We start from the raw sequence: 72089 nt of genomic DNA, 5'->3' as shown, positions 1-72089 counted from the left end.
AATGCCTACCTCTGAAGAAACTGACTAGCTGCTCTGAAGAAAATGCCATGCGAATCTGAAGAAACTGCCAGCGAAAACGTTCACAAATGCCTTATCTCCCAGCTAAAGTTCATCAACTAATGCGATCGTACACGTACACCATCTGACCTACTCGATCCTACACGTACACTATCCGACCTACTCGATCCTACACGGATAAATAGCGGATCATGCACGTACTACCTCCTTTCCGGTTTGTAGGGCTCAATTCAAGAAACGACCTACTCGATCCTACATGAATAAATAGCAGATCACGCACGTACTAGTACCTCCTTTCCGGTTTGCAGGGCTTAATTCAAAAATCTCACCAGCCAAGGTACTCCCTCCGTCCGAGTTTATTAGTCCCGTGAGCCAAAGCAGCAAGACCAAGGCACGACAATATTTAACTGCATGCAGAAGTTTAAGCCTCATTAATTCCAGCGATTTAAGTGGCTGCATGCGTGCCCTCGGCTGCGACTCGTTGCATGCTGCTCCGCGTACTGGCTGCAAGCAATTCTGAGTGCCTGCATGCAGCCGGCCGTAATTAAGGCAGCTAACTAATGCGAAAAAGATGCGCTTTAATTGTTGCGGGCTTTTAAATCCATGGAATCATTATTGACAAGGAGGGAGATGATTCGAGTGCACTTGTTTGACCGTCATGCCGGCGTGCGACCCAGCACGGACAGGACGGGACGGCACAGTCATAATTTCAGTTTCTCTAGTTTTCCACGGCAAGCTGGCGCGCTAAGCCATGCCTGCTTATGCATTGAATTCCAATGACCGTCGTGCTACCTTCCGCCTATAAGTATTGTTTCCCGGCCTTCTCCGGTGGCACCATGACCAAACTCGCCCTATCCTCATAAGCCCCACCGGCCCGACGTCGCTCGCCACTTATCCTCGCTCTCGCCACGTCCGCCATGCCCCCGCCCGTCTGCGATAGGCGAGGCCGGAGGCGGTCACCGCCGGAACTAGTGTTCAGTTTTTCACTGAAAGGTAGACGGAGGGACGAGGCATTCTATTGGTCTTTAGATGGCAATGCGGAGATCGAGGACTTGTTGGAGCGCGACCGCCTGGCGGAGGAGCAGGAGTTGTTGGAGCGCGACCGCTTGGCGGAGGAGGAGCGTATCGTCGAGTCCCGAGCAGAGCGCCCGCAACTGCGCCGACTACATGGAGGCCAGCGCCCGACAAATAGCCCTGGAGGCTGTCGGCCACGCACGCGTTCGCGACACCGATTTTTACTACCAGCTCATCAAGTGGGTTTCCTGCTTAGAAGCCGAAGCTTCGGTGGACCACGCCGGCATGGAAAGGGCCAACGCGCGCGAGCAACGCGCCGTATCGCACCTCTGGCAAGTCAGAGGCGAGGCGGAGGACGCCGGTGCCGGCGTTTAGCGTGTACCGCAGATGGCGGCCGACACGTCTAGTTAGCTAAGAGTAAGTTAGTACTTGTATGCTACTAGAGTATTAGTGGGAGTAGATAGTTAACTTGGCTATGATGGTTGTCAACGTGGAAGTTCAGTTCAGTACTCTATATGTGGATCAGACCTGTTACTTTGCTCTGAATGTTGAACTTTCCGTTTGAACGTATGGAATGGGCTGTTATTTTTTTAAATGGGTTGTATTTGTCCTCCACGGGTTTATAGGCTGACTTGTGGGCCTACCAAGTTGACGCGTACACAATCAGGAGATGATTGTACGTGAAGAGGATGACAGCAGGGACCCGCCAGGGTCATGGAAGTACGCAAGCAAGTGCCTCCTTATTTCAAGCCACTAAAAAAATGGCTCCTCCTAATGGATTTCTGACATCTGGGTCCCATGCCATTGTCAATGTAGTCAATAAATGATAGATTTGCACAACGAGCGGCTGACACCAGGGACCCAGCAGCTCGCCCAGTTATTTTTGTTTTGGGTTAATTTGATAAATTCCACTCCAAACCTGGTGTTTCCGAGAAATGCCACTGCAATTTCCAAAGTTTGAAAAATGCCATTTCATGCCATTTCCAGTGGCATTTTTCGAAGTCTGGAGTGGCGTTTTTCAAAGTTTGCAAATTGCAGTGGCGTTTTCCAAAGTTTGCAAAAATTGCAGTGGCATTTTTATGAATCGCCATAATTGGAGTGGCATTTATCTAATTTGTTTTTGAGATGGAAGCAAGGTGTCAACTGGGCTGTGCGGGGCACTCTGGCCTGTCTAGACAGACTTCTCTTTTATGTTTACCACATACCAGCCCAGTAGTTTTTTTATTTCTGAAAATGGCTAATCCAGTTTTTTTGTGATTTGCTAAGTAAGTCGCTTTGTCAGGCCTGTTGGGCAGCAAATCTTTCAAGACGAGGAGAGCTTCATCGGCTAGCCGAGAAAATGGCCTATCAGTAATGAGAAATGGGCTGTACATTTTTAAAACACATCAAACCGGCAATTAGTTACAAATTTCTTTTTTTTCATTTCAAGATTTTAAATTGCATTGATTTTTATGCGTGGACAATTTGTTGGATTTTATATTGATATACATTTATTTTGAAAATCAGTTTGAATGTGACTCGAAATTTCGGGATTAAAAACAGTTCGGACCGCAACGAAATATGAAAAATTTCGTATAATTTTTTAACCGTGGCCACGATATGGGCTATAATGCTAACAAAAAGAATATGGGCTCCAAAAGAAAACCTTAAGAATTAGCAAATGGTCTGTAAATTATTAGAAATAATGGCAGATGGGTTGTATGCTGTTTTCCACAGATTTGAGGCTTTCCTAAAAAAAGGTTGACGCACAAGCAGTGACTGTTGGATGTCCATCCAACGGCCGTCGTGCTTCTTCAATCTCTGCTCTTCCTGCTCCAGCCGCTCAAACAAGCACCGGCGGGACTGCCTGCTCCCTCCTCCCCGCGGCCGGCTGTGCTGCCGCGCAGGCCTCACCGCCCCACCGTACTCCCATCGCTGGCCTAGCCATCCCTCTACTCACCCACACCTGCTGTTATTCTCCGGCGACGGCGGACGAACCGGTAAACCCTCGTACAGTCGTACTCCCCTCCGCGTGGGAAACAACTGCCGAGTCTTCCCTGGCTCCGTGTCGTTCCCTTCCTAGGCCTCGCCGTCGTCCACCGCCCTGGTGCTCTCGGCGCGGCCTGGTCAACGTGGTCAACGACCGACATGCATCTGAAGTGGACTGTACGTGGAGAGGCTGACAGCTGGGTCCACGGCCGCACGCAAGGAAATGCCTCCTTATTACGCGCAAAATAATGATTCCTCCACCTGACATCTGGGACCCACCGAAAGGGCCTCTGTATTTCGCGAAAAAAACGTTACCGCCGCTGACAGCTCGGACCCACCAGCTATATCTTCGCACGCAAGGAAGTGCCTCCTTATTACGCACAAAAAAATGAATACTCCCCCTGCTAGCTGGGACCCAGTATAGTGGGAGGCTGACTTGTGGGCCTACTAAGTTGACGGGGACGGAGGGCTTTGTCAACTTAGTCAATATGCACGATTCTAGCTCCAGTGACCGTACGATGTCCATCCAACGGCCGTAGTGCTTCTTCAACCTCTGGTCTTCTTGCTCCAGCCGCCCAAACCAGCGCCGGTCGTGCCTCGTGCTCCTGCCTCCCGTGGCCGGCTGCGATGCCGCGGAGGCCTCACCGCCCCCTACTACTCCCACCGCTGGCCAGGCCATCCCTCTACTCACCCACACCCCCTGTTATTCTGCGGCGACGGCAGCCTCACACCGCAGCGAACCAGTGAACCCTCATACTCCTCTACGCGTGGGCATCCACTGCCACGTCTTCCCCGGCTCCGCGTCGTCCCCTTCCTAGGCCTCACCGTCGTCCACCGCCCTGGTGCTCTCGGCGTGGCATGGTCAACGTGGTCAAGGAACGGCTTCCATCGGACGTGGACTGTACGTGGAGAGGCTGACAGCTGGGTCCACGGCCGCAACAAGGAAGTGCCTCATTATTACGCGGAAAATAATGATTCCTCCACCTGATAGCAGGGACCCACCGGACGGGCAACCATATTTCGTGAAAAAAACGTTTCCCCTCTGACTGCTGGGACCTACCAGCTACATCTTCGCACGCAAGGAAGTGCGTCCGGGCAAACAAAAACGATTACCCCCCTGACTGCTGGGACCCACCAGCTACATCTTCGCATGCAAGGAAGTGCCTGACAGTCGGGACCCACCTGGTCGAAGCGTACGTAGCGTTCTCATTCTGGTCGCGAACATCTACGTACATACTGGTCGATGTAGAGGCGCGCATGTAGCATGTACACGTATGTACAGCGGCCAGTGTGCAAGAAAGAAAATACGGCCACGTACGTACATACGGGCGGGGTCTCGAACGCCTACTTGCGTATACGTACGGCCAGGGCTCGTGTACATGGCTGGGTCAGAACGGAGAAACAACGTCGTCGGCGTGTTCATGGGGAGCCAACCGGCTGGGTCGGAACGGAATGCGTCGTCGTGTTCATCGGGAGGGCTTGGATAGAATAGCCAATGGAAACGAGGCCTGGCGTACCGCAGAACGGAGGAAACGGCCTTGTGTTCGACCGGCCATGTTCAAAACGAGATCCTGTTCATCGGGAGGGGTCTGGCGTACCGCAAAACGGAGGAAACGGACTTGTGTTGGACCTCCTACGGTCGAAACGGGGTCCTGTTGATCGGGAGGGGTGTGGCTTACCGCAAAACGGAGGAAACAGACTTGTGTTGGAGCGCTACGGTCGAAACGGGGGTCATGTTCATCGGGAGGGGTGTGGTGTACCGCAAAACAGGACTCCACGGGATACTGTTCATCTCCACCGTCGACCCCCTCCACGGGCTACTGTTCATCCACCGTCGACCTCCTCCAGCCTACACCTGCGACTGTTCATCCACGGGCTCCTGTTCATCCAGCCTCCACCGCGCGCTCCTCCACCGGCTACTGTTCAACCAGCCCTCTCCACGGGCTCCTGTTCAACCAACCCTCCACGGGCTACTGTTCATTCAGCCCTCCACCGTCTACTGTTCATCCAGCCCTCCATGGGGTGGTCCTGTTCATCCAGCCCTCCACGGGGTACTGTTCATCCAGCCCCAACTGGCTCGATCGATCGGGGTCCTGTTCATCTAGAGCACACCACAGGTCCTGTTCATCCACCCCACGGAACTGTTCATCCAAACCCCCCAGCAACGCTCACTGTTCATCCAGAGGCAGCATCGATCAGCTTCAGTTAGCAGTAGTAGCAAAGGAATCACTCGGGTTCAGTAACGTAGCTAGTGCAATCGCTCGGGTTCAGTTAGAGCCCAACGCCTCGCACACACGCGCGTACGTGTACGAGAGAAACGCGCATCGCTCGGCCCCCGACCACCCACCATAACCGGGAACTACCCGAAATTTTCCTCGCCCTCGGTTCTACCACGGGTTTTTCCGTCAAGGACGGCCCAAAGAATGTCATGCAGCTGCATCTCCTTCCCGACAGGACAAAAAGCCCATTTTCTATCATGATTTTTTGTCATAGAAGTAGGAGCCCACCACATCTATGATGATACCTGGTTTTGTCACAATTATCGTCATAGAAGTATCATAAGTATGACAGAAAAAAATTCGTTCGGCCCAAAATGTCACGGATGTGTCTTTTTTTGTAGTGAAAGGAGATCTTAAGATGATTAGTATCCACCCTGATTTTGTTGAAGTGACAAGAGATCCTTTTTGCAAGAATGAAATCTTTAAAGTTACCCCTAGAAGTATTGGTATTGAAGGTCTTTATGCTAAATCCTTGAAGGATTCTAAGTGTTTGATTGAAGAGTTGGACAAAGATGACAAAACTTAGATCCTTGCCATATGCCTAGCTAAGGGCGTAAAACTATAGCGCTTGTTGGGAGGCAACCCAACGAATAATTTTTTTTCTTTTTTATTTATGTTCTTGAGTGTTAACACAATTATGCTACTATTATGATTGTGTTTTAATTAATGTTTGTGCCAAGTAGAACCGATAGGATCTTCTTGGGTGATAGTTGTTTGATCTTGTTGAAAAAGACAGAAACTTTGCGCTCACGAAATTAATTCTCATTTTTATTCAGAAAGAGATGTTTCCCTGATTGTTTTTGCAGAAGATTAATATACAAATTTCTTAGGACGTCCTATTTTTTCAGAATTTTTGGAGTTCCAGAAGTTTGCATTTAAGTCAGATTGCTACAGACTATTCTGTTTTGACAGATTATGTTTTCTTTGTGTTGTGTGCTTATTTTGATGGCTCTATGGTTTTCTTTGATGAGTTTTTGCCATAGAAAAGTTGGAATACAGTTGATATAATACAAAAACTAAATATGAATTGGTTTGATACAACACTTATAGTAGCGGTTTACTTTCTTACGCTAACGGATCTCACGAAGGTTTTTTTGAGTTTTTTGTTATTGAAGTTTTCAAGTTTTGGGTTATCTTACGATGGATGAAAGAAGGATAGAAGAGCATAAGCTTGTGGATGCCCCTGCATCCCAAGCTATTATCCAAGAATGAGCAACCAACTAAGCTTGGGGATGCCCCCGAGTGGCATCCCCTCTTTCTTCTAACGACCATCGGTATCTTACTCGAGACTATATTTTTATTCGTCACATGATATGTGTTTTGCTTGGAGCGTCTTGTATGATATGAGTCTTTGCTTGTTTTATTTTGTGTTTTAAGTCATCAATCCTTGCTGGACACACCTATTTGAGAGAGCCAAAATTATGTCATGACTTGTTAGAATTGCTCTCTTGCTTCACTTAGATTTATTTGAGAGTTAGTAAAATTGAAGAAATTCTCTCTTGCTTCACTTAAATTATTATGAGAGAAAGAAAATTTGCTATGCTCATGATCTTCACTTATATTTGTTTGAGCTTATGAAAAGAAACACATGAAAATTAGTTCCAAAGTGATAGATATCCAAGAATGTTAAAGAAAAAAAATGTCATGAGGATCATTGGACAAAATACACTTGATTCTTAGTAATAGTTTTGAGATATGATGATGTGATATGTGAGTTATGTTGGTGAGTAATTGTTCTCTAGTAAGAATATTGTTGTTAAGGTTTGTGATTCCCTATGCATGCACGAAAGTCAATAATCATGCAATGAAAATTATATCCTACTTCTTGTGCATTATTCGGTGTTAATTATGCTTAATGCTTGCTTATGAGATTATTCGTTTCTTGGTTGGTCGCTTCTCAATCTTTTTGCTAGCCTTCATTTTGCACTAAATATGACCTCTACTTGTGCATCCAAAATCCTTTAAACCAGTTTTGCCACATGAGTCCACTACATCTACCTATATGCGGTATTCTTTTGCCGTTCTAAGCAAATTTGTGTGTGCCATCTCTAATTTTCAAAATAAACTTCTCTTTTGTGTGTTTGTTTCGCTCGCGGAACGGTAACGGGTGGCTAATTTTTTCCATGCTAGATGTGTTATTCTCAACATGAGTGTTTATTCACTTGTGATTGCACGAGAGTAAGGCAAAGGTATTAGGGATGCCCAGTCCCGAAATGCAAAAAAATGAATTTACTTTATGTTGTCAAATAATAAATTCCTTGGAAAGCGTTGGTATGGAGGGCAACCATGGATACAGCTAGCCATGGAAAGTGAAAGTATGGTGGAAAAAGGAATAAACTTTATTTTCTGTTTGGGAACCGCCTATGGCATATCTAGCATGGAAAGTGTTGGGAACTCTAAGTCATTTTCGTTGGTGGGATGGATACACCTCCCAAAATGTTTTTATCTCTAAGTTTTTCGCTTTGAGCTCTGGCACCTCTACAAATCCCTACTTCCCTCTGCGAAGGGCCTTTCTTTTACTTTATGCAATTTTTATTTTTGAATTTGAGTCTCCATCTTCTCTTATAAAAGCACCAACTAGGAGGCAATATGATCGTACTTAAGTATTGGCTGTAGCTAATATTCGAATGTGTTTCATGAATGGATCAATGTTTGAGCATGATGGGCTAGGGATAACTTATTTAACATTGATATTTTGAAAGACAAGGTTGCTGGTGATATGCTTGAGTATCTAAATTATTATGTCAAAACGAGATTATTGCTTTGAATCACATAAAAGTCCAAATGTCCATGTTATAAAGAAAAGAATATGATATGACATGATAGACAGCACTCCACATCAAAAATCCTGTTTTTATCACTTACCTACTCGAGGACGAGCAGGAGTTAAGCTTGGGGATGCTGATACGTCTCCAACGTATCTATAATTTTTGATTGTTCCATGCTATTTTATTATCAATCTTGGATGTTTTATAATCATTTTATAGTCATTTTATATCATTTTTTGGTACTAACCTATGGACATAGTGCCAAGTGGCAGTTGCTGTTTTTTCCATGTTTTTTACATCGTAGGAAATCAATATCAAACGGAGTCCAAATGCCACGAAACTCCACGATTATTTTTTATGGGCCAGAAGGAAGGCAATGGGCCCTGGTTGCACCTGGGGGGTGCCCCGAGGGGGGCACAACCAACCAGGGCGTGCTAGGAGGCCCAGACGCGCATTGGTGGGTTGTGCCCACCTCGGGTGCCCCCGGACCGCCTCTTTGCTCTGTAAATACCACAATATTCCAGAAACCCTAGAACAAGCGTCGAAATATTCATCCAACCGACGCAGAGTTAAGAACCACCAGATCCAATCTAGACACCATCACGGAGGGGTTCACCACTTCCATTGGTGCCTCTCCGATGATGCGTGAGTAGTTCTTTGTAGACCTTCGGGTCCATAGTTAGTAGCTAGATGGCTTTCTCTCTCTCGCTGAATTCTCAATACAATGGTCTCTTGGAGATCCATATGATGTAACACTTTTTGCGGTGTGTTTGTTGGGATCTGATGAACTTTGAGTTTATGATCAGTCATATCTTTTTATATCCATGAAATTTATTTGAGTTTCTTTGATCTCTTATATGCATGATCTCTTATAGCCTCGTATTTCTTCTCCGATATTTGGGTTTTGTTTGGCCAACTTGATCTATTTATCTTGCAATGGGAAGAGGTGCCCGATAGTGGGTTCGATCTTACGGTGGTCGATCCCAGTGACAGAAAGGGAACCAACACATATGTATCGTTGCTACTAAGGATAAAAAGATGAGATCTATATCTACCGCCATATAGATAAACTGATCTTGTCTACATCATGCCATCGTTCTTATTGCATTACTCCGTTTTCGATGAACTTAATAGTCTAGATGCATGCTAGATAGCGGTCGATGTGTGGTGTAATAGTAGTAGATGCAGGCAGGAGTCGGTCTACTAATCTTGGACATGATGCCTATGTCATGATCATTGCCTGGATATCTTCATAATTATTTGAGGTTCTATCAATTGCCCAACAGTAATTTGTTTACCCACCGTTTGCTATCTTTCTCTAGAGAAGCCACTAGTGAAACCTATGGCCACAGGGTCTTCTTTCTCATATATTTGCTTGCGATCTACTTTTTCCTTTCTTTTATTTTCAGATCTATTAAAGCAAAAATACCTTGCTGCAATTTTTCCTTATTTATTTTATTTGGCGTTTGATCTATTAATTTACTACAAAATTATCTCATGTCCGTTTGCCTATCTTCAGGCGCCTTACCTTGGAAGGGATTGACAACCCCTTTAACACGCCGGGTTGCGAGGATTTGTTATTTGTGTGCAGGGGCTGTTTACGTTGTGTTGCTTGGTTCTCCTACTGGTTCGATAACGTTGGTTTCATATTTGAGGGAAATACCTAGCGCCGCTGTGCTGCATCATCCCTTCCTCTTTGGGGAAATACCAACGTAGTTTCAAGCGACATCAAGGTGGACATCACCTCACTCGGGTAGTATACTAGCCTCTGGACTAACTGGGCCTTGCCGTCTTCTGGATGCTCGACCACGATCACGGTGCCGACCACACGGCTGGTGGTGGCGATGTAGAGGAACATTGGCTCTTTAGCCGCCGGAGCGGTCAGAACAGGCAGCATGGACAGCATCTGCTTTAGCTGGAGGAAGGCCTCATCCGCTTGGTCGGTCCACTCGAAGTAGGTGGTCTTCTTCATCAATTGGTACATGGGGAGGGCCTTCTCGCCCAGCCGACTGATGCACCGGCTGAGAGATGCCAAGCACCCGGTGAACTTCTGGATGTCCCACAGCCGGGCCGGCCTCTGCATGCGCTCAATGGCCTTGATCTTCATGGGGTTGCACTCGATGCCGTGCTCAGAGACAAGGAAACCAAGGAGCTGGCCGGCTGGTACTCCGAAAACATACTTTTCTGGGTTGAGCTTGATCTGAAAGCGGCGCAGGTTGTCGAAGGTGTCCTTGAGATGCTCCAGAAAAGTTCCGTGCTTCTCCGTCTTCACCACAATATCGTCTACATAGACGTGGGCAGTTCTGCCGAGTTGCTTGAGGAGGCACTTGTGCATGCAACAATGAAACGTGGGACCGGCATTTCCCAAGCCAAACGTCATGGTCAGGTAGCAGAAGGCTCCGAATGGTGTGATGAAGGCGGTCTTTAGCTGATCGGCCGGGTTTAGCTTGATCTGGTGGTAGACAGAGTAGGCGTCCAGGAAAGACATCAGCTCGCAGCCGGCCGTGGAGTCGATCACTTGATCTATCCGGGGCAAGGCAAAAGGGTCCTTGGGGAAGGCTATGTTGAGGCTAGTGTACTCGATACACATACGCCACTTGTTGTTCTTCTTCAAAACGAGTTCTGGGTTGGCAAGCCAGTCCGGGTAGAACACTTCCATGATGAAGCCGGCTGCCAGAAGCTGGGTGATCTCTTCACCAACAATCGTTCTCTTCTCTTCTGATAGGCGGCGGAGGGGTTGCTTGACCAGCTTTGCATCCGATCTCACATGTAGCTTGTGCTCGGCAAAATACGTCGGAACACCCGGCATGTCCTTGGGGGACCATGCGAAGATGTCCCGTTTCTCACGGAGGAAATCGATGAGCTCGCTTTACTATTTTCTGTCAAGGTTGGACCCCGGGACAACGTATCTCTCCGGGTTGAATCGTACACTAATCATACACGCAATGTGTACGATCAAGATCAGGGACTCACGGGAAGATATCACAACACAACTCTAGACATAAATAAAATAATACAAGCTTCATATTACAAGCCAGGGGCCTCGAGGGCTCGAATACATATCTCGATACACAAGGTCAGCAGAAGCAACAATATCTGAGTACAGACATAAGTTAAACAAGACTGCCTTAAGAAGGCAAGCATAAAAACAACAACGATCGAAGAGGCAAGGCCTCCTGCCTGGGACCTCCTAACTACTCCTGGTCATCGGCGGTCTGCACGTAGTAGTAGGCATCGGCAGTGGCATCTGGCTCCTGGGCTCTGACATCTGTTTGCATCAACCGAAAAGAATAAGAAAGGGTGAAAAGGGGGTAGCAAAGCAACCGTGAGTACTCATCCAAAGTACTCGCAAGCATGAGATCTATGCTAAGTATGCATTGGTATCAAATGGAAGGGTTGTGTCTGTGGACTGAACTGCATAATGCAGAATAGAGGGGAAGGCCTAGCCTATCCAAGACTATCATGTTCAAGCAGCTCCAAGCATCTTGCAACATGTAGAAGAGTAAAGAATAGCAGTTTAATTAACAAACATATTGTAGCATTAACGCCAGAGATCCTTTCTTGACTCCCTGCGATAAAGCAATCTTGGAGCCACATATCCATCACATATCTCAAGTAACCAGTTCTAGTTGTAATAGATCAGGATACAAGTGTGAACATCCATTACCGTGGACACGGTATTCGAATATATATCTTCCCTGCAGGGGTGCACCACATTACCCAACACACTCGATCACTCTGGCCGGACACACTTTCCTGGGTCATGCCCGGCCTCGGAAGATCAACACGTCGCAGCCCTACCTAGGCTCAGCAGAGAGGTCCCCGCCGATCTACATCCTAAGTGCCCCGGGGTCTTGGGCCCATCTCCGTTGCACTCTGGGTCGTTGCGCGCAGGGTGGATACCAGCACCACCTCGGATGGCCAGCACGATCTGACCGTGCCGCCATGCTGAACTGGACGTTTGACAAACCTTCGGCTGATACTGCGACGTCGAGGCCCATAACTATTCTCACGCGATGGTTAGTGCGTAAAGGCCAGAGGCCAACTCAGAACAAATACCCAAACCTGTTAGTGCATTGGGGGCTCGCGGAGATGAGCAGAGACTCACGATAATGTGACCCCGTCTCATGGACTTACGGCAAGGGCCCAGAATGCCTGGCCGTGCCACGTAGAAAACTTGCGGGTGCTCTACGGGCCCGCCTGACTTTCACATCAACTCACGGGTACCCCTCAGGGCCGACCCGACTACAACAATGGTCTCAAGTAAAGTCAAGGTAACCGTGTGTCCAAAACATCAAGGAAGAAAACCCGAGGAGTCACCCTCGGTGAGTTCCACTCGATATAATCATCAAGGTGAACGTAAGAGGAACCACCCTCGAGGTTCACACTCGAGGTGTTGCACGCCAGAGTCGTATCGAGAGTGGTCAAGGAGGAATCACCCTCGATGACCACGACCGAATAGCTACACTACAGAGTCATCATCAGGAGTGTGTTATGAGGTATCACCCCTGGCACTCGATAGTAGCTCTGCAGAGGCGAGCAACAAAAGGGGCGTGATGTGATGTGAGGTGTCGGGTCTGGTCATGGATCATGTTGATCGAGTTGTCAATGATGAAGTAGGGGCAACAAGGACAAGGTGGGGGTCACGAATGGATCACTATCCAAACTATGCTAAGCAGTGTAGGATAAGCAGGTAAGGTACAATGAGCGGTTACAAAAGCAGGCTATGCATCAGAATAGGAGCAAACAATAATAGTAGCAAAATCTAATGCAAGCATGAGAGATAATGGAATGGGTGACATCGGGATGATCGGGGGGCTTGCCTGGAAGCTCCGCTGAAAGGGAAGAAGGGTCGTCGGTGACGTAGCCGATCACAGCGGCATCGGCAGCGGTCTCGGGGTCTACCGGAAAAGGGGGGAAGAAAAAATAAATACAGAGCAAACAAGTGTAATACTATGCATGAAAAGACAAAAAAGCAGCTCTAGGGGTGTTCTAACGCGGTGCTACGCGATACAGGTGAAGGGGGAAAACATCCGGGAATGTATTCCCGAAGTTTGCAGTTTTCGGATAGATGAAACGGAGGGGACCGGTTGCATGTTCGCTATGCTAGGGATGTTTAGCAGACAAACGGACCGCGTATTTGGATTCGTCTCGTCGTTCTGAGCAACTTTAATGTACAAAGTATTGTCATCCGAGCTACGGATTATTTTATATGATTTTTCAAAGTTTTAAACATTTCTGAAAATAAAAAGTTAGGTGTACCCAAAAAGGTATCCAGCAGAACAGCACAGAGGCTGACTGGTGGGGCCCTTGTCAACTGTTCCAGTCAAGGTTTGACTGGACCATTGACTGGTCAAAAGGTCAACAGTGTAAGAGGGGCCCGCATGTCATTCTCACAGCAGCTAATCAGAGTGTTAAATTAGTCTAAATGTATTTATGTTAATTAAACAAAGTTAATTAAGTTAATCAATTGTTTAATTAATTAATTAATTAATTAATTACTAGCATTATTTTTATTTTTATATATTTTCCTAATTCTTTTTTTCTTATAACAAGGGGATGGGCCCCACTGCTCAGCGGCCCATTAGGCCACTGGAACGGCTGGTTAACGGGGCGGGTGCTGCCCCGGGCGGAGGCCGAACCCGCCCAGGTGCGGGACGAGGCCGGCGGGGCGCCGTGGGGCGCCAGTGAGGCGCGGCAGGCCGGAGCCGGAGTGGGGCGAGGCACGGGGCTGCAGATGTGGGGTGCGAGCGATGGCTTGCGGCGGCTTGGCCGGAGCGGAGCTGCAGTAGTGCGCAGCAAGGGCCGGGCGGCGGCGGCCACGCGCGGCGGTAGCAGGCCAGCAGGGGGCACGGAGCGGACAATCACGGGACAGGGGCGCGGTGGCCGGCGCGGCCAGGCGCGTGGACGGCAGAGGGGGGTTGTGGGCAGCGGCGAGCGTTGGGCGCGGGAAGCTCCCACGTGGCGGTGGCCAGCGGCGCGAGTGCAAGAAGGAGCAAGTAGGTGCGGCGAGGACGACAGGCCGCGGCAGCCGGCTACTGGCGACGCGGGGTCACGCGGGCGGAACGAGCTCCAGTCACCGGCAGCGGTGGGGCGAAGGGGACGACCGGCGAGCGTCGGTGCTGTGGAGCAGCGGGGTGCAACGTGGGCGACAGGAGCATGGAGGCATTGGGATCGAGCCCAGGGGCTGATCCGAGTCGAACTGGGGGGTGCACGCGCCTCCCTGGCATTCCAGGAGCACGACGACGGGCTTCGGGCGCGAGCTAGGCTTTGATGGCCGCGGCGGCGAAGCAAACGGGGCGATGAGCTCGGGCACGACGGAGGGGGTGAGCTACGGGTGCGGGATCACCGTGGTGCTGCAGGTGTGCACGAGTGGGCTCGAGGAGGACTCATGGAGGTCGGCGTTTGAGAAGATCGACGGCGGCCGGGGCCGACCAGGTGACGCTGTGGTGCGCTCCGTCCCGATCCAGCGGGCGAGGTCGACGTAGCCGAAGGCAGCGACGCCTGAAGGCAAGCTGGAGAGATGAGGGGTGGCCAGTGGCCACGGTGGCCCGAGGCGGACGGCGACGAACGCGTCGGGTGAGGAGGCGAAGGGGATCTGGGGCGGAGGAAGGGAGGCTGAGAGGGTGGAGTGGTGAGCGAGTGGGGGGGATCGAGGGGTCGGGGCGTGGCCTCCTTATTCCCTCCCGACGTCGGCGTCGACGAGGTGGTCCGGGGCGACCTACCCCTATAGCGACCCGGTCGCGTGAACAGGGGAGAGGGGAGGGATCGCCAGGGTGGGCTAGCCTGGCTGTTTAGTTAGATGGGCCAAACCGCCTAGTAGATTAGGTCGTTTTCCTTTTCTATTTTGTTTTCCATTTTCTCTTGTCCTTCTGCATTTTCTTTTTGTACCAAATGAGTTTTGTTTTGAACAAAACATGGCACATAAATCTAACACAATATATTGAGACGGAACAAAAAATATGGGGTCAAAAGGAGTTGTCTAACCATTTTTAGAAATTGAAAGGCCAATTTAATTGCTGCTGGACCAAAAATTAATTCCAGGGGCATTTTGGGAATTCAAAAGAGGTTGGTTCCAACATGACAAATATCCAGGGATTATTTTCTACCCTTTGAACATTTTAGTTTGCATGTTTTAGAAATTTGAATTTTGGACTTTAGTTTGAACTTGAATTTGAATTAAGATCTGGATCAAGCGAGGATTAGCAACAGTAATATGATGACAAGGCACCATTAGAAGAGCATTATTGTAGCTTAATTATCCGTGCGTCACAAGCCAGCTGCACTTTCGAGTGGTGTGGTTACATGGCTTCGCGCCGCTGTGGAACTTGCACGGGACGTCAAGGGCTTGCTCGAAGGAGAAGGCGGGTAGCCACGCGGCCTTGCTGCCCGACGCTTGGGGATGGGTTGCCCCTCCGGCTGTTGGTCTTCGACTGTTGCCACTTGCCGGCTATTGGAAGCCGGCTGCTAGTCCTTGCGCTTGTTGTTGTTCGGCTGCTGGCGCCGGTTGGAGTCACCAGTCGGCGTATGGGGAGCCGGCGGGAGCACCTTCCCGGACGCGTCAACCCGGATCTCCGACTTCATGGAAGAGTCGGCAGTGGCTTACTTGTCTGCCACGATCAGGACCTCGTCTAGTGTAGCAGGCTCGCTGCACAAGAGCTTGTGCTTCAGCAAGGTTCCCTCTCTGCACCCGGCGGTCAAGTACTCGATGGCTTGCACCTCGTGCACCCCTTCGTAGGAGTTGTGCAACTCGGCCCAGTGCGTCAGGTAGTCGCGGGTGCACTCAGTCGGACCCTAGACGCATGTGGAGAGTTGGCGAGGCTTGGGCGGCCGCTTGTAGGTGCTGGTTAAGTTGCGGATGAAGACATCGGCGAAGTCCAGCCAGCTGTTGATGTTTTATGGCTTGAGGTTGTTCAGCCATGTCCGGGCCGTGCCCTGGCGCATGAGTAGAACGTACTTCACAGCAACGCGCTTGTTGCCATTCGCTATGCTGACGACCATTGAGTAGTCGACCAGCCAGTCCTCTGGCTTCATGGAGCTGTTGTACTTGGGTGTATCTCGAGGAAGCGAGAAACCTTTGGGGAAAGGCTCGTCGTGAATGCGGGGGCTGAAGCAGGCCGGGCCGATTGCATCTTCTTCTTCTACGGCCAGGGACCGAGCAAGCCGCTCGATCTGGTGGCGCACGTCATTCTCCCTGCCTCCTTCGCGGGGACCTAGCCAGCCTCCGAGAATCGGATGATCAACGGGCGGCGGGGAGCCGCGCCTCCCTCTGCGAGGGGGAGGCGGATGGTCGTCCTGCCGGTCTTCTACTCGTGGGCGGCCATGCTAGCTGCGCACAACCGTGAGGCGAGTGCGCCGGCTGCGCCTAGCAGCCGGCTTCGGGTCTCGCTGATCGTGAGTGCTGCTTGTTGGGGACCGAGAGGCCGCTCCATGCTCTCGGCGGGGGGGGGGGGGGATGGTTTTTGGCTTGCTTGCCGGATTCCATCACGCGGCGGACCGGGTCCTGCTACGGCTGCTGCGTCGAAGAGTTCCTGGAGGCGCGCCATCTGGCTGCGATGCTCGTCGCCTTCCAAGTTGTCCAGTTCCTCTGCTGCCGCCTGGGCAGTGCGCAGGTTCTCCATCGGGGTAGCGTAGACTGGGCGTCCGACTCCCAGCATGCTGGCTATGGCCGCGCCGCGTTACCGAACCATGCCGGCTCGGCTTGGCTCACCAGCATCCGGCGTGCCACCCGCGATGCGGTCCATCTCGTGCTGGCAGGTTTCAGCACGGCGCCTCATGGCCGCCATCTTGTTGGCGCTGTCGAGCAGCGAGACACAGAATGCTTCCAGTGTCGCCCCGTCGGCGCTGGCTGCGACAGGGGTGGTGAGGCCTTGCAAGGTAGCTCACAGCGGGTCCTGGGCCGCTCCAACGGAGTCCCCGCTGCGGTCAGCGACCTTCACCTCTGCGACGATGCCGGCATTGGCGTCGCTGGAGATAGGAGGGAGCGGGTCTTCGATGATCACCATGTTGCCAGGGAAGGCATCAGTGGAAGCCGCGTCGGAGTCGATGAGCATCTCGACAGGGTCGATGAAGGGGTCGGTGTAGCCGACGGACTACAAGTCAGAAGCAGGCTCATTGGCGATGCAGAGCTTGCCGAGGAGGTCGACGAGGTAGCTCGCGGGGCAGGCCGCTCCTGCCTCGGGCGCGGGCTCGTCGAAGAGGCTGATCTTGCCGACAAGGTCGGTGATGCTATTCACGCAGCAGGCCGCCAACGCATTAGGCAGCGTGCTGGTGCACGCACTAGCGGATGCGTCGGGCTGGCTGATCAGGCCGGCCGCGACATGCTCGCCACAGAGGAAAAGGGTTCCCGTCCAGAACATGTCTCCGACCGACGGTGCGCTTAGCCCCATGGTGGGTGCCAAATGTTGGGGTAATCTAGCGACATATGCCAGGGGGTGGCTTATCATGGATGGGGACAGGAGTACGTCGTTGGGCCCTGGAATCGGGAGTGAGCGAGATCTCGAACGCCTATGAGTCTTACCCAGGTTCGGGGCTCTCCATGGAGATAACACCCCTAGTCCTGCTCTGCGGGGTCTCCGCATGATGACTATGATCAAATAGGTGGTTACAAGGTTGCTCCTTCAGCTGTTCGGCTAGAGGAGGAAGAAGAGCAAGGCTAGCTCCTTTGCCTCTCTAGCTATAGGGTGTGTGTTTGCGTGGGGGCTGAACCCTTTGCATGGGTGAACCTGGGGGGTTTATATAGCCCTACCCCCGAGGGGTACAATGGTAATACGGCCAGGTGTAGGACCCGGACGTCAGTGTATTGGGGCGCCGGGTTCTCTGCCGGCTGCCAGGGCCCGCCGCCTGGTGGGTCTCGTTGATTGCCTTTTGCTGTAGCCTCACCCTTGATGACGGAAGCCTTGTCGGGGGACGCATGGCTACAGTCCCGCCGCCTGGCGGGCGATTATTGTAGCCACACTCCATCTCATTAGATTAATGGCGCACAGACTCTGAGGGGAGGGAGGGGCGCCTGCTAGATGTCAGCCCACCCTCGAGGCCGCCTCCTTGGGGTACGCCGTCTTCTAGTTGCTCACGGACAGGTAGGCCCGCCGCCTGCGGGCTGTACCGACCGCCCGTCGTGGGATTATGGCCCTGGCTCACGTAGGCTACGTCATGAGCCATATGGCTACAGTGCTGCGCCAGGCAGGCGGGCAACCGCTGGGTCGGCTCGCACTGTTGCCATGCTCGTCCTTGATACGGGGGAGGGGGTGGTCCTGTAGCCACGCCCCATCTCGTCATAATGAATGGGCTCAAACTCCGAGGGAGGAGGGGCCGTCTGCTAGGAACCGGGCCCCTGAGGCCGCCCTCAGAGCGTTTGCCGTCTTCTGGGAGCCGGCCTCCTGGGCCAGCCGACCAAGGAGCCGGCAGCTCGTCTGGAAGATACAAGGGGCTTCACTAGCCCCGATGTCTTGAAATGCTACGGGGTGCAGATGAGGCTACCCGTGGTCAATCCCTCCGACATGTTGAGACGACACCGTTTGAACTATGGTTTGGCAAGAAACCTAACCTGTCATTTCTTAAAGTTTGGGGTTGCAATGCTTATGTGAAAAAGCTTCAGCCTGATAAGCTCGAACCCAAATCGGAGAAGTGCGTCTTCATAGGATACCCAAAAGAAACTGTTGGGTACACCTTCTATCATAGATCCGAAGGCAAGATATTTATTGCTAGAATGGATCCTTTATAGAGAAGGACTTTCTCTCGAAAGAAGTGAGTGGGAGGAAAGTAGAACTTGATGAGGTAATTGTACCTTCTCTCGAATTGGAAAGTAGCTCATCACAGAAATCAGTTGTAGTGATGCCTACACCAACTAGAGAGGAAGCTAATGATAATGATCATGAAACTTCAGATCAAGTTACTACGGAACCTCGTAGGTCATCTAGAGCACGTTCCGCACTAGAGTGGTACGGTAATCCTGTTCTGGAAGTCATGTTACTAGACCATGACGAACCTACGAACTATGTGGAAGCGATGATGGGCCCAGATTCTAATAAGTGGCTTGAGGCCATGAAATCTAAGATAGGATCCATGTATGAGAACAAAGTGTGGACTTTGGTTGACTTGCCCGATGAGCGGCAAGCCATAGAGAATAAATGGATCTTCAAGAAGAAGACTGATGCTGAACGTAATTTTACTATCTACAAAGCTCGACTTGTCACGAAAGGTTTTCGACAAGTTCAAGGAGTTGACTACGATGAGACTTTCTCACCCGTAGCAATGCTTAAGTCTGTCCGAATCATGTTAGCAATTGCTGCATTTTATGATTATGAAATCTGGCAAATGGACGTCAAAACTGCATTCCTTAATGGATTTCTCAAAGAAGAGTTGTATATGATGCAACCAGAAGGTTTTGTCGATCCTAAAGGTGCTAACAAAGTGTGCAAGCTCCAGCGACCCATCTATGGACTGGTGCAAGCATCTCGGAGTTGGAATAAACGCTTTGATGAGGTGATCAAAGCATATGGTTTTATATAGACTTTTGGTGAAGCCTGTATTTGCAAGTAAGTGAGTGGGAGCTCTGTAGCATTTCTATTATTATATGTAGATGACATATTGTTGATTGGAAATGACATAGAATTTCTGGATAGCATAAAAGGATACTTGAATAATAGTTTTTCAATGAAAGACCTCAGTGAAGCTGCTTACATATTGGGCATCAAGATCTATAGAGATAGATCAAGACGCTTGATAAGACTTTCAACAAAATACATACCTTGAAAAGATTTTGAAGGAGTTCAAAATGGATCAGCCAAAGAAGGAGTTCTTGCCTGTGTTGTAAGGTATGAAGTCATTCCCTATGCCTCAGCCATAGGTTCTATAAAGTATGCCATGCTGTGTACCAGACCTATTGTGTTCCTTGCCATGAGTTTGGCACGGGGGTACAATAGTGATCCAGGAGTAGATCACTGGATAGCGGTCAAAATTTATCCTTAGTTACCTAAAAGGACTAAGGAAATAATTCTTGGTATGGAGGTGATAAAGAGTTCGTCGTAAAGGGTTACGTCGATGCAAGCTTTGCCACTAATCCAGATGACTCTGTGTCTCGATCTTGATGCATATTGAAAGTGGGAGCAATTAGCTAGAGTAGCTCCATGCAGAGCATTGTAGACATAGAAATTTGCAAAATACATACAGATCTAAATGTGACAGACCCGTTGACTAAACCTCTCTCACAAGCAAAACATGATCACACCTTAATAATTTTTGGGTATTAATCACATTGCGATGTGAACTAGATTATTTGACTCTAGAAACTCTTTGGGTGTTGGTCACATGGCGATCTGAACTATGGGCATTAATCACATAAAGATGTGAACTAATATCGTTAAATCACATGGCGATGTGAACTAGATTATTGACTCTAGTGCAAGTGGGAGACTGAAGGAAATATGCCCTAGAGGCAATAATAAAGTTGTTATTTTATATTTCCTTATATCAGGATAAATGTTTATTATTCATTCTAGAATTGTATTAACCGAAAACTTGATACATGTGTGAATACATAGACAAAAAACACCATGTCCCTAGTAAGCCTCTACAGGACTAGCTCGTTAATCAAAGATGGTTAAGTTTCCTAACCATAGACATGTGTTGTCATTTGATGAACAGGATCACATCATTAGGGGAATGATGTGATGGACAAGACCCATCCGTTAGCTTAGCATGTTGATTGTTCAGTTTTATTGTTATTGCTTTCTTCATGTCAAATACATATTCCTTCGACTATGAGATTATGCAACTCCCGGATACCGGAGGAATACCTTGTGTGCTATCAAACGTCACAACGTAACTGGGTGATTATAAACATGCTCTACAGGTATCTCCGAAGGTATTTGTTGGGTTGGCATAGATCGAGATTGGGATTTGTCACTCCGAGCATCGGAGAGGTATCTCTGGGCCCTCTCAGTAATGCACATCATAATAAGCCTTGCAAACAATGTGACTAATGAGTTAGTTACGGGATGATGTATTACAGAACAAGTAAAGAGACTTGCCGATAACGAGATTGAACTAGGTATGAAGATACCGACGATTGAATCTCGGGCAAGTAACATACCGATGACAAAGGGAATAATGTATGTTGTCATTACAATACGACTGATAAAGATATTCGTAGAATATGTGGGAACCAATATGAGCATCCAGGTTCCGCTATTGGTTATTGACTGGAGAGGTGTCTCGGTCATGTATACATAGTTCTCGAATCCGTAGGGTCCGCACGCTTAACGTTCGATGACGATTTTGTATTATATGAGTTATGTGATTTGGTGACCGAATGTTGTGTATGGGAATATTTCTCCCTAAGTGGTTTTGGTGATTGATGACAGTGCATTTGCAGACTAATCGTGTGCTTTGAGCATTTCAGATATGTCACGTCTAGGCACAAGACGATTCGGTGCCCCTCGGAGCCTATCGAAGACGGAGGTACTTTACGTTTCTTTTCGGTGGATTTGAGTCATAGGAAAGCCGTACTATTAAGAGGGGGTCCTCTTCGGAAAGGTTAGAGTGGAATCAACACGTAGACATCTGTTCCTTTGCACTGCATTTCCTTTCCTTCGATGGAGCACCATCCGATTATCCATGTCTCTGCGATATGAAGGCTGCTAAATGCTAAGGCATCAGTGGCGTGCGGTAGTACTGCTCAATGGAGCAGTAGTACCGCAGGGGCGTGCGGCAGTACCGCTCAGGCAACCGGTAGTACCGCTGCCTCCAACGCTGACGCTGGCGCAAGCGGTAGTAGGCGCGGAAGTAAATTTTTACTTCCGCCCTTACGCGGTAGTACCGCTCCCTGGGAGCCGTAGTACCGTGCCGGATTTTTGCACAGCCCTAAGCTCAACGGAAGTAGGTACGGAAGTAATTTATCAATTCAGTGCTTTTTCCAGCGCTAGTAGAGCCTTGCCTTGCGGTAGTACCGGAGGGGCGCATCGTAGTACCGCTCCGGTGGTTCTACCGCTCGTTGCCATGTGCAACAGGGCCTCGTCTGGTCACTACCACGCAAGCGGTAGTACCGCACCGTCCAGCGGTAGTACCGCACCGTCCATTGCGGTAGTACCGCGGCCGTGTGCAGTAGTAGTGCACCGCGCGGGCTGAGTGAGGGGGGTCACGGTTGGACCTTTTCCTCCACTATATAAAGGGGGTCTTCTTCGTCAATAAGACCACCTCTTCCCTCCCTAAGCTCCATTGTCGCTCAAACCTCCATTTTCGCCCGATCTCTCTCTCCCTAGCCAATCAAACTTGTTGATTTTCTAGGGATTGGTTGAGAAGGCCCCGATCTACACTTCCACCAAGAGAAATGTGATTCCCCCCACTAATCCCTTGTGGATCTTGTTACTCTTGGGTGTTTGAGCACCCTAGACGGTTGAGATCACCGCGGAGCCATATTCCATTGTGGTGAAACTTCGTGGTGTCGTTGGGAGCCTCCAATTAAGTTGTGGAGATAGCCCCAACCTTGTTTGTAAAGGTTTGGTTGCCACCTTCAAGGGCACCAATAGTGGAATCTATAGCATCTCGCATTGTGCGAGGGCGTGAGGAGAATACGGTGGCCCTAGTGGCTTCTTGGGGAGCATTATGCCTCCACACAGCTCCAACAGACACGTACTTCCTCTCAAAGGGAAGGAACTTCGGTAACACATCCTCGTCTCCACCGGCTCCACTCCTGGTTATCTCTTACCTATACTTTTGCAAGCTTATATTGTGTTGTATCCCTTGCTTGCTTGTGTGCTTGTTGTTGTTGCATCATATAGGTTGCTCACCTAGTTGCATATCTAGACAACCTATTTTGATGCTCAGTTTAATTTGGTAAAGAAAGCTAAAAATTGTTAGTTGCCTATTCACCCCATCTAGTCAACCATATCAATCCTTTCATGTTGTTCGGAGTCCTGGATGAGATCAGAGACATGACGAGCAGTCTCGAAATTGTCGAGAGGTAAAGATTCATATATTGGACGATGATATTTGGACACCGGAAGTGTTCCGGGGGCACCGAGTACATATCAGGTCACTGGAAGGGGTTCCGGGCATCCCCCTGGCAACTACGTGGGCCTAATGGGCCAAGAAGGGGACATACCAGCCCCTAGGGGGCTGGTGCGCTCCATGTAGGCCGAATAAGGGGGGGAAGAAAGAGGGGAAGAGAGAAAGGAAGGGAGGCTGAATTGGAACGCGCGGCGCCCCCTTGGCTGCCTCTCCTCTCTCCGACCTATATATATGAGGGGGGCACCGCTAGAACACACAACAACGATTGTTAGCCGTGTGCGGCGCCCCCGTCCATAGCTTACGCCTCTGGTCATATTGTCGTAGTGCTTAGGTGAAGCCCTGCACGGATCACTTCACCATCACCGTCACCATGCCGTCATGCTGACAAAACTCTCCCTCGACACTTTGCGGGATCAATAGTTCGAGGGACGTCATCGAGCTAAACATGTGCAGAACTCGGAGGTGCCGTACGTTCGGTACTTGATCGGTCGGAATGAGAAGAAGTTCGACTACATCAACTGCATTGTCAAACGCTTCCGCTTTCGGTCTACGAGGGTACGTGGACACACTCTCCGTCGCTCGTTGCTATGCATCTCTGAAAGTATCGAGAAGAGGTGTCTAGAGGGGGGGTGATTAGACCCTCAACAAAGAAAAGTAGCAGTTTTTAATTTCTTCAAGTGAAGGTGGAGTTTTAGCACAAGTTTAAACATTCACAATACATTTCAAGCAAGCATGGCAAGAGTATGTGTGAAGGAAATATGCCCTAGAGGAAATAATAAAGTTATTATTTATTTCCTCATATCATGATAAATGTTTATTATTCATGCTAGAATTGTATTAACCGAAAACATACTACATGTGTGAATACATAGACAAACATAGTGTCACTAGTATGCCTCTACTTGACTAGCTCGTTGATCAAAGATGGTTGAGTTTCCTGGCCATAGACATGAGTTGTCATTTGATGAACAGGATCACATCATTAGGAGAATGATGTGATTGACTTGACCCATTCTGTTAGCTTAGCACTTGATCGTTTAGTGTACTGCTATTGCTTTCTTCATGACTTATACATGTTCCTGTGACTATGAGATTATGCAACTCCCGATTATCGGAGGAACACTTTGTGTGCTACCAAACGTCACAACGTAACTGGGTGATTATAAAGGTACTCTATAGGTATCTCCGATGGTACTTGTTGAGTTGGCATAGATCAAGATTAGGATTTGTCACTCCGATTGTCGGAGAGGTTTCTCTGGGCCCTCTCGGTAATGCACATCACTATAAGCCTTGCAAGCAATGTGACTAATGAGTTAGTTACGGGATGATGCATTACGGAACGAGTAAAGAGACTTGCCGGTAATGAGATTGAGCTAGGTATTGAGATACCGACGATCGAATCTCGGGCAAGTAACATACCGATGACAAAGGGAACAACGTATGTTGTTATGCGGTTTGACCGATAAAGATCTTCGTAGAATATGTAGGAACCAATATGAGCATCCAGGTTCCGCTATTGGTTATTGACCGGAGACGTGTCTCGGTCATGTCTACGTAGTTCTCGAACCCGTAGGGTCCGCACGCTTAAAGTTCTGTGACGATCGGTATTATGAGTTTTATAGGTTTTGATGTACTGAAGGTAGTTCGGAGTCCCGGATATGATCAAGGACATGACGAGGAGTCTCGAAATGGTCGAGACATAAAGATTGATATATTGGAAGCCTACATTTGGACATCGGAAGAGTTCCGGGTAAAATAGGGATTTTACCGGAGTGCCGGAGGGGTTACCGGAACCCCCCGGGGGGTTAATGGGTGATGGAGTCCTGGACTAAGGGGTCCTCAGGCGTTCGGCCTGTTATCCATGGGCCGGACTGATGGGCTGTGAAGACACGAAGACCAAAGACTATACCCGTGTCCGAATTGGACTCTCCTTGGCGTGGAAGGCAAGCTAGGCGACCAATTATGAAGATTTCCTCCTATGTAACCGACCTCATGTAACCCTAGATCTCTCCGGTGTCAATATAAACCGGAGAGCATAGTCCGGATAGGACAGATTCATTACCATATTCACATAGTCTAGACTTCTAGGGTTTAGCCATTATGATCTCGTGGTAGATCAACTCTCGTAACACTCATATTCATCAAGATCAATTAAGCAGGAAGTAGGGTATTACCTCCATAGAGAGGGCCCAAACCTGGGTAAACATTGTGTCCCCCCGTCTCCTGTTACCATCGATCCTAGACGCACAGTTTGGGACCCCCTACCCGAGATCCGCCGGTTTTGACACCGACATTGGTGCTTTCATTGAGAGTTCTACTGTGCCGTCGACATAAGGCTCGATGGCCCCTTCAATCGTCGGTGGTGGCGTTGTTCAGGGAGAAACCTTTCTCCCCAGACAAATCTTTGTGTTCGACGGCTTCATACTGCGGGCCAACTCGCTTGGCCACCTGGAGCATGTCGATAGCTATGCCCCTGGCCACCAGGTCAAATTCGGAAGCTTGAATTACGTTGCGGATATCCGTGGAGACATGATCTTCGATGGATTTGAGACTGCGGCGATCACTCCCCCTCTCTCTGACGAGCTTGACTTAAATCTGTCGTCGGATCACATCCAGAAGATGGATCCTGTTGCTACAACGTCCTTAGAGCCAAAGCAGATCGCACCCTCCGAGGCCATAAAGTCCGCGGCGTTGGAGCCGCACACGGACTCGACATCCTGCAATGCTTGCGTCAACGGAACCCCGGACTCGTCTCCGGCTGCACGTTCCGGACCGGATACACCTGCGGACACCGAGCTAGATCGGTTGTCGATTTTCGAATTTAGCGCCGCAGACATCTTCCAGCATTCGCCTTTAGGTGACGTACTAAATTCTTTGAAGAACTTGACCATGGAGGAAGACTCACAGCCAAACTATATTCGGTTTGAGCTAGAGGCAGACGACGAGGAATTTTGCTTCGCACCCGCCACCCACTTCATAGCCACCGTCGACGACTTAACCGACGTGCTTGACTATGGCTCCAAAGACATCACCAGTATGGACGATGATGCCGACAATGAGCAAGGCCAAGACCTGCCATTCACTGGACGTTGGACGGCCACCTCTTCGTACGACATATACATGGTTGATACACCGAAAGGATCTGGCAACGACAAAGAAGAGCCAGATAAGAATAAACCTTCTGAGACGCAGTCCAAGCGCCGGCGCCCCATACGCCGTTCTAAGCCTCGCCGCTCAAAAGATAGCAACACTGGTACCAGAGAAAATAGCACTCCGGGCGACGCCGAAAACAATGAAGACCCTGTCGGTGCTACATCCGAACAGGAGGAACATGACGACAGGCAAGACAACCCTGATGAGCAGGCCATAGAAGATGACTCGGCGGACGATAGTTACCGTCCACCCTCCGAAGAGGAGACAAGCCTCGGCAACGAAGATTTCATCGTGCCTGAGGACCCTCTGGAGCAGGAGCGCTTTAAGCTTCAACTCATAGCCACTGCAAGGAGCCTGAAAAAGAAATAGCAGCAGCTTCAAGCTGAACAAGATCTGCTCGTCGACAGATGGACTGACGTCCTGACAGCGGAAGAATACGACCTCAAGCGCCTAGCCAAGAGCTACCCGAAACGCAGACTGCTACCTCAATTCGATGAGGAGGCACCGGAGCACACATCTCCCTTGCATAATGCAGAACGACCACCACGTGGTCGAGACAGGGCGGCCGACCGGCCACCACACGGTCGGGATAAAGTGGCAACTCAGGCCGAATAGCAGCCTGCCCAACCGCCCCGCAAAAATAACGAGGGAAGAGTTCGGGTCACACGTATGACCTCCAGAAGACCCTGGACAATAGAGCAGGACATACAAGATTGATCTACGGATCGCGAGGACGTGCCTCGAGGCACCAAGACGGCTACTTATTCGGACGCGACAAACCTAACCACGCCCGGTACGAATGCCGCACAAGGACTCCATCAGAGCTACGCCGCGACACGGCCCGGTACAGAGGTGCCGCACACCCTCTCTACTTCACAGACGAGGTACTGGATCACGAATTCCTCGAGGGATTCAAGCCCGTCAAGATCGAATCATACGACGGCACAACCGATCCCGCAGTATGGATCGAGGATTTCATTCTCCATATTCATATGGCTCGAGGAGATGACCTCCACGCCATTAAATACCTCCCACTCAAGCTCAAAGGGCCAGCTCGGCACTGGCTTAACAGCATGCCTGAAAATTCTATCGGCAGCTGGGAGGACTTGGAAGAAGCTTTCCTAGACAACTTCCAATGAACATATGACCGGCCACCAGACGCCGATGATCTAAGCCACATAGTTCAACAACCTGGAGAATCAGCCAGAAAATTCTGGACTAGGTTCCTAACCAAAAAGAACCAGATCGTTGACTGTCCGGATGCCGAGGCCTTGGCAGCCTTCAAACACAGCATCCGGGACAAATGGCTAGCACTACACCTCGGCCAAGAAAAGCCGAAGTCCATGGCAGCCCTCACGGCACTCATGACCCGCTTTTGCACGGGAGAGGACAGTTGGCTGGCCCGTAGTAACAACACAGCCAGCGAGACAGGCCCCTCGGAGGCCAAGAATAGCACTGGCAAGCTCCAGCGCAACGGACACAAACGCCGAAGCAATGACAACAACACCGATGACACCACAGTCAACGCCGGATTCACTGGCTCCAAGTCCGGCCAGTGGAAGAAGCCCTATAAAAGAAATAAAGGACCTTCCAGCCTGGACCGCATACTCGACCGTCCGTGCCAGATACACGGCACCCCGGACAAGCAAGCCAATCATACCAGCATGGATTGTTGGGTTTTCAAGCAAGACGACAAGTTAAATGCCGAATACAAAGAAAAGGGATCACAAAGTGAGGACGAGGACGAAGAGCCCCGGCAGCCGAACACTGGGGGGCAAAAGAAATTTCCCCCTCAAGTCAAAACGGTGAACATGATATACGCTACACACATCCCCAAAAGGGAGCGTAAGCGTGCACTCAGGGACGTCTACACGGTAGAGCCAGTCGCCCCCCAATTCAATCCATGGTCGTCATTTCCGATCACCTTTGATCGTCGAGACCACCCAACCAGTATCCATCATGGCGGTTCGGCCGCATTGGTCCTCGACCCAATCATCGACGGATTTCACCTAACACGAGTCCTAATGGATTGTGGTAGCAGCCTCAACCTGCTCTATCAAGACACAGTTTGGAAGATGGGCATTGACCCCTCACGAATCAAACCAACAAAGACTACCTTCAAAGGAGTCATACCAGGCGTCGAGGCCCGCTGTACGGGCTCAATCACGCTGGAAGTGGTCTTCGACTCTCCGGCAATTTCCGAAGCGAGGAGTTAATCTTCGACATCATCCCCTTCCGCAGCAGCTACCACGCATTACTCGGACGAACAGCGTTTGCTAGATTCAACGCAGTGCCACACTACACTTACTTGAAACTCAAGATGCCCGGTCCACACGGCGTCATAACAGTCAATGGCAACAAGAAACACTCTCTTCGAACAGAGGAGCACACCGCCGCCCTAGCAGCAGAGGTACAGAGCGGCCTTCCCAAGCAGCAGCATAGTGCGGCTGCCGAGCCCCTGGACACCATCAAGAGGTCCCGAACTACACTGCAGCAGGACAGCAAGGCTCGTCAAGAGCTCGACTAGCAATTCGGATTCCGTCCCAGTCCAGATGAAGTGGTGGCATTCATACCACGCGTACATAATTACGCACTTGAGATTCAATGGACATCGACGGAGGCACAAGCTCAACCGGGATCTACAGTTCGGCTAGACCGACCCCGGATACACCTTTTTCTTTCTATTTCAGGTTCCCTTTCCCGCGAGCCTGATCACAAGCCTCTTCGAAGGATTGGCATACAAAGGGGACATGCAGCATAGGTGTGTAGGGTAACCTCCATACGTTCTTCTTCACGGTATTTTTCCTTCTTTCTCAGGACCCGTACGCTGCCCCCTCTTGATTCCGGCATATTACATAGCCCGGGTGCTTATCGCGCTATTTGTACAAGATACGCCTTAACGTATGCTTTCAGTTATAATGATAATGATTTGCGGCCCAGTTTTTGCGGTTTTTGCCCCTTACTTCATTTCATCTCGATCTGCTTATTAGCTACATCAGTACTCTTTTGTACGTTTCATATTCGCCAGGGGCTGCTTATCGCCCCACAATAAGGCAACAAAGTCCGAACACTTTTTGTATAAAAGTTCGGCACCCTGAATTTAGCACTATATGCATTGGCTCCGAATCATGTCTTTGGTCAATAGTTGGGTTGCCTGGCTCCTGTGCTTTCTACTCTACGTTCCGCTCTATCGGCTAGGGTAGTAAAGGGAGAACTACTGCGATTGTGCCCTGGCCTTGACCGGATGAGCACCTCAGTAGAGAAAGCCGAAAACTGACTGTCATGATATAGTGAGAGCCGGTCAGCTATTCGTGGGTTACAAAATCGTTGAAGATTTTTTCCGCCTCACGCGAAGGATCGGCACTTCCTGATCAGATGCTGACAGCACCCTGGCTCGGGCCAGGGGCTGCGCACTTGCTTAATTATAAAACTCCTATGGCTAAGTGAGGTCATTTAAGCCGTATAGTCTGATTGCCTTGTTCGTTGCGCTAAAGAACTCCTTCAAGGACCATACAATTGGATCAAGATTGTTTAGATCCCATCCAGAACACCTCCGTACTTATTACATGAGGGCAGAAGCCGGCGACTGGCCAACCCTCAGATTGCATATAACACGGCCGCACAGGAGGAAACAATTTAAAGCATAACGAAATTACGTTACAAAACAAGCTCTGTCTTTATAATACAAGGCAAAGGCCCAATACAAATGTATTCATTCAAAAATAACGTCCTGCGAACATTGAGCTGCCACAAGTCGAGACCCTTCTATGACATCTGCAAAATATTTCTTGGGTGTGCGGTGCTCCTTGCCCTCCGGCGGCCCGCTGGCCACTTCAACAGCGTTCATCTTCGCCCACCACATCTTGTAGCGAGCGAAAGCCATACGGGTGCCTTCAATACATGCAGAGAGCTTGACGACGTCCAGCCACGGACAGGCTTCCACTAGCCGCCTCACGAGTCCGAAGTAGCTGCTGGGTATAGCTTCGGCTAGCCATAGCTGGATTGTCAAATCCTTCATGGCTAGTTCGGCCACCCTGTGCAGCTCCACCAGCTGCTTCAGCTGATCGGTGAAGGACACGGGATGCTCTGGCGTCGCATACTGCGACCAGAATAGCTTCTCCGTAGAACCTCCTCCTTCGGCTCGGTAGAACGCTGCAGCGTCTGATAAGCTGCGTGGTAGATCCGCAAAAGCTCCTAGGGAACTCTGAACCCGGGTTAGTAAAAGGTACTGCCTCTCCGCATACTTGCTTTGCATCTTAAAAGCCTTACCCGTTGTGATCTTCCTGGCCTCCTGGATCTCCTGGATGACGGCCTGGGCCTCATTCCGCATGGTCTCCACGCCCTGACGAGCCTTGGTGAGTTCAGCCTCCTGAGCCGACGCATCAATCTCCAAGGTCTCACATTTTTTCACTGCATCTTGGAGCTCCTGCTGGATTTCCTTGACACGGGCCTTGTGCTTCTTATGGGCGGCTTGCTGCTGGACAGCCTTCTCCTCGGCCTCGCCCAAGGCCTGAAGGAAATATGCCCTAGAGGCAATAATAAAGTTATTATTTATTTCCTTATATCATGATAAATGTTTATTATTCATGCTAGAATTGTATTAACCGGAAACATAATACATGTGTGAATACATAGACAAACAGAGTGTCACTAGTATGCCTCTACTTGACTAGCTCGTTAATCAAAGATGGTTATGTTTCCTAGCCATAGACATGAGTTGTCATTTGATTAATGGGATCACATCATTAGGACAATGATGTGATTGACTTGACCCATTCCGTTAGCTTAGCACTCGATCGTTTAGTATGTTGCTATTGCTTTCTTCATGACTTGTACATGTTCCTATGACTATGAGATTATGCAACTCCCATTTACCGGAGGAACACTTTGTGTGCTACCAAACGTCACAACGTAACTGGGTGATTATAAAGGTGCTCTACAGGTGTCTCCAAAGGTACTTGTTGGGTTGGCGTATTTCGAGATTAGGATTTGTCACTCCGATTGTCGGAGAGGTATCTCTGGGCCCACTCAGTAATACACATCACTATAAGCCTTGCAAGCATTGTGACTAATGAGTTAGTTGCGGGATGATGTATTACGGAACGAGTAAAGCGACTTGCCGGTAATGAGATTGAACTAGGTATCGAGATACCGACGATCGAATCTCGGGCAAGTAACATACCGATGACAAAAGGAACAACGTATGTTGTTATGCGGTCTGACCGATAAATTTCTTCGTAGAATATGTGGGAACCAATATGAGCATCCAGGTTCCGCTATTGGTTATTGACCGGAGAGGTGTCTCGGTCATGTCTACATAGTTCTCGAACCCGTAGGGTCCGCACGCTTAACGTTACGATGACAGTTATATTATGAGTTTATATGTTTTGATGTACCGAAGGTTGTTCAGAGTCTCGGATGCGATCACGGACATGACGAGGAGTCTCGAAATGGTCGAGACATAAAGATTGATATATTGGAAGCCTATGTTTGGACATCGGAAGTGTTCCGGGTGAAATCGGGATTTTTCTGGAGTACCGGGAGGTTACCGGAACCCCCCCGGTAACTTAGTGGGCCTTAGTGGGCCTAGGTGGAAGAGAGGAGAGGAGGCCAGAGCAGGGCCGCGCGCCCCTCCCCCCCAGTCCGAATAGCACAAGGAGAGGGGGGCGGCGCCCCCCTTCCTTCCTCCCCTCCACCTCTTCCCCATTTCTCTCCTAGTCCAACATGGAAAAGGGGGGGAGTCCTACTCCCGGTAGGAGTAGGACTCCTCCTGGCGCGCCTCTCCTCTAGGCCGGCCGAACCCCCCCTTGCTCCTTTATATACGGGGGCGGGGGGGGGCACCTCTAGACACACAATTGATCAACGATCTTTTAGCCGTGTGCGGTGCCCCCCTCCACCATATTACACCTCGATAATATCATAGCGGTGCTTAGGCGAAGCCCTGCGTCGGTAGAACATCATCATTGTCACCACGCCGTCGTGCTGACGAAACTCTCCCTCAACACTCGGCTGGATCGGAGTTCGAGGGACGTCATCGAGCTGAACGTGTGCTGAACTCGGAGGTACCGTACGTTCGGTATTGATCGGTTGGATCGTGAAGACGTACGACTACATCAACCGCGTTGTGTTAACGCTTCCGCTTTCGGTCTACGAGGGTATGTGGAGAACACTCTCCCCTCTTGTTGCTATGCATCACCATGATCTTGCGTGTGCGTAGGAATTTTTTTGAAATTACTATGTTCCCCTATAGTGGTATTAGAGCCTGCTTTTATGCGTTGATGTTATATGCACGAGTAGAACACAAGTGAGTTGTGGGCGATATAAGTCATACTGCTTACCAGCATGTCATACTTTGGTTCGGCAGTATTGTGAGATGAAGCGGCCCGGACCGACATTACGCGTACGCTTACGCGAGACTGGTTTCACCGTTGCGAGCACTCGATGCTTAAAGGTGGCTGGCGGGTGTCTGTCTCTCTCACTTTAGTTGAACTGAGTGTGGCTACGCCCGGTCCTTGCGAAGGTTAAAACAACACCAACTTGACAAACTATCGTTGTGGTTTTGATGCATAGGTAAGAACGGTTCTTGCTAAGCCCGTAGCAGCCACGTAAAACTTGCAACAACAAAGTAGAGGACGTCTAACTTGTTTTTGCAGGGCATGTTGTGATGTGATATGGTCAAGACATGATGCTATATTTTATTGTATGAGATGATCATGTTTTGTAACCGAGTTATCGGCAACTGGCAGGAGCCATATGGTTGTCGCTTTATTGTATGAAATGCAATCGCCATGTAATTGTTTTACTTTATCACTAAGCGGTAGCGATAGTCGTAAAAGCAATAGTTGGCGAGACGACAACGATGCTACGATGGAGATCAAGGTGTCGCGCCGGTGACGATGGTGATCATGACGGTGCTTCGGAGATGGAGATCACAAGCACAAGATGATGATGGCCATATCATATCACTTATATTGATTGCATGTGATGTTTATCTTTTATGCATCTTATCTTGCTTTGATTGACGATAGCATTATAAGATGATCTCTCACTAAAATTTCAAGATAAAAGTGTTCTCTCTGAGTATGCGCCGTTGTGAAAGTTCTTCGTGCTGAGACACCACATGATGATCGGGTGTGATAGGCTCTACGTTCAAATACAACTGGTGCAAAACAGTTGCACATGCAGAATACTCAGGTTAAACTTGACGAGCCTAGCATATGCAGATATGGCCTCGGAACACGGAGACCGAAAGGTCGAGCGTGAATCATATAGTAGATATGATCAACATAGTGATGTTCACCGTTGAAACTACTCCATCTCACGTGATGATCGGACATAGTTTAGTTGATATGGATCACGTGATCACTTAGAGGATTAGAGGGATGTCTGTCTAAGTGGGAGTTCTTAAGTAATATGATTAATTGAACTTAAATTTATCATGAACTTAGTCCTGATTGTATTTCTGCAAATTATGTTGTAGATCAATAGCTCGCGTTGTTGCTTCCCTGTGTTTATTTTTGATATGTTCCTAGAGAAAATTATGTTGAAAGATGTTAGTAGCGAAGATGCGGATTGGATCCGTGATCCGAGGATTATCCTCATTGCTGCACAGAAGAATTATGTCCTTGATGCACCGCTAGGTGACAGACCTATTGCAGGAGCAGATGCAGACGTTATGAACGTTTGGCTAGCTCAATATGATGACTACTTGATAGTTTAGTGCACCATGCTTAACAGCTTAGAATCGGGACTTCAAAGACGTTTTGAACGTCATGGACCATATGAGATGTTCCAGGAATTGAAGTTAATATTTCAAGCAAATACCCGAGTTGAGAGATATGAAGTCTCCAACAAGTTCTATAGCTAAAAGATGGAGGAGAATAGCTCAAGCAGTGAGCATGTGCTCAGATTGTCTGGGTACTACAATCGCTTGAATCAAGTGGGAGTTAATCTTCCAGATAAAATAGTGACTGACAGAATTCTCTAGTCACCATCACTAAGTTAGTAGAACTTCGTGATGAACTATAGTATGTAAGGGATGACGAAAGTAATTCCCGAGCTCTTCACGATGCGGAAATCGACGAAGGTAGAAATCAAGAAAGAGCATCAAGTGTTGATGGTTAACCAGACCACTAGTTTCAAGAAAAGGGCAAAGGGATAGAAGGGGAACTTCAAAAAGAATGGCAAGCAAGTTGCTACTCAAGTGAAGAAGCCCAAGTCTGTACCTAAGCCTGAGACTAAGTGCTTCTACTGCAAAGGGACTGGTCAGTGGAAGCGGAACTACCCCAAGTATTTGGTGGATAAGAAGGATGGCAAAGTGAACAAAGGTATATTGGATATACATGTTATTGATGTGTACTTTACTAGTGTTTATAGCAACCCCTCGGCATTTGATACTGGTTCAGTTGCTAAGAGTAGTAACTCGAAACGGGAGTTGCAGAATAAACAGAGACTAGTAAAAGGCGAGGTGACGATGTGTGTTGGAAGTAGTTCCAAGATTGATGTGATCATCATCGCACACTCCCTATACTTTTGGGATTAGTGTTGAAACTAAATAAGTGTTATTTGGTGTTTGCGTTGAGCATGAATATGATTTGATCATGTTTGTTGCAATACGGTTATTCATTTAAATTAGAGAATAATTGTTGTTCTGTTTACATGAATAAAACCTTCTATGGTCATACACCCAATAAAATGGTTTGTTGGATCTCGATCGTAGTGATACACATATTCATAAATAATGAAGCCAAAAGATGCAAAGTTAATAATGATAGTGCAACTTATTTGTGGCACTGCCGTTTAGGTCATATTGGTGTAAAGCGCATGAAGAAACTCCATACTGATGGGATTTTGGAATCACTTGATTATGAATCACTTGATGCTTGCGAACCGTGCCTCATGGGCAAGATGACTAAAACTCCGTTCTCCGGAACTATGGAGAGAGCAACAGATTTATTGGAAATCATACATACAGATGTATGTGGTCCGATGAATATTGAGGCTCGTAGCAGGTATCATTATTTCTGACCTTCACAGATGATTTGAGCAGATATGGGTATATCTACTTAATGAAACAGAAGTCTGAAACATTTGAAAAGTTCATATAATTTCAGAGTGAAGTGGAAAATCATCGTAACAAGAAAATAAAGTTTCTACGATCTGATCGTGGAGAAGAGTATTTGAGTTACGAGTTTGGCCTTCAGTAAAAACAATGTGAAATAGTTTCACTACTCACGCCACCTGGAACACCACAGTGTAATGGTGTGTCCGAACATCGTAACCGTACTTTATTAGATATGGTGCCATATATGATGTCTCTTACCGATCTACCACTATCGTTTTGGGGTTATGCATTAGAGACAGCTACATTCACGTTAAATAGGGTACCATCTAAATCCGTTGAGACGACATCTTATGAACTATGGTTTGGCAAGAAACCAAAGTTGTCGTTTCTTAAAGTTTGGGGTTGCGATGCTTATGTGAAAAAGTTTCATCCTGATAAGCTCAGACCCAAATCGGAGAAATGTGTCTTCATAGGATACCCAAAGGAGACAGTTGGGTACACCTTCTATCACAGATCCGAAGGCAAGACATTCATTGCTAAGTATGGATCCTTTCTAGAGAAGGAGTTTCTCTCGAAAGAAGTGAGTGGGAGGAAAGTAGAACTTGATGAGGTAATTGTACCTGCTCCCTTATTGGAAAGTAGTTCATCGCAGAAACCAGTTTCTGTGACGCCTATACCAATTAGTGAGGAAGTTAATGATGATGATCATGGAATTTCAGATCAAGTTATTACTGAACCTCGTAGGTCAACCAGAGTAAGATCCGCACCAGAGTGGTACGGTAATCCTGTTCTGGAGGTTATGTTACTAGACCATGACGAACCTACGAACTATGAAGAAGCGATGGTGAGCCCAGATTCCGCAAAATGGCTTGAGGCCATGAAATCTGAGATGAGATCCATGTATGAGAACAAAGTATGGACTTTGCTTGACTTGCCCAATGATCGGCGAGCCATTAAGATTAAATGGATCTTCGAGAGGAAGACGGACGCTGATAGTAGAGTTACTATCTACAAAGGTAGAATTGTCGCAAAAGGTTTTCGACAAGTTTAAGGTGTTGACTATGATGAGAGTTTCTCACTCGTATCTATGCTTAAGTCTGTCCGAATCATGTTAGCAATTGCCACATTTTATGAAATCTGGCAAATGGATAAACAAAACTGCATTCCTTAATGGATTTATTAAAGAAGGGTTGTATATGATGCAACCAGAAGGTTTTGTCAATCCTAAAGGTGCTAACAAAATATGCAAGCTCCAGCGATCCATCTATGGACTAGTGCAGGTATCTCGGAGTTGGAATATACGCTTTGATAAGTTGATCAAAGGATATAGTTTTATACAGACTTGCGGTGAAGCCTGTATTTAAAAGAAAGTGAGTGGGAGCACTACAACATTTCTGATAAGTATATGTGAATGACATATTGTTGATCGGAAATAATGTAGAACTATTTTGCAAAGCATAAAGGAGTGTTTGAAAGGAGTTTTTCAAAGAAATACCTCGGTGAAGCTGCTTACATATTGAGCACCAAGATCTATAGAGATAGATCAAGACGCTTGATAAGTTTTTTCAATGAGTACATACCTTAACAAGATTTTGAAGTGGTTCAAAATGGAACAGTCAAAGGAAGAGTTTCTTGTCTGTGTTACAAGGTGTGAAATTGAGTAAGACTCAAAGCACGACCACGGCAGAAGATAGAAAAAGAATGAAAGTCATTCCCTATGCCTCGGCCATAGGTTCTATAAAGTATGCCATGCTGTGTACCAGATCTATTGTATACCCTACACTGATTTTGGCAAGGGAGTACAATAGTGATCTAGGAGTAGATCACTGGACAACGGTCAAAATTATCCTTACTGGAATAAGGATATGTTTCTCGATTATGGAAGTGACAAAAGGTTCGTCGTAAAGGGTTACGTCGATGCAAGTTTTGACACTAATCTAGATGACTCTAAGTCTCGGTCTAGATACATATTGAAAGTGGGAGCAATTAGCTAGAGTAGCTCCGTGCAGAGCATTGTAGACATAAAAATTTGCAAAATACTTACGGATCTGAATGTGATAGACCCGTTGACTAAAATTATCTCACAAGCAAAACATAATCACACCTTAGTACTCTTTGGGTGTTAATCACATAGCGATGTGAACTAGATTATTGACTCTAGTAAACCCTTTGGGTGTTGGTCACATGACGATGTGAACTATGGGTGTTAATCACATGGTGATGTGAACTATTGATGTTAAATCACATGGCGATGTGAACTAGATTATTGACTCTAGTGCAAGTGGGAGACTGAAGGAAATATGCCCTAGAGGCAATAATAAAGTTATTATTTATTTCCTTATATCATGATAAATGTTTATTATTCATGCTAGAATTGTATTAACCGGAAACATAATACATGTGTGAATACATAGACAAACAGAGTGTCACTAGTATGCCTCTACTTGACTAGCTCGTTAATCAAAGATGGTTATGTTTCCTAGACATAGACATGAGTTGTCATTTGATTAACAGGATCACATCATTAGGAGAATGATGTGATTGACTTGACCCATTCCGTTAGCTTAGCACTCGATCGTTTAGTATGTTGCTATTGCTTTCTTCATGACTTATACATGTTCCTATGACTATGAGATTATGCAACTCCCGTTTACCGGAGGAACACTTTGTGTGCTACCAAACATCACAACGTAACTGGGTGATTATAAAGGTGCTCTACAGGTGTCTCCAAAGGTACTTGTTGGGTTGGCGTATTTCGAGATTAGGATTTGTCACTCCGATTGTCGGAGAGGTATCTCTGGGCCCACTCAGTAATACACATCACTATAAGCCTTGCAAGCATTGTGACTAATGAGTTAGTTGTGGGATGATGTATTACGGAAAGAGTAAAGAGACTTGCCAGTAATGAGATTGAACTAGGTATCGAGATACCGACGATCGAATCTCGGGCAAGTAACATACCGATGACAAAAGGAACAACGTATCTTGTTATGCGGTCTGACCGATAAAGATCTTCGTAGAATATGTGGGAGGCAATATGAGCATCCAGGTTCCGCTATTGGTTATTGACCGGAGAGGTGTCTTGGTCATGTCTACATAGTTCTCGAACCCGTTGGGTCCGCACGCTTATCGTTACGATGACAGTTATATTATGAGATTATATGTTTTGATGTACTGAAGGTTGTTCGGAGTCCCGGATGTGATCACGGACATGACGAGGAGTCTTGAAATGGTCGAGACATAAAGATTGATATATTGGATGCCTATGTTTGGACATCGGAAGTGTTCCGGGTGAAATCGGGATTTTTCCGGAGTACGGGGAGGTTACCGGAACCCCCCCCCCCCCGGTAACTTAGTGGGCCTTAGTGGGCCTAGGTGGAAGAGAGGAGAGGAGGCTAGAGCAGGGCCGTGCACCCCTCCCCCCTAGTCCGAATAGGACAAGGAGAGGGGGGCGGTGCCCCCCTTCCTTCCTCCCCTCCACCTCTTCCCCCTTATTCTCCTAGTCCAACATGGAAAAGGGGGGAGTCCTACTCCCGGTAGGAGTAGGACTCCTCCTGGCGCGCCTCCCCTCTAGGCCGGCCGAACCCCCCTTGCTCCTTTATATACGGGGGCAGGGGGGCACCTCTAGACACACAATTGATCAACGATCTTTTAGCCGTGTGCGGTGCCCCCCTCCACCATATTACACCTCGATAATATCGTAGCGGTGCTTAGGCGAAGCCGTGCGTCGGTAGAACCTCATCATTGTCACCACGCCGTCGTGCTGACGAAACTCTCCCTCAACACTCGGCTGGATCGGAGTTCGAGGGATGTCATCGAGCTGAACGTGTGCTGAACTCGGAGGTACCGTACGTTCGGTACTTGATCGGTCGGATCGTGAAGACGTACGACTACATCAACCGCATTGTGTTAACGCTTCCGCTTTCGGTCTACGAGGGTACGTGGACAACACTCTCCCCTCTCATTGCTATGCATCACCATGATCTTGCGTGTGCGTAGGAATTTTTTTGAAATTACTTCGTTCCCCTACAAGGCCTTCCTCAGGGCCTCGACCTCGGTCACGGCTCCTGCATACATTTCGACATTACAGTCAATACACAGCGTCTCCGCTTCCCGAACACACAGCAAGACGTTACTTACCTTGCTTCTCCTGTGGCCGCACTCTAACCTCGCTGAGCTCGTTCTTGGTCCGCTCCAGCCTCTGCTTCAGTTCAGAGACTTCGGCAGCATGCGAGGTTGCGGCCAACAGCGACGCCTGCTTATGCATACATATCACGTTAGTCTCCTACAATAAAAGATTGATCCTCTGTCCAGTTCTCGTCGCCGAACACTGGACCGTGTCTCAGGGGCTACTAACTACATGGGGTTTTTCTCTTTCTATGTTACTTACCTTGAAACCTGTCAACAGGGTGCTACAGGCTTCGTTCAGTTCACTCTTGGCAGACTGAACCTTCTCGATCACCGCACCCATAAAGACACGATGCTCGTCCATAACGGAGGCGCCTCGTAGGGCCTCCCCAGATTATCTGGCACCCCTGGATGGACAGGGACCACCGGCGGAAGCGGTGCACCGCCCTCCTTCAAAGGGGGCTGCCCGCCCGTCTCCGGAGCCATATGGGTCTCCGGAATCGTATTCGGCTGCTGGCCAAGTTGGATGCGGCCCTCTTCACCAGTCTCCATGGAGATCGTCCCCTCCATATGTCCGGCAGTGGAGGCTTCGCCAAGTGGCGCCTCCCGGACAGCGTCCTGGGTTCCTCCCCGGTTCGGATCGGCCCTACGGGACAGCACTTCGGTGTCGTCCCCGGCCCCGGGGGAATAAGCAGGCGGTGGCGACTGGCTCGCCATCTCCGACGGAGCCAACGAACTTCCAAACGAGGATCGCTGGATTAGGTCGTGGGCCGGACTGCAATGGTATGGTTAACTACATCAAGATAATGGAGAGAAAGGGCTGGATGTGTGCATAAATAAGCCATGTCACTTACGACGCGGCCTGGGGCTTAGTGCGGGGGCGTCGTTCCGGAATGCTGTCAACGTCCCACGCGGTGTTGACCGCTGGAACGCCCTTCACCTTTTTGGGCGCCTCCGCCTCCAGATGCGCCGGACCCGCCCTCTTCTTCTTCCTCTCCTCAGGGGGAGGATTGTTTTCTTCCTCCTCCTCCTCTTCCCCGTCATTGTCCTCAGGGATAGAGGAATGAGTTTCTTCGTCCTCGGACGCCATGTCCGAAGTACCCTTACGACGGAGGCCACTCTTGGCCCCCTTTGCCTTCTTCTTGGCCTTCTTCTCCGGCGCCTTATATGGCGCCGGTACCAGCATCTCCGCCAAGCGCGGGATGACTGGTTCTTCGAGCAGCGGAGCCGGACACTGGATTCGCTTCGCCCTCTCCGTCCAGTCCTGAAAGAGAAGTAATAAAAGCTCAGACATCATCCTCGAAACAATTATGTTGAGGACTCATTCGAAATAACATACCTTGCTGGCGGGGTGTGTACAATCGTGACCACGGTCTGAATCTGTGGCCGGTGGTTTTCCATTGCCCTTGAAGAGCAATTTCCATGCGCCTTCGTGCGTAGTCTCGAAGAGCCTCGCCAGGGTCCAGTGCTTCTTAGGATTGAACTCCCACAGCGGGCGGCTTTGGCGCTGGCATGGAAGGATCCGGCGAACTAACATCACCTGGATCACATCAACAAGCTTGACGCTCTTGGTTACCATGCTCTGAACGCGCGTCTGCAGCGCTATCAGCTCGTCATGAGAACACCAGTCCGGACTCTTCTCGACCCAGGAGGTGAGTCGCATAGGAGCGCCGGAGCGGAATTCGGCAGCTGCGGCCTAGGTGGTGCCGCGTGGTTCTGTGATGTAGAACCACTGCTTCTTCCACTCCTTTACCATATCCATGAAGGTGCCTTTGGGCCAGGAGACGTTGGACAATTTTTTCACCATTGCTCCTCCGCACTCCGCATGCTGGCCATCCACCACCTTCGGCTTCATGTTGAAGACTTTGAGCCACAGCCCAAAGTGGGGTTGGATGCGGAGGAAGGCCTCGCACATGACGATAAACGCCGAGATGTTGAGGAAGGAATTCGGGGACAGATCATGGAAATCTACCCTGTAATAATACATTAACCCGCGGATGAAGGGGTGGAGTGGAAACCCTAGCCCGCGGAAGAAATGGGGGAGGAATACCACCCTCTCTGTGGGCTCTGGCGTGGGGGCGATCTGTCCTTCGGCCGGTAGGCGGTGGACGATCTCCTTCGCCAAATATCTAGCCGCCCGGAGCTCAGTAATGTCCTCCTCCGTGACGGAGGAGATCATCGGTGCTGGAGCTCGAGGTTGGGAAGGCAGAGACAGAGAGAAAGCGTGAGAAGAGGAAGGGGGAATCCTTATCTCCTTATAAAGGCAGCAAATATTAAATGCCTCCTCACTCGCCTTGAGATTCGCCTATTCCCAAGGGCTGTGTAAATGACACGGTTGGGTTACCCACGCCCACATTGATGAGAATCCCGTGATAAGGGGACACGATCTCTGCTTTGACAAGACTTGCCAATAGCAACCGCGTCTTGAAACGTGGGACAAACGGTTCAAAATTATGACCGAACGGACGTAATGTCACATTGCAGAAAGCTGTCAGCGGATGGAACTCGTGTAAAATATATATATTCTCTCTGCGGTTGTGCATGGTGTGTAACAGGTCCAGATAAAATCATCACGTCCGAAGACTATCTTGGAGATTGGAAGAAGGGGAACCCGCCTTGCAATGCCGAAGACAATCTGCGCGCCGGACTCCTCGTCATTGAAGTCAGGTTCAGGGGCTACTGAGGGAGTCCTGAACTAAGGGGTCCTCAGGCGTCCGGCCTGTTATCCATGGGCCGGACTGATGGGCTATGAAGACACGAAGACCGAAGACTATACCCGTGTCCGGATTGGACTCTCCTTGGCGTGGAAGGCAAGCTAGGTGACCTATTATGAAGATTTCCTCCTATGTAACCGACCTCATGTAACCCTAGATCTCTCCGGTGTCTATATAAACCGGAGAGCATATTCCGGATAGGACAGATTCATTACCATATTCACATAGGCTAGACTTCTATGGTTTAACCATTACGATCTCGTGGTAGATCAACTCTTGTAACACTCATATTCATCAAGATCAATCAAGCAGGAAGTAGGGTATTACCTCCATAGGGAGGGCCCGAACCTGGGTAAACATTGTGTCCCCCGTCTCCTGTTACCAATGATCCTAGACGCACAGTTCGGGACCCCCTACCCGAGATCCGCCGGTTTTGACACCGACAATGGGCCTTGTTGGGCCCTAGTGGACAGAGAGAGGGGCCGGCCAGGGCAGGCCGCGCGCCCCCTCCCCCTCTGGTCCAAATTGGATTAGGAAAGGGGGGCGGCGCCCCCCTTTCCCTCTCCTTCTCCCCCTTCCTTTCCCCCTCCTAGTAGGAGTAGGAAAGAGGGGAGTCCTACTCCTACTAGGAGGAGGACTCCTCCTCCTGGCGCGCCCTACAGGGCCGGCCGGCCTCCCCCCTTGCTCCTTTACATACGGGGGCAGGGGGCACCCTAGAACACACAAGTTGATCATTGATCTCTCCCAGCCGTGTGCGGTGCCCCCTTCCACCATAATCCACCTCGGTCATATCGTAGCGGTGCTTAGGCGAAGCCCTGCGTCGGTAGCTTCATCAACATCGTCACCACGCCGTCGTGCTGACGAAACTCTCCCTTGAGCTCTACTAGATCGTGAGTTCGCGGGACGTCACCGAGCTGAACGTGTGCTGAACGCGGAGGTGTCGTACGTTCGGTACTGAGGATCGGTCGATCGTGAAGACGTACGACTACATCAACCGCGTTGTCATAACGCTTTCGCTGAACGGTCTACGAGGGTACGTGGACGACACTCTCCCCTCTCGTTGCTATGCATCACCATGATCTTGCGTGTGCGTAGGAATTTTTTTGAAATTACTACGTTCCCCAATAGTGGCATCTGAGCCAGGTTATTGCGTAGATGTTATATGCACGAGTAGAACACAAGTGAGTTGTGGGCGATACAAGTCATATTGGTTACCAGCATGTCATACTTTGGTTCGGCGGTATTGTTGGATGAAGCGGCCTGGGCCGACATTACGCGTACGCTTACGCGAGACTGGTTCTACCGACGTGCTTTGCACACAGGTGGCTGGCGGGTGTCAGTTTCTCCAAATTTAGTTGAACCGAGTGTGACTACGCCCGGTCCTTGAGAAGGTTAAAACAGCACTAACTTGACGAACTATCGTTGTGGTTTTGATGCGTAGGTAAGAACGGTTCTTGCTCAGCCCGTAGTAGCCACGTAAAACTTGCAACAACAAAGTAGAGGACGTCTAACTTGTTTTTGCAGGGCATGTTGTGATGTGATATGGTCAAGACATGATGCTATATTTTATTGTATGAGATGATCATGTTTTGTAACGGAGTTATCGGCAACTAGCAGGAGCCATATGGTTGTCGCTTTATTGTATGCACTGCAATCGCCCTGTAATTGCTTTACTTTATCACTAAGCGGTAGCGATAGTCGTAGAAGCAATAGTTGGCGAGACGACAACGATGCTACGATGGAGATCAAGGTGTCGCGCCGGTGACGATGGTGATCATAACGATGCTTTGGAGATGGAGATCAAAGGTACAAGATGATGATGGCCATATCATATCACTTATGTTGATTGCATGTGATGTTTATCCTTTATGCATCTTATTCTGCTTTGTTTGACGGTAGCATTATAAGATGATCTCTCACTAAATTTCAAGGTACAAGTGTTCCCCCTGAGTATGCACCGTTGCCAAAGTTCGTCGTGCCGAGACACCACGTGATGATCGGGTGTCATAAGCTCAACGTTCATCTACAACGGGTGTAAGACAGTTTTGCATACGCAGAATACTCGGGTTAAACTTGATGAGCCTAGCATATGCAGATATGGCCCCGGAACACTAAGACCGAAAGGTCGAGCGTGAATCATATAGTAGATATGATCAACATAGTGATGTTCACCATTGAAAACTACTCCATCTCACGTGATGATCGGTTATGGTTTAGTTGATATGGATCACGTGATCACTTAGATGATTAGAGGGATGTCTATCTAAGTGGGAGTTCTTAAGTAATATGATTAATTAAACTTAAATTTATCATGAACTTAGTACCTGATAGTATTTTGCTTGTCTATGTTGTTGTATATAGATGGCCCGTGTTGTTGTTCCGTTGAATTTCAATGCATTCCTTGAGAAAGCAAAGTTGAAAGATGATGGTAGCAATTACACGGACTGGGTCCGTAACTTGAGGATTATCCTCATTGCTGCACAGAAGAATTACGTCCTGGAAGCACCGCTGGGTGACAGGCCTGCTGCAGATGCAACTGACGACGTTAAGAACGTCTAGCAGAGCAAAGTTGATGACTACTCGATAGTTCAGTGTGCCATGCTTTACGGCTTAGAACCGGGACTTCAACAATGTATTGAACGTCATGGAGCATATGAGATGTTCCAGGAGTTGAAGTTAATATTTCAAGCAAATGCCTAGATTGAGAGATATCAAGTCTCCAATAAGTTCTACAGCTGCAAAATGGAGGAGAACAGTTCTGTCAGTGAACATATACTCAAAATGGCTGGGTATAACAATCACTTGATTCAACTAGGAGTTAATCTTCCGGATGATAGTGTCATTGACAAAATTCTTCGATCACTACCACCAAGCTACAAGAGCTTCGTGATGAACTATAATATGCAATGGATGGATAAGACAATTCCCGGTCTCTTCGCAATGCTAAAGGCTGCGGAGGTAGAAATCAAGAAGGAGCATCAAGTGTTGATGGTCAACAAGACCACCAGTTTCAAGAAAAAGGGTAAAGGGAAGAAGAAGGGGAACTTCAAGAAGAATGGCAAACAAGTTGCTGCTTAGGAGAAGAAACCCAAGTCTGGACCTAAGCCTGAGACAGAGTGCTTCTACTGGAAACAGACTGGTCACTGGAAGCCGAACTGCCCCAAGTATTTGGCGGATAAGAAGGATGGCAAGGTGAACAAAGGTATATGTGATATACATGTTATTGATGTGTACCTTACTAGAGCTCGCAGTAGCACCTGGGTATTTGATACTGGTTCTGTTGCTAATATTTGCAACTCGAAACAGGGACTACGGATTAAGTGATGACTGGATAAGGACGAGGTGACGATGCGCGTGGGAAATGGTTCCAAAGTCGATGTGATCGCCGTCGGCACGCTACCTCTACATCTACCTTCGGGATTAGTTTTAGACCTGAATAATTGTTATTTGGTGCCAGCGTTAAGCATGAACATTATATCTGGATCTTGTTTGATGCGAGACGGTTACTCATTTAAATCTGAGAATAATGGTTGTTCTATTTATATGAGTAATATCTTTTATGGTCATGCACCCTTGAAGAGTGGTCTATTTGTGATGAATCTCGATATTAGTGATACACATATTCATAATGTTGAAACCAAAAGATGCAGAGTTGATAATGATGGTGCAACTTATTTGTGGCACTGTCGTTTGGGTCATATTGGTGTAAAGTGCATGAAGAAACTCCATACTGATGGACTTCTGGAATCACTTGATTATGAATCACTTGGTACTTGCGAACCATGCCTCATGGGCAAGATGACTAAAACGCCGTTCTCCGGAACAATGGAGCGAGCAACGGATTTGTTGGAAATCATACATACTGATGTATGTGGTCCAATGAATATTGAGGCTCGCGGTGGGTATCGTTATTTTCTCACCTTCACAGATGATTTGAGCAGATATGGCTATATCTACTTAATGAAACATAAGTCTGAAACATTTCAAAACTTCAAAGAATTTCAGAGTGAAGTGGAAAATCATCATAACAAGAAAATAAATTTTCTACGATCTGATCGTGGAGGAGAATATTTGAGTTACGAGTTTGGTCTACATTTGAAACAATGTGGAATAGTTTCGCAACTCACGCCACCCGGAGAACCACAACGTAATGGTGTGTCCGAACGTCGTAATCGTACTTTACTAGATATGGTGCGATCTATGATGTCTCTTACTGATTTACCGCTATCGTTTTGGGGTCATGATATAGAGACGGCTGCATTCACGTTAAATAGGGCACCATCGAAATCTGTTGAGACGACGCCTTATGAACTGTGGTTTGGCAAGAAACCAAAGTTGTCGTTTCTTAAAGTTTGGGGCTGCGATACTTATGTGAAAAAGCTTCAACCTGATAAGCTCGAACCCAAATCGGAGAAATGTGTCTTCATAGGTTACCCAAAGGAAACTGTAGGGTACACATTCTATCACAGATCTGAAGGCAAGACATTCGTTGCTAAGAATGGATCCTTTCTAGAGAAGGAGTTTCTCTCGAAAGAAGTGAGTGGGAGGAAAGTAGAACTTGATGAGGTAACTGTACCTGCTCCCTTATTGGAAAGTAGTTCATCACAAAAACCGGTTTCTGTGACACCTACACCAATTAGTGAGGAAGCTAATGATGTTGATCATGAATCTTCAGATCAAGTTACTACAGAACCTTGTAGGTCAACCAGAGTAAGATCCGCACCAGAGTGGTACGGTAATCCTATTCTGGAGTTGATGTTACTTGACCGAGGCGAACCTACGAACTATGAAGAAGCGATGGTGAGCCCAGATTCCGCAAAATGGCTTGAGGCCATGAAATCTGAGATGGGATCCATGTATGAGAAGAAAGTGTGGACTTTGGTTGACTTGCCCGATGATCGGCAAGCCATAGAGTATAAATGGATCTTCAAGAAGAAGACTGACGCTGACGGTAATGTTACTGTCTACAAAGCTCGACTTGTTGCGAAAGGTTTTCGACAAGTTCAAGGAGTTGACTACGATGAGACTTTCTCACCCGTAGCGATGCTTAAGTCTGTCCGAATCATGTTAGCAATTGCCACATTTTATGATTATGAAATTTGGCAAATGGATGTCAAAACTGCATTCTTGAATGGATTTCTGGAAGAAGAGTTGTATATGATGCAACCGGAAGGTTTTGTCGATCCAAAGGGAGCTAACAAAGTGTGCAAGCTCCAGCGATCCATTTATGGACTGGTGCAACCCTCTCGGAGTTGGAGTAAACGTTTTGATAGTGTGATCAAAGCATATGGATTTATACAAACTTTTGGAGAAGCCTGTATTTACAAGAAAGTGAGTGGGAGCTCTGTATCATTTCTAATATTATAAGTGGATGACATATTGCTGATTGGAAATGATATAGAATTTCTGGATAGCATAAAAGGATACTTGACTAAGAGTTTTTCAATGAAAGACCTCGGTGAAGCTGCTTATATATTGGGCATCAAGATCCATAGAGATAGATCAAGACGCTTAATTGGACTTCCACAAAGCACATACCTTGACAAAGTTTTGAAGAAGTTCGAAATGGATCAAGCAAAGAAAGGGTTCTTGCCTGTGTTACAAGGTGTGAAGTTGAGTCAGACTCAATGCCCGACCACTGCAGAAGATAGAGAGAAGATAAAAGATGTTCCCTATGCTTCAGCCATAGGCTCTATCATGTATGCAATGCTGTGTACCAGACCTGATGTATGCCTTGCTATAAGTCTAAGCAGGAAGGTACCAAAGTAATCCAGGAGTGGATCACTGGACAGCGGTCAAGAACATCCTGAAATACCTGAAAAGGACTAAGGATATGTTTCTCGTTTATGGAGGTGACAAAGAGCTCGTCGTAAATGGTTACGTCGATGCAAGCTTTGACACTGATCCGGACGATTCTAAATCGCAAACCGGATACGTGTTTACATTGAACGGTGGAGCTGTCAGTTGGTGCAGTTCTAAACAAAGCGTCGTGGCGGGATCTACGTCTGAAGCGGAGTACATAGCTGCTTCGGAAGCAGCAAATGAAGGAGTCTAGATGAAGGAGTTCATATCCGATCTAGGTGTAATACCTATTGCATCGGGTCCATGAAAATCTTTTGTGACAATACTGGTGCAATTGCCTTGGCAAAGGAATCCAGATTTCACAAGAGAATCAAACACATCAAGAGACGCTTCAATTCCATCCGGGATCAAGTCCAGGTGGGAGACATAGAGATTTGCAAGATACATACGGATCTGAATGTTGCAGACCCGTTGACTAAGCCTCTTCCACGAGCAAAACATGATCAGCACCAAGACTCCATGGGTGTTAGAATCATTACTGTGTAATCTAGATTATTGACTCTAGTGCAAGTGGGAGACTGAAGGAAATATGCCCTAGAGGCAATAATAAATTTATTATTTATTTCCTCATATCATGATAAATGTTTATTGTTCATGCTAGAATTGTATTAACCGGAAACATAATACATGTGTGAATACATAGACAAACATAGTGTCACTAGTATGCCTCTACTTGACTAGCTCGTTGATCAAAGATGGTTGAGTTTCCTGGCCATAGACATGAGTTGTCATTTGATTAACAGGATCACATCATTAGGAGAATGATGTGATTGACTTGACCCATTCCGTTAGCTTAGCACTTGATCGTTTAGTTTACTGCTATTGCTTTCTTCATGACTTATCCATGTTCCTATGACTATGAGATTATGCAACTCCCGATTACCGGAGGAACACTTTGTGTTTTACCAAATGTCATAACATAACTGGGTGATTATAAAGGTGCTCTACAGGTGTCTCCGATGGTACTTGTTGAGTTGGCATAGATCAAGATTAGGATTTATCACTCCGATTGTCGGAGAGGTTTCTCTGGGCCCTCTCGGTAATGCACATCACTATAAGCCTTGCAAGCAATGTGACTAATGAGTTAGTTATGGGATGATGCATTACGGAACGAGTAAAGAGACTTGCCAGTAACGAGATTGAGCTAGGTATTGAGATACCGACGATCGAATCTCGGGCAAGTAACATACCGATGACAAAGGGAACAACATATGTTGTTATGCGGTTTGACCGATAAAGATCTTCGTAGAATATGTAGGAACAAATATGAGCATCCAGTTTCCGCTATTTGTTATTGACCGGAGAGGTGTCTCGGTCATGTCTACATAGTTCTCGAACCCGTAGGGTCTGCACGCTTAAAGTTCTGTGACGATCGGTATTATGAGTTTATATGTTTTGATGTACCGAAGGTAGTTTGGAGTCCCGAATATGATCACGGACATGACGAGGAGTCTCGAAATGGTAGAGACATAAAGATTGATATATTGGAAGCCTACATTTGGACATCAGAAGAGTTCCGGGTAAAATCGGGATTTTACCGGAGTGCCGGGGGGGCTTACCGGAACCCCCCAGGGGTTAATGGGCCTTGTTGCGCCCTAGTGGAGAGAGAGAGGGGCCGGCCAGCGCAGGCCGCGCGCCCCCTCCCCCTCTGGTCTGAATTAGACTAGGAAGGGGGGCGGCGCCCCCCTTTCCTTCTCCTTCTACTCCTTCCTTTCCCCGTCCTAGTAGGAGTAGGAAAGAGGGGAGTCCTAGTCCTACTAGGAGGAGGACTCCTCCTCCTGGCACGCCCTACAGGGCCGGCCGGCCTCCCCCCTTGCTCCTTTATATACGGGGGCAGGGGGCACCCTAGAACACACAAGTTGATCATTGATCTCTCCCAGCCGTGTGCGGTGCCCCCCTCCACCATAATCCACCTCGGTCATATCATAGCGGTGCTTAGGCGAAGCCCTGCGTCGGTAGCTTCATCATCATCGTCCCCACGCCGTTGTGCGGACGAAACTTTCCCTCGAGCTCTACTGGATCGTGAGTTCGCGGGACGTCACCGAGCTGAATGTGTGCTGAACGCGGAGGTGCCGTACGTTCGGTACTGAGGATCAGTCGATCGTGAAGACGTACGACTACATCAACCGCGTTGTCATAATGCTTCCACTTAACGGTCTACGAGGGTACGTGGACGACACTCTCCCTTCTTGTTGCTATGCATCACCATGATCTTGCGTGTGCGTAGGAATTTTTTTGAAATTACTACATTCCCCAACAATATGAGCAGCGGAAAGTAAAGCATGCATGTTTCAAGAAAGTAAAGGGATGGGATTGGAGTGTGTAAACACAATTGGAGGCACGGAGATTTTTGGCGTGGTTCCAATAGGTGGTGCTATCGTACATCCACGTTGGTGGAGACTTCAACCCACGAAGGGTAACAGTTGCGTGAGTCCACGGAGGTCTCCACCCACGAAGTTTCCACAAAGAAGCAACCTTGTCTATCCCACCACGGCCATCGCCCACGAAGGACTTGCCTCACTTGGATAGATCTTCACGAAGTAGGCGATCTCCTTGCCCTTACAAACTCCTTGGTTCAACTCCACAATCTTGACGGAGGCTCCCAAATGACACCTAACAAATCTAGGAGACACCACTCTCCAAAAGATAATAGATGGTGTGTCGATGATAAACTCCTTGCTCTTGTGCTTCAAATGATAGTCTCCCCAACACTCAACTCTCTCTCACAGATTTGGATTTGGTGGAAAGATGATTTGAGTGGAAAGGAACTTGGGGAAGGCTAGAGATCAAGATTCTTGTGGTTGGATTGGAATGTCTTGGTCTCAACACATGAGTAGGTGGTTCTCTCTCAGAAAATGAGTAGTGGAAGTGTAGGCACATTCTGATGGCTCTCTCCACGAATGGAGGAAGGGTGGAGGGGTATATATAGCCTCCACACAAAATCTAGCTGTTACACACAATTTACCAAACTCGGTGGGACCGAATAGTGAAACTCGGTCAGACCGATATGGTTTAAAATGTGAACGTTAGGCTTTTCGGTGGGACTGATATGATCAACTCGGTGGGACCGATGTGCTAGGGTTAGGGTAAAACCTCAACCCGGTTTGACCGATTACACAAACTTGATGGGACTGATTTTGGTAATGAGCAAATAGAGAATTGGTCAAGCAAACTCGGTGGGACAGACTGCATATCTCGGTGAGACCGAAATAGTTGCAACAGGCAATAGAGAGTTTGCAAGCCCATCTCGATGAGACCGAGATCCCATCGGTGAGACCGAACTGATTACGGTTTCTGGCAGTGTCTATGTCAAATGAACTCGGTGGCGCCGAATAGATCAAATCGATGGCGCCGAGTTTGACTTTAGGTTTAGGACATATGTGGAAATGAGAAAGTGGTTGAGGGATTTGGAGCATATCACTAAGCACTTTGAGCATGCAAGCCATTAAGCAACACCTCATTCCCTTTTAATAGTATTGGCTTTTCCTATGGACTCGATGTGATCTTGGATCACCATAATGAAAATGTAGAGTCTTGAGCTTTTGCCAATGTTTGTCCTTAGCATCTTGAAGGGGTAACACATCCTCTTGTCCTGCCACTCCAATGTTCAACTTATCTGAAATATACTAGATAAAGGTATTAGTCCAACAAGAGATATGTTGACATTAATTACCAAAATCACCCAGGGAGCACTTGTGCTTTTAATCTCCCCCTTCTTGGTAATTGATGACAACATACATCAAAGCTTCAGATTAAGATATGAAGAATAGCAAGTAAAGCTTTGGAAGGACATGTAACATTCATAGGCTCCCCCTACATGTATGCAATCATGTGAATATAGAATGTAAGAGCATGTGAATGCATAAGCATGACAGAGCAAGCAATGAGTTACATGCATCTTGGCTATATGCATCAGAGCAAATGATGTGAATATAGGAAGTGTACCTCCATGTTCATGATTCCTTCTTGCAAACAATATGTACAGTAGAAAGAAATCATCATGCACATGAATGTGATGCATATACTTACCTTGTGGTCTTGAGGTGGGTTTGGAATGGGTGAACCTGAGTAAACAAGGTTAGATAACACACGAACACCTATAGGACAAAGCAATTTGATAAACCACAAGAGTACCAAGATTGGGATGACATGTAGAGAGTGAGTACTAATTACTCTATTTGGATATAGGCATGTCCCCAAAGAGTAAATATATGTATTGAATACGAAGATTTCCTCCCTTTAAATGTATTTCTCCCCTTAATCTTATATTGTATAATGGGAGAAGATAGGGAAAAGAAAATCAGAGCAAAAACAATCATAATCAGACATAACACATACTAACATGTCTTTCCCCTCTTGAAGACATGTGACTTCTCTCCTCTATGGATAATAAGCATCTAGAGAAGCTTAAGGTGTGCATTCTCTCTTATGTGATAAGCTTTGATATGCTCTCTCTCCCCCTTTGGCATTAATTTCCAAGAAGGGATCTTATGGAGCATGAGTCAAGTAGGTTTAGTCCTTGAGTCACAGTGCAAAGCAACATGTAATATAAGATGCTGGTAGAGGACAAGAATCATCGAGTGGAGCTGGAACAAATATGCAGGATGCCAATGGCAAAGTGTGTTCTCAGTATTGAATTCGGCTACTCCGAGTTATTTGCTTTGGTGGCACCGAGTTTTTTTCGGTCTAGCCAAGAAGAACAAATCGGCGAGGCCGAATTCAACACAGAGAGAAAAAAAATTCATCTCAACTCACTTAGGCAAATAAGATCTCACAAAGATTTGCAAGGAATTAACTGAAGGATTTGTAATGAATTGGATGCAGAGAATGCAGAACATAATAGAGAAAAGAAAAGAAGTCTAGATGAAGTTTTTTTATTAAAGGGAAAAAAGGGAAACAAACATGCAAGAGACAAATGCAAGATCACAGAAAAACACTATAGAACTTCATCTAGAGTTGGTCGGCGACAAAGTCACCTATGTTAGAGTATATTGACTTAGGAGTCAAGTGAGAACACTTGATCGTAGGTCATACTCATCGTTTAAGCTCAAAATGTGGTTGCCATTTTACATTTAAGCATTTTGATGTATTCACATCTTGTTGAGCTGCTTTGACCAATGACTTGGGGTAAAGCTTCTCTAAGATGGAATAACATACCTTGGGTGGTGGTGTTGATCTTGATCATGTAGTTGTGTGGGATGCTCAAGGTTGATGTAGCACATCAATGAGTTGGGAGCACCACTTGTAGTTTTAGTTCATCTACCTACATGGGTTAGTCTTGCAAGGAAGAGCACTTGTGTATCCAAATGACAAGCATGCATGAAGTTTGATACCAAATGAAATTTGATATATAGAATTGTCAAAGGATATGTTGAAAGGTTTCATGCTTCCTTGTCTTCAACCACCATATTGTAGAGACTTGGTGATGTAGAGATTGCTCAAGATGTGAGTGAGTTGCAATCTCATAGATTTAGATTCATCCAAGTACCTAAAAGGGTTAGATAGCATGCAAGGGTGCAAGTATATCCAAGACATATGATCATCACCATAAGAGAAATATCAAGGATTAGTCAAAGGCTCATGCCTTGCATGTATCCAAATGGAGTTTCTACTCCAAGTTTGAAGCATCAATGATGTTCAATTCACCTCTCAAACGGCAAAATACTTTCTCATCAAGCGGTTTGGTGAATATATCCGCCAATTGCTTATCGGTACGAACATGCTTAAGATCAATGTCTCCTTTAGCAACATGATCTCGAATGAAATGATGACGAACTTCAATATGCTTAGTTCGAGAATGTTGCACGGGATTGTGAGCAATCTTAATAGCACTTTCATTGTCACAAAGCAATGGAACATGTTTCACATAGATCCCATAATCTTTAAGAGTTTGGGTCATCCAAAGTAATTGAGCACAACATGAACCGGCGGCAATGTATTCCGCTTCGGCGGTGGATAAGGATACCGAGTTTTGTTTCTTGGAGGACCAAGACACAAGAGATCTACCAAGAAATTGACACGTACCCAAAGTGGACTTTCTATCAACCTTGTCACCGGCATAGTCCGAATCGGAGTAGCCAACAAGATCAAAAGAAGACCTCTTAGGATACCAAATGCCAAAATTTGGTGTATGAATTAAGTATCTCACTATCCTTTTCACAGCCTTAAGATGTCATTCTTTGGGGGCCGCTTGATATCGTGCACACATGCACACACTTAGCATAATATCGAGACGGGAGGCACATAGATATAACAATGAACCAATAATAGAGCGGTAAACCTTTTGGTCAACCGATTTGCCATTCTTAGTCAAGTCAAGATGTCCACTAGTAGGCATGGGTGTTTTCAAACCTTTGCTTTCTTGCATGTTGAACTTCTTGAATAAGTCCTTGGTATACTTTGTTTGAGAAACAAAGGTGCCCTCCTTAGTTTGCTTGATTTGCAAACCAAGAAAGAACTTGAGTTCACACATCATAGACATCTCAAACTTCTTTGACATTAGCTTTACAAACTTTTCACTAAAATGAGGGTTAGTCGAACCAAATATGATATCGTCAACATAAATTTGGCACACAAATAATTCACCATTAACCCTTTTAGTAAAAAGAGTAGAATCAATTTTTCCAATCTCAAAAGCCTTTTTCAATAAGGAACTTGGTCAAGCATTTATACGACGCTCTAGGAGCTTGTTTAAGACCATAAAGAGCTTTGTGAAGTTTGTAAACATGATCGGGTTTCTTAGGATTAACAAAGCCATGAGGTTGTTTAACACAAACTTCCTCCTCAATTTTACCATTTAGAAAAGCACTTTTAATGTCCATTTGGTACAAGGTAATATCATGGTGATTTGCATAGGCAAGTAAGATGCGGATGGACTCAAGTCTAGCAACGGGGGCATATGTCTCACCATAGTCCATACCTTCGACTTGAGTGTAGCCTTGGGCGATGATACGTGCTTTGTTGCGAACGACTTGTCCATCTTTGTCTTGCTTGTTGCGAAACACCCATTTGGTACCAATGATGTTGTGGTTGTTGTCGGGCTTCTCAACCAATGTCCACACTTGGTTCCTTTCAAAGTTGTGTAGCTCTTCGTGCATGGCATTTATCCAATCTGTATCTTCTAATGCTTCTTCAGCCTTCATAGGTTCAATGCTAGAGATGAATGAATAATGGTCACAAAAATTAGCCAAACAAGTTTTAGAGCGAGTAATTCTCTCGGTTTGGATATCATCAAAGATTTGTTCGACGGGATGGTCTCTAGAAACTCTTGCTCTAACTCGTGAGAGCTTTTGTTTGGGTCGGGGTGGAACATCTTCTTCATCATCTTGTTCTTCCTCTTGGCCTTGTTCATTGTTGGTGTTGTTGTTCTCTTGTGGAGGTGGATAAGGAGGTTGATGAGGTTCATCTTGGTGTACATCCTCATTTTCATCATCTTGGCGTGTCCCACTTGTGGATGCCTCCATGTCAACTCTTGGTTCACCTTGTCGTGAGGTAGAAGCTTCCACTTGGACGGACGAGGTACTATCCTTCACCACCGTTGGACGAATCTTGCCAATAGACAAGTCTTGGATTGCTTCTGAAGGGTCTTTGTCTCCTACATCAATTGGCAATTGCTCTACTTGCGAGCCGTTAGATTCATCAAACTTCACATCTACCGTCTCTTCAACCTTTCGGGTGAAATTGTTGTAGACACGGTAAGTGTGAGGGTTTGAGCCATAACCGAGTAGGAAACCCTCATGAGATTTAGGAGATAATTTAGAACGACGATGCTTATCAAGAATATAGCACTTTGAGACAAATACTCAAAAGTATCCAACTTGGGGTTTGTTACCAGTGAGGAGCTCGTATGCCGTCTTGCCGAGTAGCTTGTGAAGATATAGACGATTTTTTGCATGACAAGCTGTCTCAACCGCTTCCGCCCAAAAGTGTTTTGGCGTCTTGTACTCATCAAGCATCGTTCTTGCCATCTCAATAAGAGTCCGGTTCTTCCTCTTAACAACTCCATTTTGTTGAGGCATGTACGTAGCCAAGAACTCATGTGAAATCCCTTCTTCGTCAAGAAAGGTGTCCACATTTGCGTTCTTAAACTCCGTTCTGTTGTCGCTGTGAACCTTCTTGATCTTCACTTCAAATTGATTTTGGGCCTTCCGAGCGAAGTTCTTGAAGATCTTTTGGACCTGCGATTTATCATCAAGAAAGAACACCCACGTAAATCTTGAAAAATCATTGACTATGACTAAACCAAACGAGTTTCCACCAAGACTTTTATAGGCGTTTGGACCAAAGAGATCCATATGAAGTAGCTCGAGCGGTCTTCTCGTGGTCATGATGTTCTTCACGGGGTGGCTTCCTCCAACCTGTTTTCCTGCTTGACAAGCACTGCACAATCTATCCTTGTCAAATATAACATCTTTCACTCCAAGGATATGATCACCTTTAATAAGCTTATCAAGATTTTGCATTCCCACATGACCTAACCTTCTATACCACAACCAACCTTTAGAAGATTTAGCAATTAAGCAAGTTCTAGGTTGAGCCTTTTTAGTGAAAACCAATGTATAGATCACCTCTACATATACCGGTAAAGACCATTTTATGATTATCTCTTCGAAACACTTGGCAATCTACTTCAGTAAATAAGACATTGAATCCAAAGTCAGCTAGTCTAGATACTAAAAGTAAGTTATAGCCAAGAGATTCAACGAGCATAACATTTTGTATGGAGCTATCATGTGAGGTGGCCACCTTACCAAGGCCAACCACCTTACCCTTTGAGTTATCACCAAATGTGACATACTTTCGAGGGCCATAAGACCAAAGTGTCTCATAGACTCATTGAGATCAAAGTCACTATCCTTATCCTCATCATAGTATCCATGTTCAACATCATCTTGTGATTAATCATTTCCTAGAGAGAGTGATTCATTAGATAAGTGATCATCTTTAAGAATTCTAATGACTTCGGAAATGATGTTGCTAATGATTCCAACATCTCGTTGGCACGCATAAGGTCACGGAGCTTAAACAAACAGTCACCAAACTTAGGATCATTGGAATTCATCTTACTTAAGGCGATTGACTTATGAAGAATCACATCTAGATTTTGCAAGGAATAGTTTGGAAATCGTTCCTCAAGAAATCTCCATACGGTGTAAGCACAATCAAGAGTAGGCAAGCAAACGATCAAATTTCTAGGCAAACCTCTAGTAATAAGATTGATAGTTCTAAGGTTGCGGGTCATGTCAATACACCCACCGGGGGTAGGATGCAAAGGATCAACAAGGGGCGCACAAGGGCTAGTAATGTACTTGTTCAAGTGATATTCATTAAAAATATCAAGCATCTCATGTTTCCATTCATGAAAGAACTCTCCATCAAGTACAGGCACTCTATGTCTAAAACTCCCCAATGTATACTCATCCATCTTCCTCCAATGGTGATTAAACCAAAGCAATGGAGACCAATGCTCTGATACCAATTGAAAGGATAGAGAAGAGGTGTCTAGAGGGGTGGGTGATTAGACACTCAACAAAGAAAAGTAGCGGTTTTTAATTTCTTCAAGTTAAGGTGGAGTTTTAGCACAAGTTTAAACATTGACAATACATTTCAAGCAAGCATGGCAAGAGTATATGAGCAGCGGAAAGTAAAGCATGCAAGTAGCAAGAAAGTAAAGGGATGGGATTGGAGTGTGCAAACGTAATTGGAAACACAGAGATTTTTGGCGTGGTTACGATAGGTGGTGCTATCGTAAATCCACGTTGGTGGAGACTCCAACCCACGAAGGGTAACGGTTACGCGAGTCCACAGAGGGCTCCACCCACGAAGGGTCCACGAAGAAGCAACCTTGTCTATCCCACCATGGCCATCGCCCATGAAGGACTTGCCTCACTTGGGTAGATCTTCACGAAGTAGGCGATCTCCTTGCCCTTACAAACTCCTTGGTTCAACTCCACAATCTTGATGGATGCTCCCAAGTGACGCCTAACCAATCTAGGAGACACCACTCTTCAAAAGGTAATAGATGGTGTGTTGATGATGAACTCCTTGCTCTTGTGCTTCAAATCATAGCTACCCAACACTCAACTCTCTCTCACAGATTTGTATTTGGTGGAAAGATGATTTGAGTGGAAAGCAACTTGGGGAAGGCTAGAGATCAAGATTCTTGTGGTTGGATTGGAATGTCTTGGTCTCAACACATGAGTAGATGGTTCTCTCTCAGAAAATTAGTAGTGGAAGTGTGGGCATGTTCTGATGGCTCTCTCCACGAATGGAGGAAGGGTGGAGGAGTATATATACCCTCCACACAAAATCTAGTCGTTACACACAATTTACCAAACTCGGTGGGACTGATTAGTGAAACTCGGTCAGACCGATATGGTTTAAAATGTGAACGTTAGGCTTTTCGGTGGGACCGACATGATCAACTCGGTTGGACCAATGTGCTAGGGTTAGGGTAAAACCTCAACTCGGTTTGACCGATTACACAAACTCGGTGAGACCAATTTTGGTAATGAGCAAACAGAGAGTTGGTCAAGCAAACTCGGTGGGACCGACTGCATATCTCGGTGAGACCAAAATAGTTGCAACAAGCAACAGAGAGTTTGCAAGCCCATCTCGTTGAGACCGAGATACCAGCGGTGAGACCGAACTGATTACGGTTTCTGGCAGTGGCTATGTCAAATGAACTCGGTGGCGCCGGATAGATCAAATCGGTGGGGCCGAGTTTGACTTTAGGTTTAGGACATATGTGGAAATGAGAAAGTGGTTGAGGGCTTTGGAGCATACCATTAAGCACTTTGAGCAAGCAAGCCATTAAGCAACACCTCATTCCCTTTTAATAGTATTGGATTTTCCTATGGACTCAGTGTGATCTTGGATCACTATAATGAAAATGTAGAGTCTTGAGCTTTTGCCAATGTTTGTCCTTAGCATCTTGAAGGGGTTCCACATCCTCTTGTCCTGCCACTCCAATGTTGAACTTATCTGAAATATACTAGATAAAGGTATTAGTCCAACAAGAGATATGTTGACATTAATTACCAAAATCACCCAGGGAGCACTTGTTCTTTCAATCTCCTAGATAGATCTTGCGTGAGTGTAGGATTTTTTTTGAAATTGCATGCTACGTTTCCCAACACCCACTTCTTGCATGGGACCTAAAAATTCGCCCAAATGCACATAAATGATTTTCAACTAACTTTGGCGCACTGGAGCATGCGCCTGTAGTTCAAATTTGAATTATGTGCATTAAATGCCTGGAAATTAAGTTAATGTATAAAAACCGCCAAATGAACCTGGAATAATTCCAAAATTTAGCATGAAACTTCTATTTGGTCTAAGTTGCCTGTGTAAAAAATCAAGGTAGGAGAACGTGGTGTATGTCATTTCGCACACGGGGTGACATGTTCCCTCTCGGAACCATGAGCCTTCTTGAGAGAAGCTCTGGTTTTCAAGAAGCTTGTACCAAAGCTTGTCCCAATTCGGCCAAAAAAATTACCACAGCATGTTGGTGCCATGTCATGACACCATGCCAAGTTTCATGATTTTCATGCGTGTTTTGAATTTACAGGAATTAAAAAACCAGGTTTCTCAATATTTCTGGCTGAGCCACGACGCCCAGATGTTTGAATTTCACTAGCTAATTGCCCGTGTGTTGCAGCGAGACATACATATTATTGTGGTTCAATAGCAATCTTCACATAAATCTCCCTCCCTCCCTCCCCGTATGTGTGTGTGGGGTGGGGGGTCGTTAGAGGAATCAGGGTCAGGAGAGCAAATCCAACATCACCCCTAAATCTCCAGGGACTCCCCTATAAAGATTCTTCTGTATGTTCAGCGATATAATACCCTACATTCTCATCGTTATAATTAGTGCTCATGTAAGTTATCTCAGACACAAATAATAGGTGAGTCAAGTTAATATGGCCAATCATACTACCTCCCGTATGATTAGTTCTCTTGAGATTATTTTTTTCGTATCTCATACAAGGGGACTCCACCATGGTTTGCTAGGCTCCTCCTGGTACACTACTAACATTGTGCCCAAGCCCTCAAATGATTTTTTCCGTGCAAATTTTGCATGTATCACTTATACCTACAGAGTGAAAACTACCATATGTCAAGCATACAAATCCAAATGAAAAAGTATATAGCACTTCGATCCAATCGACTACACCTTGGTGCTAAAAGACCAATTAGAGTACTGGGCATATGACTATGAAATGCAGTACATTACCTGGCAACACAGTTTGGGGTACTGAGCATACTTATTTCCAACTGAATTTATGACTATGAAATGCCTAAAAGTGTGTCGGGGTATTCTCGCGACAGATGCGAGGGGGTGACTTATCATGGATGGGGACAGGAGTACGTCGTTGGGCCTGGAAGCGGGAATAGGCGAGATCTCGAACGCACACGCGTCTTATCCAGGTTCGGGGCTCTCCGAGGAGATAATACCCCTAGTCCTGCTCTGCGAGGTCTCTGCATGATGACTATGATCTGATCATAGCTACAAGCTTGCTCCTTGAGCTGTATTGCTAGAGGAAGAAGAAGGGATGGGCTAGCTCCTTTGCTTCTCCTAGCTATGTGTGTGTAAATGGCGAGGGTGCTGAACCCTTTGCATGGGTGAGCCGGCGGGGGTTTATATAGGCCTACCCCAGGGGTACAATGGTAATACGGCTGGGTGTAGGACCTGAACGTCAGTGTCTATGGTCGCCGGGTTCTCCGCCGGCTGGTGGGGCCCGCCGCCTGGTGGGTCCCACTGGCTGTCGAGAATCCGACTGGCAGGTAGGGCCCGCCGCCTGCGGGCCATGCTGATTGCCTTTTACTGTAGCCTCGCCCTTGATGATGGAAGCGTTGTTGGGAGTCGCATGGCTACCATCCCGCCGCATGGTGTGCGCTCACTGTAGCCACGCTCCGTCTTATCTGTGTAATGGCGCGGGGACTCCTAGAGGTGGGAAGGGCCGACTGCTGGAGGCCGGCCCGCCCCTGAGGCCACCTTCTGGGGGAGCGCCGTCTTCTGGTTGCTCACGGAGAGGTAGGGCCCAGCGCCTGCAGGCCGACCGACTGCCCATCGTGGGAGCATGACCCTTGCTGACGAGGGCCATGTCACGAGCCGTATGGCTACAGTGCCGCGCGGGACGGGCAGGTGATACGTCTCCAACATATCTATAATTTATGAAGTATTCATGTTGTTATTTTATCATTCTTGGATGTTTTACAATCATTTTATAGCAACTTTATATCATTTTTTGGGACTAACCTAGTGACCTAGTGCCAACTGCCAGTTGCTGTTTTTTGCTTGTTTTTTACATCGCAGGAAATCAATATCAAACGGAGTCCAACACCGCGAAACTTTTTGGAGAATTTTTATGGACCAGAAGACACCCAAAGGGCCAGAACTGCACCTGGGGGTGCCCCGAGGGGGGCACAACCCACCAGGGCGTCCATGGGCCCCCAGAAGCGCCCTGGTGGGTTGTGCTCACCTCGGTGGCCTCCCTACCCCTTCTCTGCACATTAAATTCCCAAATATTCCGAAACCCCTCGAGGTTAACCTAGATCAGAAGTTCCGCCACCGCAGGCCTCTGTAGCCACCGAAAACCAATCTAGACCCTTTTCGGCACCCTGTCGGAGGGGGGAATCATCTCCGGTGGCCATCTTCATCATCCCGGCGGCCACCACGATGAGGAGGGAGTAGTCCACCCTCGGGGCCAAGGGTTTATACCAGTAGCTATGTTTTTAATCTCTCTCTCTCTCTCTCGTGTTCTTGAGATGTCACGATCTTGATGTATCGCGGGCTTGTTCCCCCCTCTCTATCTTGTTCTGATGAATTGAGTATTTCCCTTTGAGATTTCGTTGTTATCGGATTGAATACTTTTATGGATTTGAGAACACTTGATATATGTCTTGCAATTGAATACTCATGGTGACAATGGGGTATTGTATTGATTCACTTGATATATGTTTTGGCACTCAACTCGCGGATTCCCGAGGTGACATTGGGGTAATCTATGCATGGGGGTTGATGCACGTTCTTGTCTTTGTTCTCCGGTAGAAATCTTGGGGCACTCTTTGAAGTTCTTTGTGTTGGATTGAGTATTATGAATATGAATTTGCTTTGGTGTTATTTTAGTACAAACTCTTGAATAGATCGAACGTAAATAATAGCTTTGAGGTGGTTTCGTACCCTACAAACAATTTATTCTTATGTTCTCCGCTAGATAGGAACTTTGGAGTGATTCTTCGTTGCATGTTGAGGGATGGTTATATGATCCAATTATATTAGCATTGTTGAGGGATTGCCTAGCAAAAGTGCGGACCCTAGGCCACATTTTCAAGCATTTCAATACCGTTTTTGTGCCCGTTTACTATTTGCTACCTTGCTGTTTTTATTTATTCAGATTATAAAAATATATTTCTACCATCCATATTACACTTTTATCACCATCTCTTCGCCGAACTAGTGCACCTATACAATTTCCATTGTATTGGGTGTGTTGGGGACACAAGAGATTTCTTGTATTTGGCAGGGTCGTTTGAGAGAGACCATCTTCATCCTACACATCTCACGGATTGCTAAACCTTCGGTCATCCACTTGAGGGAAAATTGCTACTGTCCTACAAAACTCCGCGCTTGGAGGCCCAACACGTGTCTACAAGAACAAAGTTGCATAGTAGACATCAAGCTCTTTTCTGGCGGCGTTGCCGGGGAGGTGAGTGCATGAAAGTATATCTTTAGATCTTGCAATTGAATATTTTAGTTTCCATTTTTATCACTAGTTTGATTTATAAAAGAAAACTACATAAAAATGGAATTGAGGTTGCATCATATTATTGGTCATCTTTATAATATCTTTCTTGAAAATGATGGATCAGAAAATTGTGCTCAATTGTTAGAAGAAGAAGTCAATAAAATGGTTGGCACAAAATATTTGAATGATGAGCATGATTGCAATGTTGTTAGTATGAATTCTTTGAATATCCATGATGCTAATGATATGCAAAGCCATAAGCTTGGGGATGCTATATTTGATGAATATGATATTTTTAGTCCCCCAAGTTTCGATGAGAAAAATTATTATGATGATTGCATGCCTCCTATTTATGATGATTATATTGATGAAAGTGGATTTGGAGAGGTCGTGACTTTATTTAATGATGAATCCACTATTTTGGAGGAGGTTGCAATTGATTGTGACATCAAAGTTCCTATATATGATGATTATGGTGATGACATGTACGCTATAAAGAATAATAATCACCATGAAACTTGTCATCATGATTTTAATTTTCACTCTCATGATAGTTATTTTGTTGAGTTTGCTCCCACTACAATTTGTGAGAAGAAATTTGCTTATGTGGAGAGTAACAAAATTTCTATGCTTGTGGGTCATGAATAGAATGCTTTATGTGATAGTTATATTGTTTAATTTCTTCATGATGCTACTGAAAATTATTACGAAGGAGGAACATATGCTTGTAGTATTGCATTAATATCAAGTTTCCCCTGTATGTGTTTAAAATCTTGAAGTTTTGCTTGTTTTGCCTTCCTATGCTAGTTGATTCTTGTTCCGATAAATTGTTTGCTCACAAAATCCCTATGCATAGGAAGTGGGTTAGACTTAAATGTGCTTGGCATGTGCTTCATCATGCTCTCTTTATGTTTCAATTCTTATCTTTTATGCGAGCATCATTGATATCATAATGCCTAGCTAAAAGGCATTGAAGAAAAGCGCTTGTTGGGAGACAACCTAACACTTTTACCTACAGTTTTTGTGTGTTCACATGATTATGCTACTTTAGTAATCATGTTTATAGCTTTTGTTTCAATAAAGTGCCAAGTAAAGCCTTTGGGATCTTGTTGGGTGATAGTTGATTTGATCTTGCAGAAAAACAGAAACTTTTGTGCTCACAAAAACAATTCTCATTTTTAACAGAAGGGTGCTTTTGAGTTGATTCTTTTTGCAGAAGATTAATATACAAATTTCTCACGTGGTCCTAAATTTTCAGAATTCTTGGAGTAGCAGAAGTATGGTTTGAGTACAGATCACTACGGATTGTTCTGTTTTTGACGGATTCTGTTTTCAATGCATAGTTTGCTTGTTTTCTAGTTTCTATGGCTTATATTGCTCAATAAAAATTGTGGAAATGATATGCTACAGTAGGCACTGTGTGATAACAATTCTGAATCTTGTCTTTGACTGTACCAAAAATGGAATGATTTGCTCTTTATCATAATAACCTATCTCACAATGTTTCATTAAGTTTTGTGTGATTGAAGTTTTCAAGTTTTGGGCGAGATGTCAATATGAGGAGACTAAGGAGTGACAAGACCCTAAGCTTGGGGATGCCCAAGGCACCCCAAGGTAATATTCAAGGGATATCCAAGCAACTAAGCTTGGGGATGCCCCGGAAGGCATCCCCTCTTTCGTCTCCAACATTATCGATAACCTCACTTGGAGCTATGTTTTCATTCATCACATGATATGTGTTTTGCTTGGAGCGTCAATTTAATTTGTTAGGATTTGCTTGCTGTTATTTAGAATAATGTTTTGCATCTTTTATTTCAATAAAAGTGGCAATGGTAGCCTTTACTATGCTTATTTTGCAAGTCTATATGTTGCTGTTTGAAAACAGAAAGTTTACCGCTGTTGCAAAAATTCCCTAGAAAAGTCAGAACATGATAAAATGTTGAAACTTTTTGCACAATAAGCTCTGATAAATTTTCTACAGTGTGCTAAATTTTCAGAATTTTTTGAGTTGAATAAGTATTGATACTCTTGCATTCTTTGCAGACTGTACTGTTTTGGCAGATTGCTATTATGTTTGCATTGTTTGCATATGTTTGCTTCTTTAATGATTCTATTTGAGGATAGGAGTATTAAATATCCAAAGGCATTTAGTATGCAATGTTGAACAATAATTTTAGTGATTTTCTACAGTAGAGAATGATAAGGTTTTTGCATTAGTTTATACTAACTTATCTCACGAGTTCTTGTTGTGTTTTGTGTGGATGAAGCTTTTGATATTTAGGAAAACCGTGATATGAGAAGAATTAAGGAGACACAAAAGCTCAAGCTTGGGGATGCCCAAGGCATCCCAAGATAATATTTCAAGAAGTCTCAAGCATCTAAGCTTGGGGATGCCCCGGTAGGCATCCCACCTTTCTTCAACAATTATCGGTTAGTGTCGGTTGAGCCTAAGTTTTTGCCTCTTCACATGAATTGTGCTATTCTTAGAATGTCATTTTATTTTCATTTTTCTTGATGTTTTAATAAAATGCTTAGATCTGAAAGTTTTAAATAAAATAGAGTCCTCAAACAATTGCCAGGGAGGCTAAGTAAGCGGCATTCACATCCTGTCAACGAAGCTCTTTTCTATGTCATTTACTCTTGTGCTTCACTTATCTCCTATTAGTAAATTGTTGAATAAATGGAATGTCATGAAATTGAAATCATATCATGCCTAGTGGTAGCTTCACATTGGGTTTAGAAAGTGAAATCTATTGAGGCTTGACAATCACAATATTGGTCATACAAGCAATTCACGAATAATTAGTATAAGGAAGAGACCTTTCACATGCAAATACACTATCTTGGAAATCTTTTGTGATTGTGAGCCCCCATCAAAATAATATATGCCAAAATTGTTCACGTTGGACAAGGAAGACAACGTAATGATTTGTGTTTGTTCATATTCACATAGAAGTTATATTGTCATAGATCCTTCAACATGTGGTGCTTGCTCCCAATCTTTGCTAGCCAAAAATTCCGCACTAAGTAGAGATATTACTTGTGCATCCAAAAACCCTTAAACCCAAATCTTATTTTCAAGTGTCCACCATAACAACCTATGGATTGAGCAAGATCCTTCAAGTAAGTTGTCATCGGTGCAAAAAGGCAATAAAAATTGCTTCTAAAAGTGTTAGATCATTTAGTGTAAGAGAGAATTGAGTGTTGTACGAACTTGTGATGGCAAAGAATAAAAGCGACAGACTGCATAATAAAGCTTGCTATCATAAGGGGCAATATAATGTGACGTTCTTTTGCACTAAGGGATTGAGCATACAAACAAATAAGCGCATGGCAACCCCTGCTTCCCTCTGCGAAGGGCCTATCTTTTACTTTTATGCAAAGAGTCAAAGTTTTTATCTCTATTCCTTTTTATTTTTCTCTTTTCGCAAGCATCATGTGGTGAGGAAAGATCTAGGCACATGTATCCAGTTGGATATGGGTAGCATGAGTTATTATTGTCGACATCACCCTTGAGGTGAATACGTTGGGAGGCAAAACAATAAGCCCCTATCTTTCTATGTGTCCGGTTGAAACATTTTGCTCATGTGTACGCGGTGAGTGTTAGCAATCATAGGAGACTATATGATGGTTGAGTATGTGGAGCTATTACTTAAACTCTGTTGAATAAGTTGAATTACAATTGCTTGGTGACTGAGAACATAGGTTGTTGAGTTTCAAGAGAATTCATTGTTTGAACCTTAACATGTGAATTGGTTGCCTCTTTAACATGAGAAGTGTTATAAGAAAGAATTGATGTTATGATGCTAGGAAAAGTGATTGAAATTATCATTGATCAAACTTGTGCACTTTGCTAGCATTAACACTTCATAAATTATTTCTTTTATCATTTACCTACTCGAGGACGAGTAGGAATTAAGCTTGGGAATGCTGATACGTCTCCAACGTATCTATAATTTATGAAGTATTCATGCTATTATTTTATCATTCTTGGATGTTTTACAATCATTTTATAGCAACTATATATCATTTTTTGGGGACTAACCTATTGACCCAGTGCCAAGTGCGAGTAGCTGTTTTTTGCTTGTTTTTTACATCGTAGGAAATCAATATCAAACGGATTCCAAACACCGCGAAACTTTTTGGAGAATTTTTATGGACCAGAAGACACCCGACGGGCCAGAGCTACACCCGGGGGTTCCCCGAGGGGGGCACAACCCACCAGGGCGCGCCTGGGCCCCCAGGCGCGCCCTGGTGGGTTGTGCCCCCCTCGGTGGCCTCCCGTACCCCTTCTTTGCACTATAAATTCCCATATATTCCGAAACCCCTAGGGGTTAACCTAGATCAGAAGTTCCACCACCGCAGACCTGTGTGTCCATCGAAAACCAGTCTAGTCCCTTTCCGGCACCCTGCCGGAGGAGGGAATAATCTCCGATGGCCATCTTCATCATCCCGGCGGCCACCACGATGAGGAGGGAGTAGTCCACCCTCGGGGCTGAGGGTTTGTACCAGTATCTATGTGTTTAATCTCTCTCTCTCTCTCTCTCTCGTGTTCTTGAGATGTCACGATCTTGATGTATCGCGGGCTTTGTTGATATAGTCGGATCATATGGTGTTTTCCCCTCTCTATCTTGTTGTGATGAATTGAGTTTTTCCCTTTGAGATTTTTTTGTTATCGGATTGAATACTTTTATTGATTTGAGAACAATTGATATATGTCTTGCAATTGAATACTCATGGTGACAATGGGGTATCGTATTGATTCACTTGATATATGTTTTGGCACTCAACTCGCGGATTCCCGAGGTGACATTGGGGTAATCTATGCATAGGGGTTGATGCATGTTCTTGTCTTTGTTTCTCCGGTAGAAATCTTGGGGCACTCTTTGAAGTTCTTTGTGTTGGATTGAGTATTATGAATATGAATTTGCTTTGGTGTTATTTTAGTACAAATTCTTGAATAGATCGAACGGAAAGAATAGCTTTGAGGTGGTTTCGTACCCTACAAACAATTTATTCTTATGTTCTCCGCTAGATTGGAACTTTGGAGTGATTTTTCGTTGCATGTTGAGGGAGGGTTATATGATCCAATTATACTAGCATTGTTGAGAGATTGCACTAGCGAAAGTACGGACCCTAGGTCTCATTTCGAAGCATTGCAATACCGTTTTTGTGCCTGTTTACTATGTGCCACCTTACTATTTTTATTTATTCAGATTATAAAAATGTATTTCTACCATCCATATTACACTTTTATCACCATCTCTTCGCCGAACTAGTGCACCTATACAATTTGCCATTGTATTGGGTGTGTTGGGGACACAAGAGATTTCTTGTATTTGGTTGCAGGGTCGTTTGAGATAGACCATCTTCATCCTACACCTCTCACAGATTGATAAACCTTAGGTCATCCACTTGAGGGAAAATTGCTATTGTCCTACAAAACTCTGCACTTGGAGGCCCAACATGTGTCTACAAGAATAAAGTTGCGTAGTAGACATCAGCAGGTGACCGCTTGGTTAGCCCGCACTGTTGCCACGCTTCTCCGTGATCCGGGGGAGGGGGTGGCCCTGTAGCCACACTCCGTCTCATCGTAATGAATGGGTGCAGACTCCGAGGGGTGGAGGGGCCGTCTGCTAGGAGTCGGCCCCCTGAGGCCGCCTTCTAAGAGTGCGTTGTCTTCTGGGAGCTGGCCTCCTCGGCTAGCCGGCCCATGGAGCCGACCGTCTGTCCGGAAGGTGCGAAGGGCTTTGCTAGCCCCGATGTCTTGAAATGCTAAGGGGCGCTGATGGGGCTACCCATGGTCAATCCCTCCGATACTAGTCCCCGAATCTGGTGAGGCGTCGTGGCTCAAGTTGGAGTGCCTCAGCAGTTTCCTACTCCGAGAGGTTGTCGGATCACGGGTTCCGGCAAAACCCTCAAGGTTCGAACACTGGGGTGCACGCGGAGATTTCCTCCCTACCGATCTACGCCCTAGCTCGCTAAGATCTCGCGGAGAAACTCGACGAACTCACAACACAAAGACACAAGATTTATACTGGATCGGGCCACCGATGTGGTGTAATACCCTACTCTAGTGTGGTGGTGGTGGATTGCCTCTTGGGCTGATGATGAACAGTACAAGGGGAAGAATAGCCTCCTGAGGTTGAGGTGTTCTTGTGCTTGGCGAACTTGTGTGCGTGAGATGCCTCACAATGGGTTATCCCATGCCTCCTACTGTGGTGTCTAGTTCTACTTATATAGGCCCTGGTCCTCTTCCCAAATATTGAGCGGGAAGGGAGCCAACAACGGCCAATTTGAAAGGGGACAGCTAGTACAGCTTATCCTGACAAAAGGCTCAAGTGGTGACGCCGTCTTGGGCTCCATGGTGACCTCCGTCCTGCCGTCCTGCTGGTCTTGCTCTCGTTGCACCGATATGGAAACCTTTGCTTGATGCCTCGGTACTCCGCGCCTGCGCTTGCCTCCTTAGCACCAAAGAGGAAACAAGGACGTTGCGCGCGCTGGCGCCCGCCTGGCGCCCGCCTGATCTTGATCGTCATGGCTCACGTCACGAGAGCCTCGCGAGGTTTGCCTTGCCTTGATTTGTCCGCTCCTCGCGAGGCAGCCTAGTGAGGCCGCTCCTGAGGAGGTATTGCGTTGTCCGCCTCACGAGGCTTGACCCCTCACGAGGGTCTTGAATGCCTTGTTGACGAAGATGGGCCGTACAGGCCTGCAGCATAGCCACGCCGTGGGCCGCAGGCAGGCAAGTTTGGGGACCCCCGTTCCTAGAACGCCGACAGTAGCCCCCGGGCCCAAGGCGCGCTCGGGCTTGGCTTCGAGGCGAAGCCAAAGGTCAAGCGTGGAGCGCCGCGGGCCCCAAAAGCCTGCGGCCTCGGTTGATGCGTGGCAGTTGATTGGACGTGGGCGTCTCTGCTTCCCCACGCTGCCTCGACAACTGCTCGACTTGACAAGTCCTTGCGACATGCAAGGAAAACCATCATTACCTGTGATCGTTGGAGGCGCCGGTTGGCCTTATTCCGCTATAAATGGGGAGGGGGTAGAGCCCCCGTCGCCCATCTCTTCCTTGTTCGCTTGCTTCTTTCCGCCTCTGCTCCATTGCTATTAGCAGCTCCGATGGCGCCGATCCGAAGGTTCTCCGCTGACGAGAAGGGAAAGGCCCCTCGTGATGATTGGGGGCCGCTCCCGCCGAAGAAGAGGTCAATCCATCGTTGTGACGAAGCGGCAATGCAGATGGTGACGAGGCCTTTGTGCGAGCGGCCTCCTCCAGGGTATCCGCTACCCTTGTAAGCCCAAGCCGAGGGCTCAGGAGGGCGGAGCGACGAGCGACGCTGCCCGCGCCGCGTCCGTGGTCGCCGAGTGATGCCGACACGCGCTGTTGCCCCCGGAATCCACGCCATGGATTCCTCGCGCGAGCTTGTGCTATGGGCGCCGATGCCTCCAAGCTCTTGGATCCGCTTTCCGCGGTTCTCCTCTGATGTGATGCCGCCGAAGGGGCCCCTTGAGCTCGGGCTGCAGCATGCTGACTGCGGTGCTCCGGTAAGATCTTCATGACCCGCAGTTGGGGCGAGGTTGCGCGGGTTTGCTGTGCAAATGGCGCCCTCGCGATCCACTTCGAGTATGACGGCGCCTCCACGCTTTTCTTCAAGGTCTTCGACATGGAGGGCCGCCGCTTGGAGTGTTGCCCTGGAGGGGAGCACCAGGATGACCCGCGCTCCGCTTGTGGCTACTCCAGCAGAAGCGACCCATGGGAGTCCAGTAGTTCTCCTGAACTCTACGAGACTTCGGAGACGAGCGACGACAGCTACGTGCCCCCGAGCTCTCGCCGGGCTCGGAGCAGGGCTGCGGCGTCCAGCCGCCGCCGCCGCTGATCTGGATGGGGTTGACGGCGGCCTCCCGCGGCCCACTGTTGATGATGGCGTCAGCCGCGAGAGGGTGTAGATAGGATTCCCCTATGTTCCCATATCTTGTTCCCTGCGAGGAGCCAAGAAGTACCCCATGGGGGCGTGTAAGGATCTGTGATGTCTTTTGTGTATATCTTCCTTATTATGAAAATCTGCGAACGCATGTCCTGTAAGGCTCGGTCTCCCCTTTCCAACCTCGCGATAGCTTGTTGCTCTACGCTGACAGGTCCCGGTCCCCAGGCAGGCTACAGCTGTCGCTGGTATGCCAGGTCGCGTGCGTGGTGAAGGCCAGGAGGTGAGTGGCCCGAGGTCCAGTAAGAGCCCCTGAGGCGCGATGCTCAGGAGGTCCCCTTTAGCGCTCAAGCAGCTATGGCAAGGCAAGAAAGGGTGGCGACGTGGCCGCAACAGGGCCGCGGCGAGCGTAAACCCTAGGCTCCACCAATTAGTTAGCCCGAGCGCGGGACTTATCTTGATGGTTTGGGGCCGAGTCCTTGCGATGCGCCAGGCCCGTGCGCAAGGTTCCACAGCATAGCTAGGTCAGGCCTGTACGAGTCTCCCTCCTCCCATGTTCTCCTTAGTGCTCTACGTCCTCAGGTCCCGGCCCTCGAGCGAGCTCAGCCGCCGCTGGTATGCCAGGTCGCGTGCCATGGTCAAGGCCAGGGGGTGACGGCTGGAGAGCCAGTAAGAGCTCCTGAGTCGCAATGCTCAGGATCCCCCCTTTTAACGCGCAATCAGGTTGCACGGGAGAAGAGGAAGCTTGCGGTGCTGCCTGCTACCCTCCTCGTGAGATCCCTGCGAACCAGCACAAGGAGAAGCATGGTTTTCCATTATAGTTGTTAGTCCGCCTGGTTACTTCGCGAGGAGGCGATGACACTGAGGGCCTGGTGAGATGACGTGCGCGGGGCGTGCCGGGAGCCAGAGCTCGGCCGCTCAGATTTGTCGACGTTGCAGGGACGTACCCATGCACATGCGTCGTGCCGGTGTGAGCGGCCCCCGTGGGAGGCAAGAGTCAAGCAGGTGATGGTGTAGATAGGTTAGACATGAGATCAGTAGGCTTAAGTAAAAGGAGGGAAGATACACGCCACTGGGTCAGGCCCGAGCGGCTTGGGGATGATGCAGCCCGAGGGGCGCCCCCAGCAAGGTAAGCTAAAGGCATGAAGAAAAAGGGATACATGCCACAGGGACGGACCCACGCGGCCTGGGAATGATGCAACCCGAGGGGCGCTCCGAGCTGAATGAACTTGGAAAATGTCACCTGGTTCTGTTGATGAAGGGTTGTCGGGGCAACTGAAGGTACGCGATGAAGGGATTGCTCCTCACGAGCCACCGGGGCCCTGAGCCTCAGGAGGCTCTGGGGGCTCAGGTGGTTCCCTGAGGACCGTCTCCATCTCTGCCAGGACGGCGTGGTTCCTGGCCTCTTGAGCCGCCAGGACACGCCGCAGGTTGCGCTGATAGGCTGAC

This window comes from Triticum aestivum, chromosome 1D (assembly GCF_018294505.1).
Source record: "Triticum aestivum cultivar Chinese Spring chromosome 1D, IWGSC CS RefSeq v2.1, whole genome shotgun sequence".
NCBI classification, from domain to species: Eukaryota; Viridiplantae; Streptophyta; class Magnoliopsida; order Poales; family Poaceae; genus Triticum; species Triticum aestivum.
The sequence above is the reverse complement of the archived record's forward strand: the minus strand, read 5'-3'. Positions refer to the sequence as shown.